The 69,743-nt window shown below is 37.4% G+C and overlaps 9 protein-coding genes across 14 annotated transcripts in view; 4 read left to right on the top strand and 5 right to left on the bottom strand.

The window, feature by feature from the left end:
* Nucleotides 1-3,666, bottom strand: part of LOC137944357 (uncharacterized) — a 3,857-nt gene extending 191 nt beyond the window's left edge. Inside the window, exons 1-8 of one of the 2 annotated variants that reach the window (XM_068790017.1) lie at nt 3,413-3,666; nt 1,994-2,200; nt 1,393-1,669; nt 1,156-1,297; nt 929-1,056; nt 740-802; nt 560-628; nt 1-185 (exon numbers count right to left, since the gene is read on the bottom strand). The exon at nt 1-185 is cut by the window's left edge and continues 191 nt beyond it. In XM_068790017.1, coding sequence (XP_068646118.1) covers nt 114-185; nt 560-628; nt 740-802; nt 929-1,056; nt 1,156-1,297; nt 1,393-1,584 — 666 coding nt within the window. In that variant the 5' untranslated portion in view covers nt 1,585-1,669; nt 1,994-2,200; nt 3,413-3,666 and the 3' untranslated portion in view covers nt 1-113. The remainder of the gene's footprint in view (nt 186-559; nt 629-739; nt 803-928; nt 1,057-1,155; nt 1,298-1,392; nt 1,670-1,993; nt 2,201-3,412) is intronic. The other variant, XM_068790016.1, reaches the window with a different exon arrangement.
* Nucleotides 3,667-12,353: 8,687 nt separating this feature from the next.
* Nucleotides 12,354-13,959, bottom strand: LOC137944598 (UPF0481 protein At3g47200-like). The gene has a single exon (XM_068790287.1). The coding sequence runs from the start codon at nt 13,940-13,942 to the stop codon at nt 12,401-12,403; it is 1,542 nt and encodes a 513-aa protein (XP_068646388.1). The 5' UTR covers nt 13,943-13,959; the 3' UTR covers nt 12,354-12,400.
* Nucleotides 13,960-19,105: 5,146 nt separating this feature from the next.
* Nucleotides 19,106-22,605, bottom strand: LOC137944380 (G-type lectin S-receptor-like serine/threonine-protein kinase SD2-2). Its single transcript, XM_068790049.1, has one exon. It carries the CDS (start codon nt 22,563-22,565, stop codon nt 19,989-19,991), a length of 2,577 nt encoding a protein of 858 aa, XP_068646150.1. The 5' UTR covers nt 22,566-22,605; the 3' UTR covers nt 19,106-19,988.
* A 1,798-nt stretch (nt 22,606-24,403) lies between these two features.
* LOC137944459 (probable E3 ubiquitin-protein ligase RHB1A) lies at nt 24,404-31,338 on the bottom strand. 3 transcript variants are annotated; one of them, XM_068790146.1, is made up of 6 exons: nt 31,191-31,338; nt 28,849-28,977; nt 25,840-26,155; nt 25,691-25,743; nt 25,226-25,335; nt 24,404-24,832 (listed from the first exon to the last, which is right to left on the bottom strand). In XM_068790146.1, exons 2-6 carry the CDS (start codon nt 28,909-28,911, stop codon nt 24,823-24,825), a joined length of 552 nt encoding a protein of 183 aa, XP_068646247.1. In that variant the 5' UTR covers nt 28,912-28,977; nt 31,191-31,338; the 3' UTR covers nt 24,404-24,822. The 3 variants fall into 3 exon arrangements, with proteins under 3 accessions (XP_068646247.1, XP_068646245.1, XP_068646246.1); XM_068790144.1 differs by having other exon boundaries at nt 25,691-26,155; XM_068790145.1 differs by lacking the exon at nt 25,691-25,743 and having other exon boundaries at nt 25,744-26,155.
* A 5,876-nt stretch (nt 31,339-37,214) lies between these two features.
* LOC137944300 (protein OCTOPUS-like) lies at nt 37,215-39,807 on the top strand. 2 transcript variants are annotated; one of them, XM_068789946.1, is made up of 2 exons: nt 37,215-38,153; nt 38,649-39,807. In XM_068789946.1, exons 1-2 carry the CDS (start codon nt 37,947-37,949, stop codon nt 39,486-39,488), a joined length of 1,047 nt encoding a protein of 348 aa, XP_068646047.1. In that variant the 5' UTR covers nt 37,215-37,946; the 3' UTR covers nt 39,489-39,807. The 2 variants fall into 2 exon arrangements, with proteins under 2 accessions (XP_068646047.1, XP_068646044.1); XM_068789943.1 differs by having other exon boundaries at nt 37,215-39,807.
* Nucleotides 39,808-44,886: 5,079 nt separating this feature from the next.
* Nucleotides 44,887-48,063, top strand: LOC137944094 (protein DETOXIFICATION 35-like). The gene is made up of 7 exons (XM_068789617.1): nt 44,887-45,184; nt 45,778-46,403; nt 46,779-46,835; nt 46,942-47,180; nt 47,368-47,486; nt 47,574-47,660; nt 47,752-48,063. The coding sequence occupies exons 1-7, from the start codon at nt 44,897-44,899 to the stop codon at nt 47,836-47,838; spliced, it is 1,503 nt and encodes a 500-aa protein (XP_068645718.1). The 5' UTR covers nt 44,887-44,896; the 3' UTR covers nt 47,839-48,063.
* Nucleotides 48,064-50,509: 2,446 nt separating this feature from the next.
* On the top strand, nt 50,510-56,637 carry LOC137944096 (AT-rich interactive domain-containing protein 2-like). 2 transcript variants are annotated; one of them, XM_068789618.1, is made up of 5 exons: nt 50,510-50,614; nt 51,982-52,022; nt 53,515-53,629; nt 53,747-53,950; nt 54,442-56,637. In XM_068789618.1, the coding sequence occupies exons 4-5, from the start codon at nt 53,948-53,950 to the stop codon at nt 55,384-55,386; spliced, it is 948 nt and encodes a 315-aa protein (XP_068645719.1). In that variant the 5' UTR covers nt 50,510-50,614; nt 51,982-52,022; nt 53,515-53,629; nt 53,747-53,947; the 3' UTR covers nt 55,387-56,637. The 2 variants fall into 2 exon arrangements, with proteins under 2 accessions (XP_068645719.1, XP_068645720.1); XM_068789619.1 differs by having other exon boundaries at nt 53,515-53,646.
* Nucleotides 56,638-61,923: 5,286 nt separating this feature from the next.
* On the bottom strand, nt 61,924-64,489 carry LOC137944544 (pentatricopeptide repeat-containing protein At1g63330-like). Its single transcript, XM_068790227.1, has 3 exons — nt 64,392-64,489; nt 63,776-64,319; nt 61,924-63,544 (listed from the first exon to the last, which is right to left on the bottom strand). The coding sequence occupies exons 1-3, from the start codon at nt 64,487-64,489 to the stop codon at nt 61,928-61,930; spliced, it is 2,259 nt and encodes a 752-aa protein (XP_068646328.1). The 3' UTR covers nt 61,924-61,927.
* A 4,337-nt stretch (nt 64,490-68,826) lies between these two features.
* The window catches only part of LOC137944092 (ubiquitin-conjugating enzyme E2-23 kDa-like), a 6,457-nt gene continuing 5,540 nt past the window's right edge, over nt 68,827-69,743 (top strand). Inside the window, exons 1-2 of the mRNA XM_068789615.1 lie at nt 68,827-69,009; nt 69,114-69,193. Of these exons, the coding sequence (XP_068645716.1) occupies nt 68,966-69,009; nt 69,114-69,193 (124 nt within the window). The 5' untranslated portion in view covers nt 68,827-68,965. The remainder of the gene's footprint in view (nt 69,010-69,113; nt 69,194-69,743) is intronic.

Below are 69,743 nucleotides of genomic sequence, written 5' to 3'. Positions count from 1 at the left end.
TTATACAATACTAAAGGGACACGTTACCCACTCCAGAGCTCTCTTCAATCATCCCCTTTTGATCGAAAACCAACGACACATAGGAAGATAAATCTGCTACCTCCTTTTTCTTATCAAGAGTAAACGGTCTTCAACCTCTTAGCCGCATGAATGAAGCCCGCAATCACCTGAATCTCATCCAATTGCTGTTTTGGAGAGGCAATGTTAATACAGTTAAGAGGAAGGAGGAAAGAAAGATGATGGGGGACGGGAGACTTTTGGGGACGAAGCAGTGCCGGGCCCCTCCGCACATGATGGAGGTTGGAAGCCTCTAATGGCAGACCAGATGTTTTGGATTCCAACCCACAGCGAATTACCAGTTTCGTCGCCTGATGCAGAAAGGCTGCTACTGATAATTTTGGCAGAGAGAAGGACGTCTCTCGTGGAGACACGATGGGGCGATATGACAAAAACCAAGCCCGCTGTCACCGTGTCATGTGCAGAAGGGGAGAGCAGAGCTTTGTAACAACTTTTCAGGCGGGGTGAAGAAGCACGCTTTGGAAAAGGAGGAGGAGCAAACCTGTGACAAGAAATGCCGCTGGACCACGTGGACTAGCTGTTCCTTGGATGGATTTGGATTGATGCTCACCTGAGATAAATTTCATGACAAATAGATACATTAAAAAAATCATAAATAGTGACCTTATCGAGCACGACGAAATCAAGGAAAACTGAATATTAGATGTAACAGGCCACCCACAAGGTTGAAGTGTTTCCAGTATCTCCATAATGCTTCAGTCTCGAGTTTAGCCAAATTCACCTTCTGAAAAGCCCACAAAAAGTTGATTAAATAATCTCACTATGTATGGACTGAATTATTTACAACTGCACTGTATAGAATCTTTGTAAGGATCGAAGTATTTGAAATTCACTGTCGTTTTGCTCTTACCAGTGGAGACTTATATGGATTCGATTGAACTTCACGGTAACTACTCCGACTGTTTGATTTTGCCGATGACATCCACGGTCTTGTCTGTCGAGCTCTTGGTTTGCTAGGTTTTTGAAAATCAAGGCCAGCTGTTGAAGAGGATTCATTGATAAGAAAAAATTGTTTAGCTACTAAACGAGATGACAAGATCGAAATTCATTTTTTTACAAAAGCAGATTATTACTCACAGAACTCATTTTCTTTTTCACCCAAGTCAGAACTACTACAGAACGAGTTCTCGTCGTCTTCGTCCTCTTCATGTCCCGTAGGAGCCTCCAACACACTCAAAGCATTCCTTTGCAACTTTACTTCCACTCCATTCTTCAGGACCTAAGATTCCAAAATATCAAATATAACGAGAATTAGCCTGCATAAAGATCAATCATTGGAGATGTGTATATTCGCTACTGAGTGAAGTCTCTTACCAACCAATGCCAGCCACCAAGGCCAACAGCCTTCTTTACAACACCCTGCAGACCAACCAGGACAGATTTCGTTCTATTGTTTCCGGTCACAATAACTTTTGTATGCCTTGGAAGCACAGAAAGCTCTTCATCTCCACTTTCATCTCGACAGGGAGACAAAACTCGGGAAGAACACAACTCAGTCTCCAACATCTTGCGCAAATTTTCAATACGAAAATTTTACAAAGAGCTAAAGAAAGGGCTTTGATATGTTAAATGACTTCCATTTCTATAAAGCCTGCATGAATGATAGCAAATATTACAAGAGTGGAACAAGCTAAAACTGAGATTCCATCGACAATGTCCAACAAAAAAATGGATTTTTTTCCGGCATGCCTCTTCTTCATGACAAGTCAAGAACCATTTTATATTAAAACTAAGACATCAGCAAATATTTCTACATTATGATGACCGAGCATTCTGAATCAATCAGCAATGATCACTGAACCTCTTGGTAGTAAAACAAAAACAAAAAAAGAACATAGAAATCAGGCAATGATAAAAAGTAGCAACGTTTTTCTCTTGCATTTTATTAAAGAGCAAAATATACAGCAATATTCACCTTTTCTGTCAATACAGTACAAATACCACGTAATATCTGGTAATAAGCAATAAATCATTAATGGACTTTCACTGATCACTCCTCGCAGCTTGAAACACAAATCACTGAGAAAAGAGTTCAATTTCCCAGAGCATTGGGCGGCAGCTCAACTACGTACTTGCTGATTGAAAGTTAAAGAATATAGGAGACTGCTTTTCAACTCTCTCCCTACGCCACAAAGTGTAAATACTGAGAAGAAAACTACAAGTTTTGTTCTAATATCCTCACATAAAAAGCAAGAAATAACACGACATACAATGAAGCATCCAAACAAACGAAAAAGAGTAAAAATCCACTCACAAGCAAATAAATTTTAGAACGACAACAAGAGTAGAGCAATGCGCAACTGAAAACAATGGCATTGGGATAAAAACCAATTGATTAAAAAGTGAAACAATCAAATTAATTTCTTCTTCAAGAACTTGATCACCTTCCATCGACATCAAAATCCAATAAAAAGACTTGAGGAAAAACAAGTTTGGGCTACAAACAAGTCCGAATCAAATTCACTAAATTCACTATAAATCTGCCGATAGAACATTGACGCAAGAAACGAAAATGCTAAATTCGCTATAAATCCCCCGATAGAACATTGAAGCAAGAAACGAAAATGCTAAATAACTAACCTCGTAATCAATCAACAGCGGATTTTAAACCAATGATGGCAGCCGATGCACAGAGACTCTAAAACCCTCACACTTCCAACAAGAGAGTGTTGAGACAATCCCTCCGTGTACAACTGAAACTCTAACTAAAAGCGCAAAATTGTAAAAATTGTGCCAACGAAAGTTGGATATCACTACAGTCCGGCACCACATTTTCATATTTATTGCCAAAAAACAAAAGACGAATGAGGTTGTTAACAGGTTGAACTACTCCATTTCAACACAATTTTTTTTTCAAAAGGAAAAACTGAAAAAGTTCAATGTAGCAATAATGAAAAACAAAGGCTAGAAACATCAAATGCATGTCAATGGAAGCAATAATAGTAAACGTTCACTATCAATCGAATTCAACAGTACCGAATCAACAAAATCAAACCTCTGTATAAAGCACCTAAGAAGAAAAAAACAAGACAATCATTTCATTCAGTATCCCCAAGCTCGCGATCAGCTTAAAAACCAATTCAAAATCGAACCACGACTAGAAGAAATCATCTATCTGGTAATAGCGAGCACATTCCATACTTGCAACTCCCACAAGAAGCTACAACAACGCACCGATTCAAAAGGTCCAAATCACAGATAATAAGAAAAACATTGAATCCAATCTTCCGCTACCCAATCAGGAACAAATTCCCGATAGACCAATACTAAAATCCACAAAACCGAACAATGAATCAAAGAAACCCACACATTGACATAATCATATCGCACTCACCCGATCCGAAGGCTCCCGCCGTCAGCTCGCCGGTAACCCGCGAAATGCAGCGATTGGTTTTCACAAGCCGCAGATCCCGACTCCGGGGTTTTCCGCCATGAAAATTCGATTTCAAACGCAGAATCGGAAAAAAAAAAAAAAAAAAAAACAAGGGAGGATCAACGACCAAGATAAGGTGCTTTTGGAAATTCTCCAGATCTCGCACAAAGTGGTGTGTGGTTGTCTCAGGAACAGAGCAGAGAGTGACAAAGAGCAGAGAAACACAAGGGGGGGAGCAAATTAAATGCTGACCAACCAACTGCCACGGGGACTACCTGTGACATCCAGTAGAATCCGTACGGGTCGCGGGAGGATGACCGGGTGCAGCCGGTTGCAGCCGTGGGACATTTTTCTTTATCCGGCTTGGCGCGGGGTTATGAGCTGACGGTTTTGTCGAAACCAGCGGCAGGCTTGCGGGGCGGGAGTCAGAAATGGCTTAAGAGTCAATGTAGGGGCAAAAACTGATGTGACAACTACGAACTTATGTTGACGCGTGTGACTAACGGTCCTTTCCGATCCAGTACTTGGCGTCGGATTCAAGCAAAGAGCTTGAGCAACGTCGTAGCATGGATGACGTATTAGCGATACGTTTATCAAATAAAAAATATTTAATACAAATAAATAACATTTTGATGATAATTAATTATAATTTAATGGTTATTATATGTTTATCCATTAATAATAATTATTAGTGTTACTGTATAAATTTTTTAAATTTGTGGATTTAATGTGGCTTGGAATTTAATATCTATAATAGCCTTAATATTTATTTGAATTATAACATAGTAATATTAGAATGTAATTGTAAAATGGCCCACAAGAATCTACAACTTTAAATCACTTTATAATAAAAATAAGTTTGCATCTAATGAATTGATACGGTGTTCAACACACAACAATTACAATAAAACATCTTACAAATTATTGGAATATTTGTTTGTATCGACCGGGCTAGTCCTTGTATAAGATCCATGCGAATGATTTCCTAAAAAGTTCGAGTTTTTAGCGCACTGTTTTAACATAGTATCAGAGCAGGTTGGTCCCGAGTTCGAATCCCGCTCCCACCAAATTTGTCCTGGGTTTTTTCGGTAAATTTATCCACGAGTATTCCCCATGCGGGGGAGTGTTGGAATATTTGTTTGTATCGATCGGGCTACTCCTTGTATAAGATCCTGTTTTCATAACAATTTCGAGCCTTTTAAAGCACTGGTTTCAATACAAACTTCAATGGAACAATGAACATGTGTGGTGATTAAAAATTGAGAGCAAATTAAAAAAAAACAAACTTGTGCTCGAAAAGGACGTGATTTTGAGAGCTCGTTATGCTAGAAACATGTAAATAACGACAGGGATTCCATGAAAGAGACAAATATAGAGGAAAAAACTTAATTAATATTATTATTTTATTTTAATCACTTTTTTTAATTATATTATGTTATTAATTTATTTTTAATATTTTATATATATTTAAATTATATTTAAATTTCTTATTATTTACCTTCATCACTATACTAAAGGCACTTACACGTGCCGTGACTTAATCGAAAGTCAATCCCTCGTAGACCTTTTAAACAACTACTTAATCGTTTAAGCCTATGTTAGATCAAAACGAACGCCCCACCACCCATGTCGTCAACCTGCGGGCCCCATCTGTACGAGATCATGAAAACCCGACCTTCCCGCCCCAAACCGCCTTTTTCTCTTTTCAAACACGAAGTTTCCGAGTTTCGCTTCTGGGGCCCACTTGTGTCATTAACACTTGCGCGTGTGAAGTCACTATTTCCTCGCACGGTGCCTGCATTATTGGCCTTCCGCCTCATCTGACGTTCTAGATCAGGTAATCGCACCTACCTCGGGCCCACGATATTATATTGGCGAGAGTAAATGAGAACTGGGCAGACGGGGGCAGTCTGGGCAGACTCTCCATTATTGCCTACCCGGCTGGCTTATTGCCGGCTCATGCCGCAGCCAAAAAGCCGAGCCAGACTGAAGGGGAATTCGAAGTTTGAACCGAAACGTGGCGGGATCTTATCCGCCAAAGGCGTGAAATATCCGGATCACGGAGCCGTGCTCTATGCCGGAATGAAGTCCGGGTTTGAAGTCCGCCGGTGCAGCTGGACCGCATTAAAGGTTCTTCTCTCTCTCTCTCTCTCTCTTCCTCTTTGGAGAGATGGAAAAAGCCGCACATGCCCGCATTTTACTTTTTTTTATTATTTAATTCCCCCCCTCTCTTTTTTTATATTTCCGTACGATCCCACAGTAATAAAGAAGTGCGGCTTTTACTATTCATGCACGAAAAGGAACAACGCTGCTTTGTGCTGTCTCTACAGTCCCAAAAAGGATTTCAGATTTGACCTCAGTATTTTCATTATTTACGAAACTAGCACAGCATTTGAAAATATTACGAGCCTCTTTGCTTGATTTTTCCAATTCAGACTTTCTGGCCAATCAGAGAGAGACATCATTTCTTACATCTTTAACACGTGATTTAAACGAAACATCTAAATATTATAATAATAACCAAATTCTTATTTACCCTCGACCGACCCCGATCCTTAATGGGGGGTTCGGGGTTAGTCAACAAATGAAAATTTGATCTTCATATTTGAAATAAGTGATAGTGGGTACAAGTTTATGTTTAAAATCTTTGAAAAAATGAAAGATCGAATTAAATCAAAAAGTATTTTGGGAAAAAAGAGAATAACCAGATAGAAAAGTGGGAATAAGAGAAAAAAAAAAGAGGAATAAGAGAGGAAAAAAGGAGGTCGAGAGGGATAAAATAGAAGGAAAAGCGAGAGAAAAAAATGGTGAACAAAGAGAAGAGAGAGAGGCACAAATGGATACCTGAGACGAGAGTCCGAGAGAAGTAAGGGAACAGTAACATCAGGGGCGAGGGAGGGGGTGCAAGAGAGCGAGGAAAAAAAAGGGCAACGATGACGTACAAGAAAGACGTGCCAAGCGAGTGAGAGAGAGAAAAAAAACAACCGTGCACCTCCTTATTTTGAAGAAAATAAAAAATAATCTTCAACGACACCAAAGATTTTAAAACGTGGGGATAGAGAACCGCTTCATCCCAATATAGAGTACCCCCCCTAAGGGGGGGTTAGTCCACAATGAAGTGGGAATGAAGTGAAAAATTGAATTGAAGTGAGATGAATTGTTTCCACTTCAATTCATGTTTGGGTGTTAGTATAAACGAGTTCAAGTGGCTGGAAAACAGATTCCAGTGTTAGTGCCCCTAAATGAAAAATATGATATAAAAAAGAGAATAAGTAACTTTTTATAATATACTTAAATAGAACATATACCTAAACATATAATTAACAAAAATAAACGTGGTTACTACACTTATAAGTGATTTAACGTGTAGTATTAGAATATATTAATATCTTAATTAATGAAAAATTATATTATATTACTTAATGATTATAATTTATTATAAATTAAAACAATAATTATGGTTTAATTAATTATAAAAATTGGATAATTAAACCAATTAATGATTACAGTTTATTATAAATTAATATACTAATTACGTGTGACTAGAATAAATTATTTAAAAAAAAATTAAAAATAACATAAGTTAATATAATAAATAAATAAATTATTCTGTAATAACATAAGATATAGTTTAACATTAAAACTCATTATTTTAATATAAATAAATAAATACATAATAAATAAATAAATATATTAATTTATCAATAACATAATATACATTTTAAATATTATTATTTAATAATATATTAACAAAAAAATAAAAACTAATGGTTTAATTAATTGGATAATTAAACCGACGATGTTTAATTTTTCCTAACTTAGGAAAAATTAAATATCGTCTTCGTCTTCCTCTGCGGCGATCTTGGCAACGGCGACGGCAGCGGGCAACGGCGACGCTCCGACGGTGGGCCGAGAGGGAGAAAATAGGGAGGCCGAGAGAGAAGAGAAGCCAGGAGGCCGAGGGGCTCTGGCCTCCCGTGCTCTGCGACGGAGGTCGAGAGAGGGAGGAAGGAAGGCCGACGGGGGCGAGGGGGGCGGAAAGAGAGGGAGGCCGAGGGGCTCTGCGACGGAGGTGGGGGCAGAGGGAGGACGGCCGACGGGGGTGGGGGCAGAGGGAAGAAAAAAAATCGCGGAGGAGGGGGGGGGGGGGGCAGAGAGGGAGGCCGAGGGGGTTATGCGTCTGGAGAGGCTGACGAGAAGGGGGAGGGGAGAAGCAACGCGCGTCGCGCGTGGAAAGTGGATGATTTGCAAAATAGGTAGGAAACAGCTTTCCCCCGGTTTTACCTGAGCGAATGAAATGGTGTTATCTCACTTCAATTCAAATCATTCTAGACTAATGCCATAAATGGGATGAACTAAGTAATGCGGGATAATTCATTCCACTTCATTGTGGACTAACCCCCCCTAAGTGTTCACATTAGAGTTGTATTTTAATGTCTCAATGAATTGGGTGACTTTGCTCGTTTGTTGGTTTCTCAGGGGATAGAGAGTATTTGGTGGCATTTACGAAACTATAACAGTTGTAATGGAAAATATACATGAGAAATAACTTTAGGCTTTGTACAACAGCTCTAAGCACTGTTAAACCATCCATCTTTTCTACAGCTCTAAGCACTGGACAGCAGCCGAATCCTCTGGTTTTTGGATGCTGCTGTCCGTGGTGTTATCACGGCAGATTCAGGTGCGGGGAAGACGAAACGACACCTCGGTGAACTGCTACTGAGGTGGTCGGAGAGGAGCAAGTCGGTAGCTTCCTACAGCAGGGCCGAAGAATATTCAGTGTGTTGAGAAGGCCCTCCGCACGACGACGGGGGTTTCGCCAGAACAGCAAGGTTCCGTTCCGAACCAGAGCCCCGGTGTCCCGTTTCTGTCCAGTCACCGAGCACGACCTCTGTGGATCTTCCGTCCGCGGCGACGACGAGAAGGCAGCAACCCTTTCCGGCCATCCTCCCGCGAGAAGCCCAAGGCTGCCATCACCGACGAGCATACCAGTAAGTTTTAAATAAAATCATTCATCAAGACGAAGCACAGCAACCAGCTGTCCCTACCTGCCAGCTTCGTGGGCCATATCAGTCCAAATCTGTGGGCCAGATCAGTCCAGATCCGTGGGCCCATGCCCTCACAGTGACTGCCGCTATCCAGATTAACACTTTTTGAAGTGTAAGACATTCTAAATGTGTATCATTAATATATCATAGAACTCAATGATAAAAGTGGCATCGAACCGAACTGGTTTGGTTTAAGTTAACGACTCGAGATTGATTCGGTTCAAAATCCCGCGAATCGGTTCATTAACCTAATGAGGACCCAAGCTGACGCAGGAGGTGTCTTCGACTCTTCGAGATTGAGACTTCGACTCTGGAATGGGAGCAAAAATGGGAATTTGGAGGGAAGATCGATTTCGCCTTCTTATTTTTCATTTTCCTCTTCGATTTTTTATCCTCAGTCTCTTATTTCTGACTCACCGTCTCCAGTGTTTTCCTCTTCAATTTCTTCCTCCCCTCCTTTGTCGTCGTTGGTCCTGATCACTTTGGAGCGCCTCCTGCAATTTTCTTTGTTTCAGTCTCTCTGTCCCCTACCCAACGCTTTTGCCGTCATGGTCACCCGACATCCGTGTAGCCGTCGTCGTCGTCGTTGTCAAACTCCAGCATCTCACTCTGTGACAAAAACAGGTCGATGCAAGAGAGAAGCGATCGAGACCAACGTGAAAAAACCAACGTCATGCTGCCGTGATTTTCGAAGAAGAAAGCAAACAAGACACAAGAATGTCCTTTTATCTCCTTCTCTTGGAAATGAATGGTTCACACCTCATCACAATTCGCAACATTGAATTTATCCCAAGACCATCTCATGATTAATCTTAAACCATTTTTAAATCACCAATATTTTTTTACTTGAAACAAATTATTTAACTCAAGAATATAAAATTATTTCTATATTTTCCATGATAAAAGTAATTGTAATTTCAAATTAGATACTATTACAATATCTTTTTTTTTTTTTGAATCCATGTAATATATGGGAGCGTTTGCCAATAAATATTATTATTTACTTAATTTATTATCTATCTATTATCGATTATCGATCCATCAAACGCGACTACAAAGTTTATGGTGATAAAAATCCAAAATTAATACATGTAATAAAAAATAGGATTAATTACACAACAATAATTATAAAGGGAAGGTACAACATTTAATCTTTAGTTCTTATGATTAATCAGAGTTATTTGACATCGTCGCCCTCCCCACACCCCGTCCCACACTAGCATAGTATGTGAACTTGCATGTGCGAATTTTTTTATTATAAATGCTATCATAACATGATCCGAAGAAAAAACAAAAAATGGGCATGTGATTAAGTCATCCAAAATCATTTTTCTTAAACTTTTTTTTTTGTTTCAACGATTTGGTTTTTCGGTCATTGAATCAAAATGATTTGATTGAGTACAAATGGACAAAACTAGTGTTGTTTTTTAAAGGAGTGTTTTGTGCATGATTATTGAATATAGTTTATGCATAATTATGTAACTTTTATGAATAATTTTATACAGGGTTAATATATAGAGGTTATACCCAATTTTAAGTAGAGGTTATGCCCAATTTTATGTAAAATATATATGCATAATTTTATATATAATTTATTTGATATATATTTTACGTAAAATTTTAAATGTAAGTTGGAGTTCGAACTTGGTTAAAATAATTGGGCTCGAACTAGGTTGGAGCTCGAACTCGATTAAAATAATTGGGCTTGGCTCGAGCTCAAGTTTAAAATATTTAAATTAAGTCCGACTCGAACATAGATAAGTTCGGGATCGGCTCGATTCGATGCCACCCCTACTCGATGGAATGACCATTGTCCTCCCAACATCAAGTTTTTTTATGCCCAATCCAACTTCATGGATCATGAGTTCGTCTTTTGTGGAAGAAGAAACTCTAGAAAGGATTTTGAAGGAAGAGAAGGCCATGAACCGACAAATAAATGGGCTGTTGCCAATGTTAGAAGATTGAATTATGGTCGTAAATGAAGAGTAAGAAAAAGAAGAAGAAGAAGAAGAACAGATCATAATCGGAAATTTGTCATGTTAACGAATTAATTGTTTATCAGTAATTTATATTTACCAAACTATCTCATTCAACCCTTCGTCAAAGATCAAATATCATTCGATCACAATCAACCACCAACCTGGTACAGACCATATTCATAGCTCAGAAGAACTCCAGCGATGCACAAGTGAGAAGACGAAACGATAATATCCTGCTTCGTGATTCTGAGTTCTGCACAAGTAGCGAGGGTTTCCTGTTCCAGTCTCTTTCGACAACGGACAAGGCGATATCGTGAAGAAGAGCAGATCATTTCTTTAAAATCTCGTTTTCGAAGCTCAGTCGCGTACCCAGAAAATTTCCTACATTTATGTTTTCGTTCTTTTCAATCCATGTCACTTAGCTATCATCGACAAAGAGGGTCTCCCGTACGTGAGAAAACGCGGTGTTCTTTTTCTGCAGATTCAGTGTTCTTCGATGATATCATCGGTTCTTTGAGAAAATTGGATAATGGAGTTGACAACTTTGAGAGAATTATAGGCTTCACCTCGAGTCACCTCACCTAAGGTACCGTTAGAAAGTGAAAGTAAAAACGATTTCATTCTCATTTACCAAAAAACGATAGTCACGTATATGATAGAAAGTAAAAGTGATATATGATACTTTGAGATATCAAATATGATCCACCAAATTTGTAATTTACGAAGAGGTGGTTGATTCCATCAAAGTTAATAATTAGGTTTAAATAAATCTTAGTTATTGACAAAAAAAAATGTTAAATTATTTTAAAAATAATAATGAAATACAATTATGTAATATGAATAAGAGTTTAGATATCTTTACTAGATTTTATTCTGTATTAAGACGCTTGCTGATTCCAATGTGAATATCTCCTTAAATATAGATCAGATTGACATAATTTTTTCTTCCTTATAAAACTAGACTTCAATACCTTTCACACATGTATAATTTATGTCCAAAAATATACTTCTAAAAAGAATCTAATAGATTTTGGAATCTTTAATATGGCCGAACTAAGTACTCTTTCTTCTTTGTCCAGCGACCATTGACTCTTCCAAGATCGATATCTCCATCTAGAAAATTCAGATCAAGAATTGGTTGAATAATTAAGAAAATAAACTTACATATCTTTCTTTGAATTTATAATTCTCCCTGAAAGGTCTCGTTCTTGATTACATAAGTCAGCTCAAAAGTTGAAGCTTTCTGCTGCTACTCAAACCTCTCTTGTAATCCGACCTTTGCTGCTTTAAATATTGATTTTTCTTTGTAGAAAACTTCGATTGCCAAAATTCGTTTTGTGTTGGAAAGTAGACTCGAATATATTTCCTTAATTATATATTATGCAATACGAAAAGCTCAGTATAAAGGTAAAAATGTAAAACAAACTACGGGTATATAGACTAAAAAGAGAAAAAAAAGATAGACATAAACCTAAACTGCTAGAGATAATATATCAGAAAATTATCATATTATCTTTGTGGGTTGACTAAGTCAACTCACAAAACTTGCTCTGATACCTTGTTGAATTTTTGGAAAAGAGAAAAACTTCATTGACTTAATATAATTTAAGTACATGAACCCCTATTTATAATAAATAAAAGTAATAGAGTCCAATTACAATTAAATTACCCTTGTCCCAAACTCTAACACTTAAAGATAAGTCTAGTATAATTAAATAACTCAACATAAATAGAGGGCTTATCTAACTATAACACCTTTACATTGAAACTTTCTGTGAGACTCATGTGAAATTCCACCATATTAATTCTGGTTCTGTGAGACTTCTCTTCAACTCTTTTCTTTCTATTCAAGAACGAAAAACAGTATACGATGCATTTTATTTTTATTCAATGATCAAATTGGATTCAAGAGGAGATATAGACTACGATTTCATAGAGTATATGGTTTGAAGGAGGGTAAGCACAAGCAACCCAGTTGCTGCTAAAAATGATATCCACGACCAAGGGCTTCCAAAATAATCGCGGAACAACGTAGCCTTCCATTGATGCCAATTAGTGCTGTAATACCCAATTACGTCTTTCGTCACCTGAGAAAACCAGCCACTATGAAATGAGACGAACACTCCCCTACACATCAGGTTGAAGAGCTCTGCAACTTCCTGATTGCTCCCCAGCCCATGCGCGAGAATCCCCTCCTTGTGCAGCACCTCGACATCCTCTGATGTGTTCACTAGATAATCCATGAAGGCTACGTAGGCCGTGAAGTTTGTCTCATTTTCAGGATAAATTTGTTCAAACGCGATAAGGTTTCGAAACAGGGTATCGATGTGATCATCAACGAACAAATAGGGAATCTCCATCTTCCCTTTGCTGAATTTAATGTCGATAGAGCTTGCCCCTTGTTTTTTCTTGAATTTAATGCCGGCTTCGTGGAGTCTTTTTACCGTGGGGACCATTTTCAAGGAATTTGACGCGACATTTTTGGGTTTGTTACATATTGGGAGCAGCAGGTAGGAGGTTATTTGTTTCATATCCTTGATGACATAGGAAACTTTCTGCAATAGATTTGTCAAAGAAAAGGATTGCCTATGTGAGGGGACTAGTGCGTTTGTGGCTGCTTCCTGTTTGTTGCAGATTGGAATGAAGGAGCAAGAGGACTTGGCTACGAAAATTTTCTTCAACGGAGAATTGGTCAAAGAAACTGAATCCTGGGATGCATCCGAACACGGAGAAGGTAGTGGTGGTGGTGGGAGGAGATTCGAGTGGACTAGATGAAGCAGATGATGGGTTCTCCCCGTCTCCTCCAAACGGCCGTAGCAATCAATGAAATTATCAAATTTACAGAAGAAGTTCATTGCTAGTGTCTCTAAAGAAGAAGAAGATGGTGATGGTGATGGTGATGATGATGAGTACGAGCTGAAGCTGTAAATGCGACGAAGGACGACGAACGGGAGCTGATTCTCAGCAAGGAGAACATCTCTGGCAACACAACGAATGACCCAATCGATGCGGTAGATTGGATCCGTATTATACTTCTTCTCTTTGAGTTTCAGAAACAATTCGATTAAAAAGCACCCATCAAGCACCATCATTTCTGCAAACTTGCAGCTCCTCATGGGAATATGTTCCGAATAGAAATTCCGAGCATCTTCTTCCAGTTTCTTAACTTCATCTAGGAAATACTCCAGGCAGACATACCTGTTCCGAGAAAGGAATTCATGAAGATACTGCCACTTGTGCTTCTCCATCCCCTGCAGTCTCTTCTTCCTCCGGTGGTAAGGTCCAATTGAGACTATCTCTGGTTCGTAGGCTTGTCGATTACTTCTTCTGATAGTTTCAGGGACCCTGTAAATGGTGGGTAAAGTTGGAGATTCAACTTTGTTGTCTAGCTTGCCGAGTTTATTTTTCACAGAGGTCATCCATGCCTCTGTATCTGCTCCTCTTACCATCCTTTCAGCGCTCATAGATCGTTTGTCACATCGAGTTGGGGAAGGAGATGACTATATCTGTTTTTATACAAATCTCTTATTAAAAGACAAAACTAAGCAGGTTTTCCCAACTACCACAATAATGTATACAAAAACAAGGTTAAGTGGAAAAATGCTCAATTTGCAGAAAAATTAACTTGACCATTCTACATTTATATAAGAGAAAAGGGAGGTGGAGCCCTCTTCACCCACCAAGTTATTGTTGTTGTCATGATCTCTAAAAGAGATATCAATGATGAGGGGCCCTTTCACCCACCAAGGTGATGTTTTTCTCATGATATTTAAAAATGATATTAATGATGAGACCGAGAAGATTCAACCTTTAGTTTTCTAATCCGTTTTTGTGAGTCAGGGCGAGAATCGGAGTTTCCACCGTGATGGTCAATGCGCGTAATAGGTGGTAGCATGGCCTTACTCTTGTGTTTTAGGGTATAATCCAGAAGAAAAAAACAACAAAAGAAAGACGGAAGAAAACGAATACGAGAAGGAGAAGGCAAGAAGACTAGTTAACGAGAGCAACTTTAGATATAAGGGAGGTATGGATGTCGATTACTTCTTTTGATTGTTTTAGGGACCCTATAAATGGTGGGTAAAATTGGAGATTGAACTTTGCAGTCTTGTTTGTAGAGTTTCTTTCTCACAGAGGTCATCCATGCCTCTGTATCTGCTCCTCTTGCCATCATTTCAACGATCAGATCGTTTGTCTCATCGAGCTGGGGCAAGAGATGACTATTATCTGTTTTTATACAAATATCTTTCTTTCCCAACAACCAACATCAATCTACAACGCCGCTGTCGGGGACGATGACGGAACCGGAAGAGGGATCGTCGGGCGGGAGAGGGAACGTCGGCGGAAGAGAGAACGTTGCACGGGATCTCTGAGGCTCAACGACTGAAAAAAGAAAATCTCTACTGTGCCATTAACTGAGATGGGTCACCAGAGACGACGGTAGTCATAGGGCCGTCGTGAGCTCGTCGTGGGAGGACGTTGGAGCCGTAAATGGGAACGTCTCAGGACGACGCTGAAAAATGGTGGATAATGCTGGAGATTGAACTTTGCAGTCTAGCTTGTAGAGTTTATTTCTGACAGAGCCTCTGTATTTGCTCCTCTTGCCTTCTTTTCAACGAGCATAGATCGTTTGTCTCATCGAGCTGGGGAAGGAGATGACTATTATCTGTATTTATACAAATATCTTATTAAAAGACGAAACGAAGCAGGTTTTCTTTACCAACAACCAGAAAAATGTATATAAAGACAAGGTTAAGTGCAAAAATGCCTCGATTAGTAAAAACTTTAAGTTGTTAATCCAATTGATTTAAATTGATCCTTTTCATTTCAACATAAAATAAATAATGTTCAATCTCAAGTTGCAGAAAAATTAACTTGACCAAGGTGATATGTCCATTCTATATTTATATAAGAGAAAAATAGAAATGGTCGTACAATATAGGAATAAAGAATAATATTGTCGTAATTATTATTGATTAGGCGTAAACTATTTATAGAATTATACAGAGATTATTGTAAGTGATTATAATTCTATAATTTGATTCTATCTCTAATTCAATCATTAGTTATCTCTATTATGGAATTGATAACTTTAAGAGAATTATAGGCTCCACCTTGAGTCACTTCACCTCATGTCCTATTAGTGCACCGAGAGGGAAAGTGAAAGTGAAATCTGGTGTAAAATAAGTGAAAGTAAATTCCGACCCTAAACTCATTTTATTCACTTTCACTCGACGCTCACTAGTCCTCTCTCTCAACTTTCCCTCCATCCTCTCTACTTCCCAACCCTCGTCTCCCTATTTTCTCACTCGTCATCTCACCGTACTACCTCCTCTCAGTGTCTCAACTCCTCTCGTTCTTACCCCTTCTCGCTGTCCAAACCTTCTTCCCCCTTTTAGTTCATTATTAAACATTTTTTTGAATAAATTATTTTATCACGGCTTAAAAGTATTAACCTAAATACCCTCTGTCAAAGTCTTTTTATTTTTTTATTTGTTATAATTAATTAAAATAATAATTTTATTTTACTTTGTAATTATATTATTAATTTATACTAAACTAAAATCTATCTTAGGTAATTAATAAAATGTCATATTTTTTATTTATTATATTTATTACTGTTAATACTATATTAAATTATTGATTTAAGAGTGATAATTAAGATATTTTTTAGGTAATAATTTGATCAAGTATCTAGACATTATAAAAGTAAACAATTTTACTTGAATATTCTATATTTTATAATTATAAATTAATAATTTATTTTCATTCATAATTATTGTTTAATTTAAACTACAATCAATCTTAATTTATTAATCAAAATACCCTAATTAATTAAATATTATGTTAATACATTTTAATATTATATTAAATTACTTATTAAAAAAGTAAACATGTTTGTTTAGGTTTATTATTTGTTTAGGTATATTAAAAAAAGTAACTCATTCTTTTGTTTCCACTACATTTTTCATTTTAGGCACTAACACAAGAATGATTTCTGGTGCACTTTACATAAGTACACTAACACGAAAAAGTGATTTACTTTCCATTTCACTTTTACTAGTTCATTCACTTTACTTTTCCTTTTCCCCTTTTAGGGAGGGTTAATCCACAATGAACTTGAATTGAAGTGAAGAATTGATTCAACTTCAACTTATGTTTGGGTGTTAGTGTAGACGAGTTCAAGTGGCTGGAAAACAGATTCTAGTGTTAGTGCCCCCAAATGAAAAGTATAATATAAATAAGAGAATGAGTAACCTTTTAGAATATACTTAAATAGAACATATACCTAAACATATAATTAACCAAAATAAACGTAGTTACTACACTTATAAGTGATTTAACTTGTAGTATTAGAATATATTAATAGCTTATTTAATAAAAAATTATATTATATTACTTAATGATTATAATTTATTATAAATTAAAACAATAATTACAGGTGACTAGAATAAATTATTTAAAATAAATAAAAATTTAAAAATAACATAAGTGAATATAATAAATAAATAAATTATTTTATAATAACATAAGATATAGTTTAACATTAAAACTCACTATTTTAATACAAAATACAAAAATAAATAATAAATAAATAAATATTTTAATTTATCAACGACATAATATATATTTTACATATTATTAATTAATAATATATTAACAAAAAATAAAAAACTAATGGTTTAATTAATTGGATAATTAAACTATGACGATGGTTTAATTTTTCCTTACTTAGGAAAAATTAAACATTGTCTTCCTTAGCGACGGGCTTGCGGCAACGGCGACGACGACGGGCAATGGCGACACTGCGACGGTACGCCGAGAGGGTGAAAAGAGGGAGGCCGAGAGAGAAGAGAAGCCGGGAGGCCGAGCTCTGCGACGGAGGTCGAGAGGGAAAGGAGAGGTAGGCCGAGAGGAGGGAGGAAGGCCGATAGGGGGGGAAGAGAGGGAGGCCGAGAGAGAAGAGAAGTTGGGAGGCCGAGAGGCTCTGCGACAAAGGTTCGGCCTCCCGTGCTCTGCGACAGAGGTTGAGAGGGAGATGAGAGAGAGGCCGAGAGGGAAGAAGGTCGACGGGGGTGGGGGAAGAGGGAGGAGAAAAAAATAATTGGTTGAAGGATGGCGGGGGGAGAGGGGAAGACGCAACACGCGTCGCACGTGGAAAGTGGATGATTTGCAAAATAGGTAGGAATTAACTTTTCCTCGTTTTTGCCTGAGTGAACGAAATGGTGTAATCTCACTTCAATTCAAGTCTTTCTACACTAACACTATTTTTTTATGAACTAGGTAATGTAAGGGAATTTCATTCTACTTCATTGTGGACTAACCCCCCCTTAGTGCACTTTGAAAGTACTATTGAAACTGAAAGTGAGTTACTTTTTTGTATTAGTGTATGTTATAGAAAGTGTAGTGTAAAATATTTTTTGTGTTAGTGTACTCAATAGAAAGTGCAAAGAAATTTTTTATTAATAAAATATTTTGATAGATTTAACTTTTAAAACTTTTAATTGACTTTTTTTTAACAAACTAAAATATAGATTAACTTGAGATAAATTAATAATTAATATAAAAATTAAGTTAAGATTAATTAATTAATTAATTATATAAAAAATACTCACTTTAATAATACTTAATCGAATTATTATTTTATAATATCTAAAATTTCACTCCTAAACTAGTAAGTAAATATAATATTAACCATCAAAGGAATGAATACTTTATTAGCCTTCTAGTTGGCATCAAAGGAAAACAAATTGAAGAGCACATATGTTTGGAAAACTGGTGTTTATATTTGGAAAATCCATCTTCTGCCTGAGGTGGAATTAGAAAAGAAAGGCAGTTTGACACTAGAGAATTTTTAGTTATCTTTACATAAATGGATGACCTAAAAATCTCTATATAAAAAATGGGGAAAATGAGCTCACTTGACACATAATTTGGTGACTTGACTAATCTCTAATAATATTATTCAACGTAATAAAAAATATTTTTAATGTATAAAATATTGATAAAAAGGATAAAAGAGGACTAACCGGTTGAAAATTGGAATACGAGACACATACATTGCACACATGAGTAGTCTGTCATAATCTATCCATGCATTTACCAAATCTCCGCTTTTGGGGCCACTTCCTTGTAAAAGTGAATTCACTTTTACTTACACAGTGCACTAACATGCCCTTAGTGAGATATGGTTCCATTGAACCCAATTCAATTCACTAATATACATTGCTTATATATTTAACATAATTATTGAGTATTTTAAATAGTTATTAAAAATAACTAACATATTTTTTATGTTATTTAAAATATTTTTTTATTCAAAATAATCACACTAATATTTAATTTAAATTTATTTTAAATTTTAGCACTATGTTTTCTTATTTTAGTTATATTTTCAACATTTTTTTTGAAACTTAAAAAGTATTTAAAACTATCATTTTGTTTTTGTTATTAATTATTCGATCATATTATTTTAATAACTAAAATACTTTACGTTACAAATCAATATATAAATGATGAATCATAAACATTATCCTCCTAAATATTTCCAAAAGAATATGGGAAAAGACAAATATGTAGCCTAAAGAATACAAATGAGAGCAAACATTCTCTTGCTTTGAGCCATGGGAGGATCTGCCAAAGAAGCTTCATCATATGACTTCTCCATAGGCTGAAAATATTGGAATAAGATCATATGGTATGGAGAAAAGGAACTTAGGAAGAACAAAGGACAAAAGAGAAAAAGAACCAAGGATAAAGAAAGGGGGAAGAACTTACTATGCCTTTGTTAAAGACAAAAAAGGCTTTCTTACCCTTTGTATAGAGCCACTAAGACACCTTAATCATCACTGACCCATTGAAAGTGATTTTCCAATAAAAGGTTTCTTATACAAGCCCAGCGGCCCATTAATCTTCTGCATCGGCCCATCTCGATTTCGCGTAGACGTCGTATCAGCCCGTGGCATCGCCTTCCGTCGCAAAGAGTATTGTCCGACGAATCGACACACTGGTCTAGTTTACAACCGCCCGAGTAAACCAGCTTGATTTCCCAGACCAGAGGGGCTTTCAGCCGGAGGGAGTAATTTCCCGGGAAGGGATCCGATGGGTCCTCCAGCAAGTGATCTGCTTATCCGGCACTCAGGTATCCGCCTGGAAGTCGAATCTCCGCCACGCCGTCCTCCCCCTAGCGTTCACTAGAACCTGCTTCCCGGCCGTCTCCAGAAGCCTCACCAACGTTGCTTCATCCGCCGTTCTCAGTATTCCAAACAGATAAATGACAACAGCCCTAGCATGCACCAGTTAAGATCAACCTACTCCAACCTAAAATTTCTCAATTAATTCAATCTAAGTACTGGGAATCTCATGAGTCTAGTGACAACTTTAAGATCAAATTGCCCACATGTCCTCCATTATCATTTTGTCGGCCTTCTTTTTGTACTCTCGATTGCAGAAAATGGGGCGAGTATCCTGACCCGTGGGTCCCACGGTACAATCCGTGAGCCCACTTCGAGATCAGGAAATTGAATCAGACGCATTTCTCCGAGCTCGTGATCCGACGGATCCAGCTTCAGACGACAACGAACCCTGCGACGACGACTTTGACCCAACGCCGGGGTCCACGAACGACTCTGCCGCCACTAACGCTTGCAGTAGCTGTGGAGCCGGTGGGACCGTGACCTCGACTGTTCCCTCCAGCATCTTTACCACGCTTCCCATCGTGGGCCGGGCTACATCATCGTCTTGTATACACCAAATTGCTACTAGCCCGGCCCGTTCTGCCTCAGCCCGGTCGTACTCGTTCCCTAACCGGTGATCCACCACGCCCTCGATCCTTCCCTCGATCATCTCCTTTGCTGCCCATGGCGGGAAGAACCACTTTTCCCCAGCTGGGCTGCCGTCCGGCCCTCCCTCGACGTTTCTCCTACCGCCGATCAGCTCCAAAAGCGTCATCCCGTAGCTGTATACGTCGGCTTTCGCCGTGATCGCCACGCCGGAGATCCACTCCGGGGCAACGTAGCCCCATGTACCCCTCATAGTCGCTACCACCCGACTGAAGTCCCGGCCCATGAGTCTCGCTAGCCCAAAATCGGATACTTTGGGTCCGTAATCGGAGTCTAGTAGGATGTTCTCGGGCTTTATGTCGCAGTGTATGATGCAGTTTCTGCACTCTTCGTGAAGGTAGGCAATGCCACGGGCCGTACCGACCGCTACTCGGAACCGGGCTTCCCAACTAAGGAAGCGATCCGATGGGCCAATAAAGGCGCTTAATGGGCCGTTCGGCATGTAATCGTAAACGAGGAGGCGGTAGGCCCGCTCACAGCAGAAGCCACGGAGGCGGACGAGGTTGACGTGCTGGACGCTGCCGATGGTGCAGACCTCCGCCCGGAACTCCCGCTCGCCAGCGCCGCCCGGTCGTTCCAACCGTTTCACCGCCAAGCGGGTACCGCCGGGGAGCTCACCGAGGAAGACGGTGCCGAAGCCGCCGTGGCCGAGTTTTTCCGAGAATCCACGAGTCGCGCCGTGGAGTTCCTTGTAGGAGAACACTCTGAGCTGCATTGCGGAGAAGATGCCTTCTTCTTCCTCTTTCCTCTCCTTCTGACCCTTCCCTATCCGCCGTCTCAACACCGCCAATGCCAGAAACGCCAGTACGAATGTAACCGATGAAGCCACTACACAGGCCACCAAAATGGCTTTTTGATGTCGTTTCTCGTCATCGGATTTCCGGTTTTCTCCGACTCTGAGGTAGAGAATCGCGCTCTCGGGATCGTCGGCGCTGTCGGTGGTCAGATTTCGTAAGTTGAAGATCTGACCATAGAAATTCCGGCAGGCGCCGCTGGTTCGGCTGTGGGATACGCCCACACACGAGCAGTTCTTCAAGCAGGCCTCCTCGCAGAAGCTCCGGCTTGTGCCGGAGAACGACAAGCTAGAAGCACCGTTGAATGTGACGATGCCCACGTCTTCAAAACCGTCTTTCGTGCCACAGTTATCATCACCCTCTCGGTGGCAGCCGGCTGAGTAGTCGCCGCTCCGCCAAGCGACAACGTCGACGGGAGAAAACCCCGGGGGACAGTCGCAGGGCGTGAGGCTCCGGGTAGGCCCACAGAAGCCGAAGGCCCCGCAGAGGTTGTAGACTCGGCAGTCGGAATCTGGCCGCGCCCAGAACATCTCCCAGCTTTCCGTCTGTCGGGACCATACAAACTGACGGAAAACGCCCACATGATCGACGGTGAAGCGCGTCAGAATACGGCCGGCGGAGTAAGTGAAGTAGGCAGAGGGTGTGAAGGGATTTTTGAAGTGGAAGGAGTAGATGTAGGGGACCGTCATCTCCGGCACGGCGACGAACGACTGGCCGGTCCAGTTCCCGGTCGACCAGTACGGAACCGCGTCGGAATAAACAAGCTCGAACTCCCCAAACAGCGGGGCTTTTAGCCGGAGCGAGTAATTTCCCGGCGAAGGATCCGACGGGCTCCTCCAGCAAGTGATATGATGCATTCTCGTGATCCTCATTTCCGGCAACCACGTGTCCGCCGGGAAGTCGAAGCTCTGCCACACCACCCTCCCCCTAGCGTTCAACAAAACCAGATTGCCCGTGTCCAGAAGCCTCACCGACGTCGCTCTTCGGCCGTTCCCTGCACTCCAAACCGAAAGTCCAGCTGAATCCGTTATCGACAACCGGCCATCAGCCGTCAACCTCACCGCCGCAGAAGCCAAGCTCGTCTTCACCGGGCTCTCACGGTTCGCCACCCAAACGTAAGCAGGAATAGGAATGGACGCGTACCAGATTCCGAGATACCAATGCGAGCCGCCATCGGCGCTGAAGAATCCCAGCTTGAAAGTCCCATTCACGCTCAAAATGGTCGAATTCCCCGAGATTACAACCGACATTCCAACCAATTTCTTCTCCTCTTCAAATCCCTTCCTCCGCAAGTCCAATCCGAGCTCCACCCTTCTATCATCGCTCCTAAAACCACCATTTGCCGTGTTCAATTCCACATCCGAGCTCAACACAAGATCAATCACAAATAAAATGCAGAGAAGCGCCGAGAAAGACCACGATAGAGAAACAAGAACAAGTGACTTCTCGGCCATGCTCAGCCTTTTGCCGACGGAAGCAGCGAGAGGGGAGAGAACCAGGGACCTCGGATAACAAACTGAAAAAGTGAAGTTTGACATTTTACAGAATTACCTCGGTTGACGGTTGGTGGGGTCGTCGTAGTCTGCTGGTGGGAGCACAAAATCGCCGTGCAAGCACTTTAAAGCAGATTACGTGTCAGGAGCTAGTAACGGGCCCAGGCGGCGGCCTATCTTCTCCCTAATGATGAAAATTAAAATTAACACGCACTCACAATTATAATTAGTTTTAAATATGGGGTATTTACGTAATTTGGCGTTAGGCCACGGGCGGCTCTTTTTGGCTTCCAGTAGTCACGTGGGGTACGCATGCTTAGTGGTTGGTGACTTCCCAGGTGCCTTGACAAACGTGTCGACCTACCAGTTGAATATGGGTCAATCAGATTTTAACCGTCTATTAACCTTAAATGACGTCATATAATTTTAATTTTAAAAAAATAAAATATATTTTTCTCGTGAGGATAATGTTTGTCTTAAATTCTTATTATTATAATTTTGATGATAACAAATACTTAAATTATTGGAATGAAAAAAAAAACTCCAACACTGTTTGTAAAACAAAGTCTATTGGATCGATCAAAGTAGAGTTATTTGTCCAACCAAAGAATGGTCAGCCGGTTAGACCGCCCCCAATTAGGTCAGATAGAAAAAAAGAAAAAACTTATTAAAATGCGTGACTGAACGGCCAAGTAGAAAATCCCTATACGGGATTAGGAAGGATTGTCTAGTTGACTACTGAAAATCCCATTGTGGGTCTAAGTCTAATAACTTAGTTTGTTATTGTAAATCTATATGAGGGGAAACTTTTAGGTCAGGTTCAATAACCTAAACAATTTTTAGTAACAATCCTTGCATATCAATTACACCATATACATAGACCTTAAGGGTTTGTTTGGAACCCCTAGAAAAAGAAATAAAATAAAATAAAATATAAATTTAACTATTATTATTCCCAAAAATAGTTAATAAAAATAAGATAATGATTAAATTCTCCTTTTCACTAACTATTTTTAGAAATAATAACATTCAAATTCTCATTTTCTTTTCTGTTCCATCGAATTCCAAACTAACCCTAAAACTCCCTACAATGACCGAAGCAAAAAAACGAATTAGTTACATTTTTCATATAATCTTCTATAATCTGTTTTCTCCCCACCAAACCCAACATGGTGGTGGAGAATTACATCACCAAAACTGGACCAAGTCAAGTTCCCCGCTTAACCTAACTTGTGCCCACCCTTACCTATGTTAAGAACTGATTAAAACAATTTTAAAACTCGACATTTATTTCCCACATGAGTCAACACATCCAACCATCACCACGACGACTGAAAAGATTTTGATTCCAAAGTTATGACTTCTTTTATAAAAAGATTAGAAGGGTCCAAGTCTTCGCAATCGCAGGGGTCCAAAATGCTTCCTCACCAAACTACAAATGTTTTGACTCAACAATGGCCACCGACGCCAACTAAAATAAGACTTCAGGGTTGTGAAATGAAAGCAATGGGCGTCGACATTTTAATGGTTCATACCTGATAAACGGTGCTCACTTTGGTGTTTCAATTTCTTCTGCTTTTTTCCTGTGTCACTTTTCCTTCCCTTTACTCAGACAAGGAGAGAGCGATGCCCCTGGTTTTAGTCTTTAACCTGAATATAAAAAACAAATGAATATTCGAGATCAAGAAACATCTTATAAGCTTTCTTTTGATTTTTTTATTTATTTGTGTAGGAGACTTCGCTCCAGAGCTCCTAAATAGAATACTCAGGAAACAGAAAAGGGACTCAAGTAGATATATTCTTATTGATCCATTCTGTCACTTTTCATACACCAATCAAAGGCTCCTTCAAAAGAATCATACACATTTTTACAGACTGAAATTTGGAAAAGCACAGATGAGAGCATAACCCTTCCACCGGAAAAACGTCTGTACAAAACAACAAAGTTTCACGCGATTCAAACCCCAGAACAACGGAGAATCAGGGCTTATCATATATATATATATATTGGAAGAAAAGACTTGGGGTTTGATCTGTTTCTTGTTATCTTTCAGGGAAAACTGTTTGGCCTCGTTAATCAAATTTGGAGAAAATACATGGAGGATTTGATTCTTATCATCTATTTACTTTGTCTATAAATCAAAGAACCCAGGTAATGTGTGGAAGGATCATCTCCCTTCAAGACGCATCCCCAGCTATCTGTCAAAGTTCTGGTCGATTACCATTTCCTGCACCAAATCGAGAAGAATTATTTTTAGTCAATTGGAAATCATGACAGTAACTCTGGCACGTAAAGCATTTAAATAAGAACCAAATGGAAAATACAGGCCAGACAAGTCAAACCCTGTTCGAATACCATTCTGGTCCAAGAGGGCAGGAACCCTGTTTGTATGCTTAATCCTTTATCTCTTTAATAAAATTTTGCCGGTTCAAGAAAAAAATACTATGCTATAAACCTAGACACAGTATAAATAATAAGAGAGATTTTTCAAAAGCAAAAAATATCAAGAGCTTTTTTTTTTTTTTTTTTTTTTGAACTGATGGCGATATGATTAAATTAAATGGAAGAAAACATAATCACAAAGAGGCATTTACTACAAGCAACACTAGTTGAGTCAGACCCGATCACATATGGGGCAGGTATCACTTCTCTCCCTCCATTCAAGAATGCAAGCCAGATGAAAATGATGTTCACATTTTGTGAGAATTCTTGGGTTCTCTTCATCATAATCTGCATGGAAGACACTAGTTTAGCTAATCCCAACAACTTGATCTGCATGAACTGTAAACAGCAGTAACCATAGACAAGTTGAACATGTTCATAAGAAAATAATCACCGAGTACAGACATGAAAATCAATATTAAAGGATGCAAGGGAGACCAGAAGAGATATATCACAGAACACATAAACAGAAGTGCATCACCAACAGTCTCATTTGTCAGCTTTTACCACTCTCTCGAGTAGAAATCACATATACCACTAAGAAGACGTTTTAAGCCCAGACATAATGCAGGAGTGACTATAATTGAACCAGTCCAAGAAGCTTGCATGCTTTAAATTAATGCACAAGGAGGACAAGATAAACCTTAGAAGTGGTAGAGAAAAAGAGGAAGCCTTCAGCGCAGGGAAGATGGGTACCTTCAAGGCAAGTAGGACATACATCTTCATCATTTGTAGCTGGAATAATTGATTCATTTTCTTTAGAAGGTTCAAGCTCTAAGGTCTTTGGAGTACCAGGAGGACAAGCTGTTTTGCTTTTAGGATCTGACTCCTTTAGATCTTCAGATGCAAGCAAGCTTTCAAGACTACAACCACTAAGGGTTTCTCTGGCAGACTGAGCATCCTTATCCATAGCATTTTCTAATCTACCGATCATGGCTTGATGCTGGGGTCTTAAATCCGCATCATAGGGCAATGGTGCAGGTTGAGGACGGTATGTGTCAGGAATTGATGTCTCCAAATTTGCATCGACCAAGAGCGCAGCTGAGCTAGCAAAGGTTGCACCACGAGTCGTGGGTAAAGAGTTGCGCTTTTCAAAATTCCGTTGACGCTACACAAAGGAAACTTTATCAAAATTACTATTCTTTAATAATATATATGAATAGGTAGTCTGTACACATAAATATGAAATCAATAAACATATCACTTCATCAAATAAAATATGCAAGCATAAATAGTTAGCTTGGTTTGAACATTTATGTTAAATCTAGCTCCAGGTCCATTCCAAAATGACTAGCCGAAGTTAGGAGGTTGTTTCTCATCTAATAACCATAAAATATTTCTCCATACTTATGAATGTGTGACTATCCCCACTAACAATTTCAAGCCCTCCATAGCTCAGCAAACCTAATTCTGACCACAAATGTGATGACTAGATTAAAACCACAATCAAATTAGGACATGCTAATAACTAAAATAATCTTCAAAGATAACTTATGATAGACAGAAAGCAATTCTGCCTGACCTTAAAAGAAAGCTAAATATGATCATTTGTTTAAATATGGAAGAAATGTCAAAAGTGAAGGAGTTCCAAAAGACAAGATGCTCCTGGAAGAGACCCTATGTGGCTAAAAGATCTGAAAGACCATTAGCTGAGGAAAGCACATGCTTCCGTTCTAACATTCCAAGAGGAGAAGAGGTCTCAGTTCTCATCAAGTACATAGCTTAGCCTCCATGGTGGAATGGATTTCTTGGATCTCCAACTGATTATATTTCCTGAGTTCCCTTCTATATTAATGGGGCCTGAGAAGTCTTGTGTAAATAACCTTACTACATTGAGAAGTGCTTTAGCTTCAGCTTCTATTAAGTCACATAAAGCAAGGGGCCCAGAATATAGGAGCAGAGCCTCTATGATCTCTTAGGCTATCTCCAAAGCCTGCTAGCACCTTCAAATGAAGTTTTGTGCAAGGAACACCTTAAAAAACTTATCCACTATGTGCATGAGTTCTTGTTCTCATCCTTCCGGGTAAGGGTCAGAATTTGTATTTGGGACTATTTTTAACCCATAAGCATTCAAAGAAACAGTTCTAACAAGCTTTTACTTTTCAGCTAAAAGCTCAACATTTTTGCCATCAATATGATAGAGGACCAGGTCACTTCCAAGGTTCTTGACTGTGAAGTGTTGTACTTGCCCACTGCTTACTCTGGCACCCTTGATTTAAAAGAAGGCTAACCAAACACCGTTCGACACCAACCTTAGAATACTCAACAGGAGGCTTGCTACTTGGAAGAGTAAGCTACTTGCCCTTCCTGCTGGGTCATCCCAATTAAGTCCTCTCTGGTGGGACTTGAGTACTACTTTCATTCTCTAATTCTGTCCCCGGAAAGTATCATTCCAGAGTTGGATGTTTTGTAGAGAAATTTCCTATGGTGCAGAGCATTGGATAAGTTCAAAGGATCCTATAGTTAATTCAATGACAGTTTGTCAAAGGAAAAATAAATGGAGGTTTGGGTATCAAGAGGCTCAAGATAATCAACCAGGCATCTCAAGCCAAATGGATATGGAGATGCACCACAGATAAATCTTCACTTTGGACGTAAGTGGTGAATGCCAAAAACAACTACTGCACCTTACATCTCCCTAGAGGTTCATCTCTCTACAGATCCCCTCCCCCTCTCTTCCCTTTCCTGGGTGGTTGAAGATCAATGTCAATGGTTATTCCTTTGGGAATCCTCACACAGCAGGTTTCAGTGGCAGTGTTAGAGACTATGAGATCCTATTCATTTCCTCTCCTCCAGGCCCTTGGGTACATGTGACTCAAATAAAGCTGAAGCAAAAGCTTTGCTCCATGGTATCTGTTTGTTGAGGCAATCTACTGCTGGCCCCTTCGTATTTGAATGGGATTCTGCCAATGTCATAAGCTGGGCAAGCATAAAGTCCCTTCCACACCAAGGAGTTTTTGTTTTTTTAAATCTTTGACAGTTCAACCTCTTGGCACGTGGAACAGAATCCAGCGCCTTGTTCAGCCAATTAGTCTAGCTAAATCCTTAGCTAAAGAGGGAGTTGCCCACCAGCACATTGCTGTTATGCCCACCTCCCCTTGTAAATTTCAGGGCAAGCCTCCTCTCAGTTGTAATTAGTATGCATTTTTATTAGTAATGGAATAAAGCTACCACCATTCTTTAATAAAAAAAAGTCCCAGTGGTAGACTGCGAAGATGCTGCTCCATCCCAAGGTGTAGCCTGGGGACCCCTTCCCACACGCTGGCTGAAACTAGATTTCGTTAGGGAGCCAAGGGGCAGCAGGAGTAGGACTCATAAGGGATTGTGATGTACATGTAATGCTAGCCTTCTCAGGTCCAGCTGATCATATTGATTCACTTGAGGCAGAAAGCAGGGCACTAACTTACTAGAATCAGTAATCATTGAAGGAGATTCAGCTTTAGATATCAACTGGTTGTCAAACCAAAGCGTTCCTCCTTGGAGGTTAAAGCATGTATAATTTGGATGTTAGTAGGTCTTTCCATATACCCTGACAGCACACTCCTCATCCTGCCAATAATATCTCGAATGAATTAGCTCAAGTCTGAAGTCTTACCAATCCGCTCTAGTGATTGTAGAGACCTTTCCACTCTCAGAGACCAGCAGAAATTAGATCTCTTCTTATTGTACTATGATATATTAATTCCATTTGTGCAAGAAAAAAAAACTGAAGCTGAGATGGGAATGGTAACAGATTAATCATGCAAGATTGTAATAATGAACAACAATAACCAAAATCAAAGAAGAGTAGAAATTACATACATAATAGTATACAGGTGACTCATTCAATTCAGCCCTTCTTCTGGAAGAACAGCACCCACCCATTCTCCTCTATGTTTTCAAGTCTCTTGACAACTAGGAAATCTTTGAGATTGAAGCTTTGTTTCCATTCTATAAAGCCATGAAGTGAAATCACTCATCATAATAGCTTCTGAAGTTATCATCAAGAAAGACAGAAGAGCTTTCCCCAAAAGGGGGAAGGGCAGGAAAACCGCAAAAGTTCATTAATCACCATTCAACTTGAGAGATATCAAGAAACATGAGCAACCGCAAAACTTCATTATCACCATTCAACTTGAGAAATATCAAGAAACATAGGGCATATCTTTCAAGGGTAAAAATATGAGCACAGAGCATCATCCTATGAGTCCTATAAACTAATTTGTTACCCATAGTCAGCTAGTCCATTAACCAAAAGCATATTTAATTCATCGCCCACATTCAGCTAAATCCATATCCAGCCTATTGCATAGTTTAAAAGATCTTTAGCACTTATAGTGGTTGTCAAGCTGAGACTTCTCCATGGTATACAGTCTTGTGGCTATGTAAGTTTTTTTGTAGAGAGGTAAAAAGCTTTGTTAAAAAAGAATAATATGGTACAATATAATCTTCAGCTGGAAGCATGAAGTTAGAAAAATAATACAGGGCCAAAGCCTAAAGCTTAAAATGGAGAGAAGTTCCAACCACTAATAGAGGACAGGAAACACCCTCTATAGCCAATTGGTCAGCTTATGAGTTCCCTACCAGAACATAGGGAGGTTATCAAAACAAATGGAAAGTCTTGTGTTAAGTAAAAATACACATTTTTGTGGTCTTATACAGTAAATGTCTACAACAAGCTTGAACTCAAGTTAGTTACCATCCAAACTAGTATCTACTTTAAGCTCACTACCATGAGACAATTCTGTCCGTTTCTTCCTTCTGGCCTGATAAAGAATGAAGGTGACTTAGATAAGAGAGAGCGTCTTATACTTTCTGCTTCTGTTCAAATTAAGGTATTCCAACTAAAGTAGGGCCAAGCTCAATAGAGCTGTTAGCTAGTTAGACATTCATGTGATTCCCCTCCACAATCAAGAACTTCCAAGAGTTTGGCGCTTTGTTTGATTGCAAGACTAGAGGAGGGGCAAGAACTTCCAAGAGTTGATGACACAAAACAAAATATCTATAACAATATGCAGTATGCAAACACTCATATAGCTGAGCTTCCGCTGGGTGGATCTGACAATACTTTGAACAAAAAAAAACTATGATTCATACCTACTATTCAGACCTTGCGACCGGACTCCTACTCCAAAAAATTTCAAAGAGGTATTTCATAAATCAAACGATTTTTTCTCTTTTACTGCAAACACTCATATAGCAGGCAATATCATGAATAGAAACTTATACAGAATTGAGTCAACATAGCAATTCTTGAATAATCCTGCCAGTTAGCATATTAGTATTAAATATGCATGGAAAGCTACTTTGAACTTGTATATTTGCACAAATTATTCGCAATGCTATGAATTGAAAGAGCAGAAAAATGTGTCACCCAATTGCTTTCTCAAAGACTCTGAATTTTAGGTATCTTGGGAATCAAAACGATGGAGTTGCTCGATAGCAGCTCCAAGAAAACATCTGCTTTTGTTTCACGTTTCAAAAGCCATAGAGACGACAGCTAATTATATATGACCAACTTTATGCCACAGAGTTTACAGGAGTACCTGTCTTTTTTAGCACAAGACAAAAGGCAGTACAAAAACAATGCATGATTTATGAGGGAAATATATGAGCTACACATTCTTGATGCTGATATTATGAGGGAAAAATATTCTTAAGCACACGAAAATGCAGAAAGCATAACCAAGATGTCAACTTACTCACTTCGTCCCCGCGAATAAACAATCATAAATAAAAAACTCCGACCAATACGGTTAAAACAATACAGTAGTTACAAAGAGGACTAAATGGAAGTCACACATTCAATCCATTCCAAGAAAGAGGGAAGCTGCACAAAATCCACATTTCACGAACTCGAAGATCAAACTGCAGCACAAAACTAAACCAAATTAACGTAAAAAAATGAAAAACCGGAACAAAAAAGGAAATCGCAGAAGAATAAAAGATACAACACCCCCCAACCTATGAAAGATAGATTAACGCACCTCAGTAAGGCAAACAAACACGATTTTCAAACAAAAAAAGCTTGAGCAGAAGACAATCCATTAAAGAATTAAAAAAAAAACCGCGAAGAATCGGAATTATATCAGCTCTCAAGCTTCCAAAAAGAAAAAAAGGGAAAAAAAAAAAAAAAGGATCGAAAGCATATTTGCAGAACAAACCTTCGAAGAGCAGAAATCTCGCGATGCAGTAGCAATTCGAGCTCAAGAATTTGCGGCGGACTTTATAGATTCCTTCGCTCGATTTGCGTATTCGAGCAGACGAGAGAAAGCCGGAGAGGCTTTTCTCTTGCTCTTCGACTCCAAAAGAGGGTGGTGCGTACGCGATTGAGGACGAAAACCAAGGAGATTCGAAATATGTAAAATGAAACGAATTCCCCCATTTTGAGCCATAACTACGAAACTACCCCTAGTAAGACCGCCCAAGCTTATTTATTTAAGTTAAAAATTGATCTCATAAAAATTCAAATGGACCGGTCTTTGTAGCGCCAAAATCCAAATGCATGGGTTCAGCCAATTGGCTCCGAACCAAATTCGACCGGACCGGACCGGTCTTTGTAGCGCCAAAATCCAAATGGACGTCTGTGACAAGATGCGGTTGTCGAAGCTCATATTTCTACTTCTGGGCCTCAACTTTATTGAGTGAGACGAATACTAGACGCAGTCCATTTTGTGCCTTTGACTAATCAGGAAGCTACTTACACGCTTCTCGTTGTAATAGCCCAACATGGAAACCATCACGAGTTACAATTTCAATCCCCGAACGAGGTAAAGTGATATTCTACCAATTAAGAAAAACAAAAAGAATCCACGTAAGTGGACCCAACAACTTCATAGCCACACGATTAAATTAAAGGTCATGATCGAGCGGCTGTAATATAAAGCCCCGACACTTGGTGACCAGTTCTGGTCTAAGAAGTACGTGCCAATCATTACTATGGTGAAATTACCATAATAACCCTGATGGTGACCACGACGCAATATTCTTCGTGGTCTCAACTCTCAAGTCACTTGTGATAGTTGCGGGCTTCGGATTCGCGAGCCTTTTCCAGGAGGAAAGTAGACCGCGAGCTACGTAAGTGTGTGAAATCAAATGTGAGGTTATCCACTCATGGAAGTTCACTTTTCTAGGCAGGTATTGGTTGGTGGCTAACCCAATTGAGACTCCCTCTCATTCAACCAATAATTGAATTCTAATTTTTTTAAATTGCTCAAGTAGGTGGCAGGTGGATTTATTGCTTGTAGGTTTGTGGTTTGAGGGTCTCAATTTAGAACTAAACATTGTTTTCAATGTATCAACATCTTATAACTGTTGTTAATGTTGATTATTGTGCTCTAAACCATGAGGTTTAAAGGTTAATAAATATTGGTATCGATCAGTCTTTAAGGTTGGTGAAATAATACGTAGTTAATATTCTTTATTATTTACAATTATTATCTGAGAAACAACGTTCTACCTTTACTCATTTCAGAATACTTCGACATGGTTGGACCTAGTTTGTGACCCACTTATTTTGTACTTCATTGACATTGTCTAGTTCATAAGCTCCTAGTTTGTTTATGTAAGCTTAGAAGTGAGGGGAAGTGTCAACTATTAGCATGCCATTATATTTTTCATTCTATTTTTAAATATTTAATCTATTGTTTCATTTCTTACATCCCATCTCAATCGATGGCCGATTCCCTTCCAAATGTTGGGAGTTTTGAAACTATAAAAATTGATAATAAAAAACCAAGGAAAGTAAATTGGGCATGCAAATTTAATTTTTTTGTAGAATTAGTAAAATATTTAAGATAGGCAAAGAAGTCAACCACATACCAATTAGTCACTATAAAAACTAGAATTTTTTTTTTAAAAAATCAACTACAAGAAATAAATGATTTTTGAATTTTCTCATATGTTGACTACCCAGAAAGAAGAAAAAATTGGAAACCAACTGTATTTCACCGATAGTGAATTGCCACATAAATAGAGAGCTCTTTGAAATTTTCAAGCAATCAAACTTTATGAGTTGATTGCATACACAACAAGAAGAATAGAAGCAATTGACTACACATCCTAGAGGTGAATAGTTGAGTTAAGCCACACCCAAAAGCAAGCTATAAGCAGTAGACTATAGGCGGAAGAAAAAATCAAAATCTCCAACCTACGACCTTCGATCCATGTTTTGTAGGTTTCTAAAATTTGTAAGTGACCTACCATTATAATGAGCAGCTCAAAATGAACATTTTACATATTTTTATAACTTTATGTATCATTTTAATCAATTTTAACTAATTGACAAAGTATCTTTTTTCTAAGTAAAATGGTAGTTTTTTTAACACTTGTCGAACTTCTACTTAAATTATTTTCACCCCAAACAATAAGCAAATGAAATGCTATGGTGAATTTGTGCATCCTCATGCTCTCCCACTTGATTTGAACTAATTTGTGCTCCCCAAGCTTGCATAAAGGAAGTGTAATTGGAATATCTCATTGAAGCTAAGAATTTTAGAGCCACTGATTTTTAAATCTTCACATTATCGTTGCTTGGATTAATTAATTTATGCCTAATAATTTTCAATCCTACTCTTGCCCAAATCATATTAAGATTGATTTTTGTTACATTGGTAGAATCACTAGAATTGGGTTTATTTAATTTTGATCCATGTATTGTAATATCAACCTATTATACAAGAATATCTGAGTTGTGTCTGCAAAGCAAGTACTTATTGCGTTGTAATTTCAATCGATTAGCTTGTGTGAGCTTATTGGAAAGATCTAAATCTCTCTATGGGCAAATATGCATAGTAGTAGTTGTAAGTCTCAAGTGTGAACAATTGTTGTACTTTTGACCCTTAAAATCATTTATTGTAAATATGGTTTCATTGATTCATAGTGGATTTAACTATGAGATGCAAACGTTAAACGCTTAGCCAATACACCCAAAAGGCCGACCTGTTAGGCGCGGAAAGCTACCGCCTACAAGAGTGGACAGAACCACTCTGACACCTACCCCACTCATTCTGGAGCCGCCTCTCATGGGATTCGAATGCGGGACGTGGCGTGTCTAGCTCTAATACCATGTCAAACGCCTAGCCAATACACCCAAAAGGCTGACCTGTTAGGTGTGAAAAGCTACCGCCTACAAGAGTGGACAGAACCACTCTGACAGCAAATACCTTGAGAGTGGACGTAACAACTTAAATTTGGATTATGAACCATTATAAATCCTTGTATATTTGTGGTTTTGATTGATTTTTTATTTAAATGCTTATTTGTTTGTATTTAAAGTAAAAATTAACCACTACATTGGATAAATGTCTTCACCATAGTCTAGATTTATCTTTGTAGAATTTAACATTCTTGTCTATAGAATGGAAGGGGGTGCCCCCTTCCTTCCCCCTTTTATCTTTGATTGGAGTCAAATCAGGAAGAGGGTCATGACATTCTTCAACTACAAAGGCAACAAACTAGGATAGTTGCCCTCTTCATATAACTTTTTAAGAATTAATTTGGAATTTCTTCTCTACAATTCATATCGGTGCTTTTCCTCATTTTTTTTGAATTGTTAACAAAATAAAGGTTATTTTAAGAAGAGTTAACAATCACATGCTATAAAATAAATCTTTGCAAAAATAACATTTTTCCTTATTGGAAGAGGTGGAGAAATTTATTGGGTAAATATGTTTTTTATATATTATAAAATTTTACAAGCGATATGTGTGCAAATACCATAAAGCAGCAAAATCAACTTTTTAATAACTTGTCGAGGGATCTATCTGTTAGAGATGGGACAAGGTCTATCCCAACTTGACTAGTCAAAGTTATTCTATGTAATAAACATACGATTTTTTTTAATTCTAAATGAACATGAGATTATTCTTAAACACTTTCTCTCACAGGGGGGTTAGTGCACATTGTAAGTGCGAAGGGAAAGTAGATTACAATGTAAAGTACTTTCCCTAGGGAAAGTGAGAGGGAATGTAAAGTATTTGTTTGTGTTAGTGTGTGCAATGAAAAGTTTAGTGTAAAATACTTGTTTGTGTTAGTGTGCATAATGTAAAGTACAGTGTAAAGTACTTGTTTGTGTTAGTATGCACAATGGAAAATGTGGTGTAAACTGCATATAGATTATTTATTAAATAAAATATTTTGATATATCTGACTTTTAGAAAATTAAATTAATATTAGTTAATACATTTCACTTACGCTACGCACTAACAGGGCCTATAAGAGATTTAATGTATAGTATTAGAATATATTAATATCCTAATTAATGAAAAACTATATTATATTACGTAATGATTATAGTTTATTATAAATTAATACAATAATTATGTACAACTAGAATAAATTATTAAAAATAAACAAATAAAAAATAACATAAGTGAATATAATAAATAAATAAATAATTTTTAAATAACATAAGATATGTTTTAACTTTAAAACCCACTAATTTAATACAATAATAAAAAATTAATATAATAAATAAATAAATATTTATCAATAACATAATATATTTTTATGTATTATTAATTAATAATATATTGTCACAAAATTTAAAACCATTGGTTTAAGTAATTATAGCAATGGAATAATTAAACCAAAATAATTTATCAAATATTTATTTTAATAATATTTTAATTATAACTATTAACAAACAGGTCAACCCCATAAACCAATCACAATTAAGACTAACCCACCTAACAGCGAGACGAGGTCCAATCACCCAATCACTGAATGGGCCCACCTTCTCTTTGATTAGTCATTGATGAGATAATTGAGTTGACTTTTGATGCCAAAAGCGAAAAAAAATATATTAAAAAATTGCATTTAATAAGTGAAGGAAAAGTTAAAAGAGCTACGAGCCGCCATGTGCTCATTCGCGGACTTTTTCTTAGTACAAGTGGAAATGACGAGGATGCCCATGATCTATTTTATTTTAAATTACGATTTTAACCTCATGGGCACATTTGATATACTATAGGGTATTCTTTTTTTGCTGATTAATTTATTTCTTAATTATTGGTAATTAAATGAGTAATCATAGATTATATATTATTTCACCATATTTTAAATAAAAATATTAATTTTAAATTAATGGCATTTTAATATATTGCCATCTAAATTTAATTTTTATATAAAATATATCACTTGATTTCTTCAAAATCGAACTTATAATTATATTGCCATCTAAATTTAATTTGAGGGCATGACCGTCATTTCATAATAGAAGGGTAAAAAGGTAAATGCATGTTATGTACCGTTGGTTAGCTTTTCTAATAACGGCTTCCAAGGAGGAATTTTGAAAAAGGGCTCAGATGAAACGTGGCATCTTGCTATTTTGAGCTAAAGTCACGTGAAAATCCGAGAGCTTGGGAAATCTCGTCCCCTTGAAATGACAAAATTGTCCTCCCTTTTAGAAAACATAGTTTACCACCAATGACGTATGTAATTTACAAAACTTTGTAAAATGACTGAATCACCCAATTCTTTCTCCTTCCAACAAACTCCTTCTCTATAATCTAAATCAATCTTATTAAAACCGAACCGGTTATTAACCCAGTCGGATGACCGATTTTGATCTAAATCAATCTTATTAAAACCGACCCAGTTATTAAACCAGTCGGATGACCGATTTTGATCTAACCAGGCTAAACTGGGTTCGACGTAGGTTGGACCAAAATGGGATACTAATTATTATATTTTTTATATCCATCGGTTTTTTATATTAATTTGAAGAAGTAATGAATCGATGTTTAGTGTTCATAAAATTTTCATTAAAATGAGATAAAAGAAAGTAGTATTTTTTTCATTAATTTGAATAATGAATGGTATTTTGGATTTTGGTGGATATAAAATTTTCAATAAAATTATCCAAAAAAAAAATTAGAGTTTTTTATAGGAATTTGAAGGAGGAATGAAGGGTATTTTCAATGTTTAATGGTTATAAAATTTTCATTAAAATAGGGGAAAAGAAAATTAAGAGTTTTATAGTAATTTGAAGGTGTAGTGAAGGGTAATTTGGGCATTTGGTAGTTATCGAATTTTCAATGAGAACCTCGAAGTATAGGAAATTAGAGATTGATGGGGGGTAAATATGTATTTCTATCCTATTATCTACTCAGTGTGCTCTATTTTTCGATGTTAGCATCATCCTCTGGCCTCCAGAGAATCTAGGGCTTTTCTTCTAGCACGACCGAATTGCAGAGGTTTAGGTTCTCGCGACGATCCGAAACCAGAGATTTTTACCTAAAACGCTGAGACTAGGGTTTCGATAGAAAAATAAAGCACTTCTTTTTAGTGTTCTTGGACATTGATTTGCCATATTTATTTATAGAACTGGAACGGGAAGGATCGAGCTTCGAGCTGAAATTTCTCCCTAGAAATCGAATTTTTTAATCGTTGGAAACTGGTGGGAGTAGACTTTCGTTTCAGCTACTCTTCACCACTTGGAGTGCTGTTTCTGGGGTTCTACTCAAAAGTGGAGAAGTAAGAGTTTGCAGGCGTTTGATATGTTCTTACTTTGTTGAAGTCAATTTTGGCTCCGGGATTTGATGGTTTTTTCTGCGGAATACACGAAGTGGGTGATTGGAGTAAACGAGTTTAGAGTGGGAATGCAAGGAATGATTGTGGAGGAAGTTGGGTGACGGGAAGGTTTCTCTGAAGTTTCACAGGTCTCTGACGCTCAAGTCTTCTTGCTGAAGTTAGCGGTTGCCGTGGTTGCATTTATACTCCGAAGCCGGGGTCCCTTTTTGTTCCGGAGGAATTATTTGTTGTCTATATGCTTCTACTGGTCGAGCCTGGTAGAGGGGATCTATAGTGGAGGAAAGATTTTTACTTTTCTGTTCGTTATCAATTCTGTGATTTTTCAGGCTCTTCTCGAACGTCTTTGAAATTCAACTAATGCAGCAGGAACGCTCGTGGCTGAGAAGATGAGTCTGGACAGTAGCAGTTTAACCCGGTGTAGGAAACACCCTTCACAGATTTTTACTGGTTTCTGCTCTTCTTGCTTAGCCGAAAGGTTAGCAAGTGTTGATTCAGTAGAGAGGAGCCCAAAACCCAGATTTGGTGACCGGCATAAGCAGGCAGAATGCTCTGTAGTCGTTCCTGAACTGCAAAGGGATTCTACTGATATCCGGGTAAGAAGAACTCTTTTGTCTCTGTTTCAATTGGATGATGGTTTGGATAGTGAGAGTTCCTCAAACATCTGTAAGCCGGAAAATTCTGTTATTAATCTTAAATCAACTGAAAACGCAAGTGAGCATAGAAACATTGAAAGGTTGTCTATCACTAATTCCACAATGAGGCTCTGTCAGGACCCCGATGCACCTCAGAGTGATAGAGTGGGTGAAACTGAAAGCAGACCTGGAGCTAACGTGTCTATGGAAACTCAGGCTTGCCGCTTAAATCTTAACACCAATAATGTAGATGCTTGCCGCTTAAATCTTAACACCAATAATGTAGATGCTTGCCGCTTAGATCTTAACACCAATAATGTAGATGTGGACAAGAGAGCTTCCATGGAGAATGAGAACTCAAAGTATAGAGGTGGATCTTTTTGGTCAGGTTCGACCTTCTCAAGGAAATTATTGAGATGCAGGTTGTTAAGTGCTTGTACAAAACATTTGATGCAGGATAAGCATTATCAGGGAGGTCTGAGTGTGAAGCAATCTGAATCAAACCAGAATTTTCGACATTCTTGTGACCAAAAGAGTTCTTGTGATTCAAGTAAGGTCCACTGGGAAGATCCACGACATTCATGGGATGGGGTCATGATGGGTAAAACATTTGCACCCACCTTTATGGGTATAGAGGAAGATCCAAATTCTTCAATATTCTACAGCAGGCGGAGTTTGCCTGAGGATGCAACAATGGATGAATCTAGGCTGTCCACTGATACGAAAGATATGTACAGAACCAGCACTGTAGCTTCTTCTGAAGAGAAGCCTGTTTCTGTTGGAAGTATGGGAGAGCCTAATGGAGAATCCCATGGTGAGGAGACACGTCAAGATCTCCCAATACCTAAGATTAGGAGGAGAAATCATGGGTGGAGTAAGGTCTGGAATAAGAATATAACCAGCCCCTTGAGGGATTTGATTCACAAACGTGACAATGTCTTGGAGAGGTCCTTATCAGAGTCTTGGCGAGAATCTCATAAGGAAAAAAATGTTGAATCTATAGGAGCAGAGAGTAGTGTGAAACTCCCTGGGAGTAATACAGGTTCTGTCAGAAGGCAACAGAGTTCAGTTAGAAGCAAAAATATTGGTACCGGTGAGATGCTGAGGTTTAAACCTGATCTTCAAAAGAAGAAGAAAGAATTCATGTTTGGTCGGAGCCAAAGTGTTCACTACTCATCACCAGGAAACTTGGACAGTGGTCTTTTGCGATTTTATTTGACACCTTTGAGGAGTAGCCGAAGGGGAACAAGGAGGAGAACATCTCAATCTTTTGCTAGAGGTATTCTCGGTTTCTGAAGATTCTGAACATATGGTAGAAGTGTTCCCTGGAGGACTGTGCGATGGGTACAGTTTCTTCTTTTTTGCGTTGATTGGTCTAGCCACTGGGCATTGGACATTAAAACTGGAAGAATGTCTTATCACTGTTCAAACTGGGAAGATTTAGGAAAGGAGAAGCTCAGCTTATGCACCACTCAACTAGGGCATAAATGTTTTTTCGTTTTTGTAAAAATACAGTTTAACTGCTTTTCTTATTTATGCAAATTGATTCAGTGAACTGTGAGAGAAAGATTTACCTTATGAAGACTTTTTGAATGTTGTAATCTTATTTGTTCAATTAATAATGGAAATGTGTACAACAGGTTCTACGTTCTGATTGCTTTTCCTCTTTGATCATGTTTTGTGTGCAAATTTCTACTTCTCCAATTTCAATTTTCATTGTGGTATGAACTCTGAACTAAATTTTTTACTTGAATATCTACTTGATTGATTCGAAGAAGCCTCCGAAGAAGGCCATCCTTCTACTTATTGTAACCTGTTCTGTCCTAAAAAGGATAGGAAGACTTTCAATCTATAGCATTTGCTGCTCACCCAGGCTGGGAAGTGGGGATTACTCTTACTTGTTGTCTCTTCTGCCAATGGATTTACTTTTCTGGGAAAAAAAACCCATTTTAGAGAGATATGAGCTGAAGATACTGCCTTCTTCAGCCACAGAATCAAGTTTTTTGTTTCAAACCATTGTTTAGGGAGACTTCCTGTGAAAGTGCATTTTTTTGTGACATTTTGGACCCTGAGATAATAAATTAGAAAGTACCCAAAATGATGCTACCAACGACCCTTCGTTCTTAGTGAACTGCAAATGAACTTTGCAAGAGGTAGATGGGACTTGATAGTTTAACTTTTTTCAGCCTTTAAGCTATTTCTGACAGCATTTAAATGGATTGATAACACTTTCAAGGAGTGCTTTGCAGTACTTAATGACTTTTCTGGATCTGCTTCTTCTACCTTGCTTGCCTTCTTTACATGAATAAATGTGATGAAGAAGCTCACAATCTTGTAACAGAGTACTAGGCTCTTGGGTTCTTTTTGGTAAGATCACCCTAAAACTAACAAATATTTGCAGGTTTAATCAACAAAGAACCTTGATCATAGGGTACAGGAAGCTTTCCAGTCAGCATATTTGGCATCCAATACGAGTTTCCCCCCCTCTTTTGGCTTTTCTAAAAGTAACTTCAAAGTATGTCTGCTGGTTCATGTTGATCAGCAGACAGCTGCTCCTTCCATATAAAACTAAGACGTATAATTAGAGGTTTTGGACAATTTCTGCCTCACTATTGCTGTCATAAAAGAATGAATTAAGTAGATTAAATCAAGTGTATAATGATCAAACAATAGGATTAGTAATTGGATAAATAAATGGAATGATATTATAAAATTCTTTTTAAAACACTCGAATCATGTTTTATATCAAACATATAAACTCAATTAAAAATTTATCGAATCATCTTTATATATGATTGAGTATTGTTAGAAGATGGGCTCTAACCTATAAGTCCAAGAGAGATGGCATGAAGATTAAGAAGAAGAAGTCTCATAAAATGGCACAAATATGTAATTAGTTAAGAAAAAATATATTTACTCATGTCTTTTCTTATATAAAGCTTGTAGTCCTAAGGGTATTATAAACATTGTAACATCTTCTCCAAAACTATAAATAGAGACCTTTCGCTTAGGGCAGAGTATCAAGTTCTCTCATCTTCTCTCAATTCGTCCAAGTTCCCTTTGCCGGCATAAGACTCTTCTCTTATATCTCTTTCCCTCTTTTCTTCTCTAGCTAAATTCTCTCTTTCCCTTTCTTCTCTTCTCTTCTTCTTCTCTTATTCTCTCACACTCTTCTTTGCTCGAGGTCCTAATCAAGAGATCCTAAATTCAACATGGTATCGGAGCAGTGAATTTAGGATCCGAATGTCAAAAGAAGATGTTCTAAAAGTTTGATGATCAAGTCATATATTGAAGGCTCTTTGAAGATGCAAACTCGTTGAGAGAAGTTGATTATCTTTATTCTATCTCTTCAGGATATGAAGTTGTTGTAATGCTCAGATAATTGTATTATTTTCAAGCCCATCTCATGGTTTTTGTGATTTTAAGATTGGATTCTTGATGCTTAAAAGAGAACTACATCGATTATATATTGTTTGTCTTATTGCCTCTTATTCATTAAAATTGGGTTGATACAAGCGATGATGGAAGTTCTTTCTTGAAGCATTACTTGATTTTTCTTTGTTTCACTATAAGCTTATGACTATGTTCTTCACAAAGCCATGCATGAGAAATTACTCAAGATTTTTCCAATGATCGGATATTAAGTTTGAAGAGGTATTATCAAGATCTTTTTCTCAAATTGAGCATGAAGAATGAACATTTTTGGTTTGTCGAGTATGAACAATAATATTTGATGATTTTTTATTTTGAGAATTAATCTCCTTTCTCTCCCTCATAATTTTAAAAAAAATTATTGGAATTTTAGAAAGATTACAAGAATCAAATTTGATCTCCTTGAGTGAAAGATTGGTTTTTTGGCAATAATACAAGAGAAAATTTTCTTATTTATATTTGGAAGTAGCTAATTTTGTGGAAGATTTTCTAAGATCATGATTTGGTGGAATATTTGTGTTGATTTTCTTAGTCAAGAAAGATATGATTATGTTTTACCGGGCCAAGAGTTTCCTTAATTAAGTGCATTAACTAATGTCAATAATTGAAGATTGAAATTGAATGATTGAACTCGAATTCTCTCTTGAGCCGAGTTGGTTCAAATTAATTGGTTTGGTTCTTATTTAGATTATGCCAATTGGTATTTGAGTTAATTGTGATATGCCTTGTAGCCTCTCTTTCCTAGGCTTTATTTGAATGAATTATTACTCACAACTTGCTTCTCATGGCTGAAGAACATATTGGAAGTAAGAATGATGTTCTTAGGATTACCACCGTACCCTTAAGAGGGTTATCTAATTACTTGAGCTAGTCAAAATTGGTTAGGAGATTCCTTATTACCTGAGACCTATTACGTCACCTAACCAAGCTAGGACCACCTATTGATGATGAAGATATCAATTACAATAAGTGGTTGAAAAATGATACCTTGGTGATTAGTTGGCTTATAAACAACATGAAGGAGCATGTAGCTAATAATGTAATCCATCTAGAGACAAGTAAATAAATCTGGTATACATGCCTCAAGCTATACTCAAACATTTAGAGTATCTAAAAGTTATATGATGTTTTACAAAGTTTGTTCAATACCAAACAAAGAGACAACTTACATGAGTACTTGGCAAGATTCAGAGGTCTCATTTTAGAGTGGAAGCTAGCTCAACCTTCCTCCACTGATGCCTCTATTAAAAAAACAAAAAAAAAACTGAGGCGTTAACAACCACTATTTGTCTAGCAAACATCAAACTTTATCTTGAGGTTGCCAAAACTCAACTCAGCTTTTTCGCTATTCTAACATATGATGATGTATGTGCCCCCTTACTCAAAATTCCAAATTCTTCTTCCACCTCTCATAATGAAGTATCATCAACCATGTACTCCGGTAATAGAGGCACATCTTCTACTAATCGAAGTCGTGGTAGATGTTAAAAGGATAGTCCCACATACATTAGTGAGTATAAAGATCTTGCATTTATTAGTTGGCATAAAAGGTTTTCCTAAGTGGCTAGTCATTTAGGATAAGGCCTTAGACCCAATTTAACATGGTATCAGAGCAAGGTTCTCATATATGGGCATCCACCCAAAATTATCCACGAGGGGGAATGTTAAAAGGATAGTCCCACATACATTAGTGAGTATAAAGATCTTGTATTTATTAGCTGGGAAAAAGATTTCCTAAGTGACTAGTCATTTTATGATAGAGCCTTCGACCCAATTTAACAGTAGAAATTATAAAAGAGATAAAGGAAGAACCACTCCATCCAGAACAGATAACCAAGGATGCAATCAATGGGAGGTCCAACCATACTATAGAAAATTATTGGAAACTCCATAAAAAGTCAAACTGGGCCACGACTAATAAACCCTCAGTCAAAAATAAAAAGGAGGACAAATGTGAATCACACCGAAGATGAGTATTTATTTTATTTAATAAATAAAATTAAATAGATAAAATTGACACCCTTAAATGTAATTTCTATTTCCTTTAATGAGTTCTCATATTCTTCTTAGAATGGATTGAGAGAAAACCTCGATGAATACATTCGAAGAGCATATTTTGAAAGAGGGGAAGAAGGTCGAAGAATAGTCAAGGTTGGGCTGCATTTATCTTTTTGTTTTTTCCTAAAAATTATTTTTTAACAAGAATACTATTTTCTTCATTGTATTTATAATAATAGTAAATTTTCAATTTTATTATTAAAATTAATGAAAATAAAAATCAACATAATATTATAATGAATGTATAAGGAGGTAATTAAGAATAAAGCAAAAAATTAATTATTTAAATAATTTAATTTAAATTTGAAGGAGAAAAATTAGATGTTTACTTATATAAGACTTAAATTAATATTAATTTTTTCTAATTTGAAATTAGTTAATCTTCTAAAATTTTCATCAATACGACCAAGATATCGACTTCAACTTTCTCTATCAATCCTCTTCACCTCCTCTGCTTCCGAATCTCGTCCTTGTACATCGTCCGAACCACATGCACACGCGGCCCCGAACACTCAACCTTGCGTTGGCTTCGCCTCCCACGTCTCCTATATGATCGACGGACGGCGACCACAGGAAGCTTCAGCACACCACAATCAATTTGGCTTTTTGCCTTTTAAATCGAGAAAGCGGCTTGATGATTGCCGTGACACGACAAGAAAGCATCAAAACCAGAAGAGCCTTTCGTTCCACCATTTTCTTTCTGCTTATCGGTGACGTCGTGGCTTTCTGCGGTTCTGCTCCCTTCGTCCCGCCAGCAAAAATCTTTCCTCTGTGACGAAATCGGAAACCCTAAAAGGGCGGAAAAGTTGGGTTCAGGTTGGTCGCAGAAGCGGCAAGGGTGCCCTCAATTTTTTGAAAGGTCAAATAATTAAAATTTCATAAATATAAACAAATTTAGGGCAAAATAGACCAATAAGACATGGCGCATGTGCCACGTACCTCACCCACCAGTGGCGTTCGCACGAGACATCCGTTTTATTTAGCTCTAACCACCACCGTAAACAAAATTACGAAACTACCCACGACTATAAGACTGTGCCAGTAATTATTGCTTTCAGTAGGCGTACCCTTGGTGCGTAATTTGCTGCGTACGGACTGAACCGGACCATGCACCATGGCCAAGAACCAACGTCTGTCTTGTCGCGTCGCTAATTAAATCAGAGTTTACCTTCTTCCACGTCTTTTGGTCTCGTCGGTTCGGAGGGTGGGAAGAAATGAAGGCGGACGGAGGCAGAGCGTCGGAGGTGCCACTCCTGAACGGGCACGGGGGGGAGTCCTACGGCGAGTACCCGCCTGTCAGAGGAATCTCCGACGCCTGGCGTCTGTTCAAGATCGAGTCATGGAGGTTATGGTCCATCGCTGTACCCATTGGCTGCAGCATCCTCTGCCTCTACGGCTTGAACTCCGCTACACAGATTTTCGTAGGTCATATCGGAAACCTCGAGCTCTCCGCGGTCGCCATCTGTCTCTCCGTCATTAACAACTTCGCGTTCGGCTTTCTGGTCATTTGCTTTCACTCTGTTCTCCATTTTTTTGTTTATCCGCATATGTTAATCGAGCTCTTTCCAGTCGGAGTTTCACTTCTTTGAGTTTCGGTTTTCTCTTTTCATGGCAAGGCTGAGGTTACTGTGACATAAGTTTTCATCTAGATTTCTCTGTGCTTCGTTTTCTGATTCATCGAGCCTTTTTTTTTTCGGATTCTCAGTTATTTAAGCTTTGTTCTTCTATTTTAATGCCGAAGATGAGATCATAGTGACATAAATTTTCGACTGGGTTTCCTTTGACAAGAAAAATTCTTCCATGTTTCTGGGGATAGAGATGATTAAAGAACAATCAAGCTTTTTAATCACTAATCACTAGCAACTCATTTCATTCTGGTCATGATTACGCCATCGAATGGTTGTTGGATTTCGTGGTCGACCATGAGGAATACTTTTCGAGATTTTCAATTGAAAGAAACTGTTGCATTTAATTCTGGAAGCTTTTCCTGCTGTATACCCGTATCCCCTGAAATTCTTAGCTTGATTTCTCTCATAACTTCTGCAAAACACTTCCGTTAATTCCTTCCTGAAACCCTTCTCGAAAATGGCTGTAGCTCGGAATGGGAAGCGCACTGGAAACACTATGCGGGCAAGCTTACGGCGCCGGACAGGTCTATATGCTGGGCGTCTACATGCAGCGTTCATGGATAATCCTGATCGTCACTTGCATCATCCTTTCCCCAATTTACATCTTCGCGACCCCAATCCTAAAGGGTCTCGGCCAAGAGGCAGAGATATCAGAGGTGGCGGGGCAGTTCGCCCTCCGGATCTTCCCGCAGCTGTTCTCCCTCGCCATCAATTTCCCCACTCAGAAGTTCCTCCAAGCTCAGAGCAAGGTCTGGGTCATGGCATGGATAGGCGTCTGCTTTCTGGGATTGCATGTGTTGCTGCTCTGGGTCTTCATCTATGTCTGTGGCTGGGGGTTGGACGGAGCTGCAGCTGCTTATGGCATTTCAAGCTGGCTGATAGCCATCGGTCAGGTGATCTATATCGTAGGCTGGTGTAAGGATGGGTGGACAGGGCTGTCATGGTTGGCACTGAAAGACATCTGGGCCTTCCTAAAGCTGTCGATTGCTTCTGCTGTTATGCTCTGTTTGGAAATTTGGTATATGATGACGCTGGTGATCCTTACCGGCCACCTTGATGATGCAGAGATTGCAGTCGGTTCTATTTCAATCTGGTAAAAATCACGAAGCTTTCTTTTTCAAACTGAGATTGTTACTTCTGCTGAATCATGGCCTTTGCATTGGTTCATCTTTGTTCATCTTCCATGTTAGGAATTAGACACCCTAATTTAATACTATCTGTGTTTTTATCTAACCTCTTTCTCACACAACTTATGATCACCAATCACCCTAATAACATCGCCCCCGGAGAAAACTAGGGTAATTGAAATGCAAGTGTGAAATTTTCAAACTACCCTTAATGAAAAAATAGTCAATATATCGTGAACTCTGTGATCCGCGTGCTGACTCTGCGTAAGACGTTAATTAGACTCTACAAATTAACATTCCACACTTTATTTATCCCTTGTTTGAACTGTGTTATGTTTCAGCATGAATGTCAATGGCTGGGAAGCTATGATATTCATTGGGCTCAATGCTGCTATAAGGTAACAAAATTATCTGCTCTCAGTTTTTTCTTTTTTTGGTTAATTTGATTTTGAGAAGAGTTTAATCTCTATGTTGTGAACTTCCTCCTCGTTTTCCATCGTGTAGTGTTCGAGTCGCGAATGAGCTGGGAGCTGGGAATCCAAGAGCAACCAAGTTCTCTGTCATCAATGTGGTTTTGACATCCCTTGTCATCGGACTGGTGTTTATGGCTGTGATTCTCATCACAAAGGATTATTTTGCTGTCATCTTTACTAGTAGCAAAAAACTGCAAGAAGCTGTTTCCCAACTTGCCGGCCTTCTTGGTGTCACCATGGTTCTCAACAGTATCCAGCCGGTGATTTCAGGTATTCATCCATTTCTTTGATTCTTCTGTAGATTTGGAAAACTCTTTGAAAACCGAATTTGTCTAAACCTTCAGTTGAAACAAGAATCACTTGAAACAGAAATGAGCAAAAAGAAGCATTTCAGTTACCCATTTCAATCTTCTAATGTAAATCAGAGTAAAATGCATTTTTCTGTTCGTGTTTGCAGGAGTTGCCATTGGAGGGGGATGGCAAGCTTTAGTAGCTTATATTAACTTGGGTTGTTACTACATTTTTGGGCTTCCCCTTGGCTTCCTTTTAGGCTACTATTTCCGTTTAGGAGCTGAGGTGAGCTTCTGTTCCTCCTCTGCATCTCTGTTTCAGAGAAACATATGTGAAATCCATTTTTTTCTCATTTCTGCTTTATGTTGATAGGGAATCTGGATTGGCATGCTCTGTGGGACTGCTCTTCAGACGTTAATTCTGTTGGGAATTATCTGGAAGACGAACTGGAACAAAGAGGTAAGAAGAAGAAACCTTCTTCTCTAACTGATTGTCACTTCAACCTTTACTGGCAGAATTCGGAAAGTTGATTAAAATCCTCGAATTGCAGGCTGCCCAAGCGACTGAAAGAGTAAAAGAATGGGGAGGAAATGCCGTGCTGGAAGAAGCACCGAAGCTAATAGTATATGGAAAGTGAAAAATTCTTGACTGCCATTTTCTCAGCGTACAAGGAAGGTTCTCGCCATTGTTTTGAACTTCTGCTTTGATGTGGATCTCGCTCGTATAAAACCAACTGATTTTGATCTCAATATCATTATTTTTTATGGAAAAAAATCTCCCATGGCGGAAATCTGTTTGAGATCATTTTTTTATGGTAAAACGATCTCTATTCTTAGTCCTTTATAAGCTCACAAGGTTCAAAAAGCCCTTCAAGGGAAGCTTTCCAGATGTTTTTTTTTTTTTTGTTATAAAAAGCCATCAAAGCAGCTCTTCAATGAAGACCAAAATCGGGACAGGTCTACGCCTGACCGCCCAACAAACACTGGCCAAAATCGTTAGCCTGGAATCCGCGCGTGTGCGCAAGAGCATGCGTGATGCTCGTGCATGCACTAACCTCCACACGCATGCGCACTGTGCACACATGACGTATAAAAATGTCGTAGAACGGGCAAGTCGCCAACACGAGCCACCGCACCTCGTGCGAGCAAGCAGCTGTGGGTCGCCTTCTTCTTCTCGCCCGTCGTAGGCTGAGCTATGACATTCCTTCTACTGGCTTCAGTGCCTTCAACTGAGCTTCGATGGCTACGGAATTGTCTCCGACCACCATAGCATCCCAAAAAAAAAAAGAAAAAAAAAGAAAAAAGAAAAAACAGAACACGAGCAAAAGAAGAAGAAACAGAAAGCAAAAACGAGAGACGGAAAAAAGAAGGAAGAAGAAAGGAGAAAAGAGAAAGAAGAAAGGAAGACGAAAGAAAAAGAGAAGAAAAACGAGGGGAGAAAGGAGGAAGGATAAAGGAGAAAACATGAAGAAGAAAAGAAAAAAAAAAGAGAGAGAAAACTTATCTGAAGATTGATAGCCTCGAGCAGCAGCACCACATTGAAGAAACTAGCAACAGATGTTATTAAGTTCGATCCACTTAAAAGTATTAGAAGTTGAATGAGAGGGAAAGTCCAAGAATCTGATTGAAGCTGGAGTTTCTATTTGAAAAGAGTCTCATGAATGTTATTTGTTTGAGTTCAAAGGCCAACTAAGATCAAATGAAGAGGAGACATCATCTAAGCACTACCTAAGTGTTACATAAGCAACAAAATAACACAGAAGGTGACACATGTTATTGCAAGAAAGTTCTACCTAAACAAAAGGGTGACACATAAGCAACATGTGCCATCCTAGGAAGACTCTACCTTAAAGAAAAGATGACATAAAGTGAAGAACAAGTATCACATCTTCATCGAGTGAAGAACAAGTTTTGCCATGTGACCCTCTCCCCATGTACAAGTACTAGTTAAGGGTAGAGGGAGAAGTTTAGGAATAGAAAAAGGTGGGGTAGTTGAACCACCGCCCCTGTTACCTTATAAATAGAGGTCCATAGTAAGCTTTTGGAAGAGAGAAGAGACATTTTGGAAGAACTTTGGGAAAAAAATTTGTGAAGAAACTCTCTTTGTCGGATTTTTGTAGCAAGTGTATCAACAAACAGTCATCTTCTCAACTACTTTGTCACCATTAAGTGGAGACTAATATCAGAACTGAAGTTAGTCGATTAAGGAACTCACAATTTGTTCGTCAAATTAAGCAAAACACAAATTGAGTTTGTGTGGATATCACGACCAAATTAGAGGTTGGACACAACACTTGGAATTTGTAATTTTCTTTTGTTCTTGTACCAATGGTCATGCCATTTTATGGACCGACTCCTTATAAAAAAATCGATAAATATGTAAGCATAAAACGGAAAATTCAGATGCAAAAGAGGTCAAAGGGATAAACATTAGTTGGGACAAGTTTAGGAATATAAAACTAGCACATGAGTCCCATCCATTACACCAACTTACCCTCCTAGTGAGCTAGTTCGGAGTTGACTCTTGGGTCTGTTTGGAACCTTAGAAAAGAAAAAATAAAATAAAATTGATCATTATTATTCCTAAAAAAATTAGTAAAAATGAGATAGTGATCAAATTCTTCTTTTTATTAAATATTTTTTAAAAATAATAATAGTCAAATTCTCATTTTCTTTTCTTTTCTTTTATTTTCCATGGGTTCCAAACCGACCCTTGGGAGTTGGCCTGTTGAACCAATTGCAAAAATCACTACTTTCAACCAATAGAGGAGAGATCTGTCACCATTCATTATCATGACTTTCCTTTACATTGTAAAAGAGGGATAAATGTGGGTAATTAAAACCATTACTAAGATATTAGTAAGCACCATGTTTATGAGGATATTCCTTGAATAGGAATTAAAGCTAGAATCATTAAAGAATCATTAAAAAGTTAGAACACATATCATATCATTTTAAAATTATTTATTTTATTATTTTTATTATTTTATTTATAAATATTAGGTTTTTGTTTGATAATTTATCTTTGAAAACTCTTTAATTTATACATTAAATAAAAATTCTTGTATTTAAATTATATTTGAATTTAATTATAATAATTTGACGTATAAAACTTAGATTTAAAATTGATTTTTCTATCTTATTAAGGCAAAATTTTGTCCATCCAACTTGCATAAAAGAATTTAATTTTTATTATTTTTATTATTTTTATTGGCTCAAGCACTCCTCAAGGAAAAAAAAAAAGCTGATTTAAAAAATTCATTCTCTGTACTCTGTACTCTGTGCTTCTGTGCATCCGACGATCTTTCCCTCCTCTCATTTTTCGATCAGATCGGTCTTGGACTTTGGAGGCGAAGAGGTGCCTCTGTCTCCTCTGCATCGCTATCTTAATGCAAAGCTCGAAAGCTGTGGACGGTAATTTTTTTTTTTTTTTCGTAAACCCTAATTTGGTGTTTTGTATTTCTGACGGTGGAAGTGTACCCCGCTGTTTTTTTTTTTTATTTTTTTATTTCTCATGTATGTTCTATCACCTTTCTAACTGATTTTAAGTGAATCAGCTGAAAGAAATTGGAAAGTCTCCATTACCGATCTCTATAGAACTTCCCTATTTTTCATTTAATTTTCTTCTCTTATTCTATGATGCTTTCTTCATCTCCCTTCTTTTCCTTGAGAGATTAGGGAACCCGATGGAAGAAAACCCAGCTCACTTTCATTCTGTAATATTAATCAGAAAGTCTGATTCTTACAAATCTGAAATTCGTATAGTTCTTTCTTGAAAATTAGAGAAAAGTTGGAGGCTTGAATTTCAAGTTGAATCCTTTTATGTTAGATATCTAATTTAATTTCTTTTACTGTGTTTTCCTCTAATATTAATATCGGTACTATCTTTGATCTTTTGCAGATTGTTGTGTTTGTATTATTGTATAGCACATGTTTGTTAATTCGTGCAGCAGAATATGTATCGATTTTTATTTCTTTTTACTCTCTAACCTCTACTTTGCTTTCAACTTCTCTATGTCTAAGCACTTCAAAACAATAAACAAGTTATTTATTTATTATTTTGCATTGGTTGTGCTAGAGATGGTTTTCATGGGTTAAATGCACGGGTTACACATATGTCTTCTGTTTTACTCTCTATTGCCTTCAGATACAATTCATGATTGAAATTTATATGTTTTGGAATTATATAGTCTTGCGTGGTTATCCAAGTATAAGACCCTTTTTCATGATTTTTTTATTGTATTTACCATCGGATTAATTTTGAAGTGACCTCTAAAATTAAATTCCTATATGGTTTGAGTAAAATTATATTAGATATTACAGGATTTTTCATGTAGACGTGATAACGTTTTTACAGGGCTAATATAAGTTCACTACTTTGTTTTTTCATAACTCTATTTATGATGGTTGGAATTTGCTTATCCATCTAATTCTCATTATTTAAATTTGTTTATTCTGAATTATAATTTGTCCCTTTTCTGGTGAATTTATAGAAACTGGTGATTGGCTTTCCAAGTTCTTTTTTTAACTTTTCAATAAAATTTCCTTCTTGCTTCACATAATTTTTGAAAGAAAATAGCATTGATTTTCAAATGTAACTTTTTTATATTAGCTTAGTGTTGTATTAGTTTTATATAAAGGAAGCTCTTTTGAATTGTATTGTTCTATTTCTATATGTTTAAATTTTATTTTATTTTTTGTTACTATAACTTCCTTGTCAATATCTTTATATATGATTTATTTTAAACTTTTATTTGTGTATGGTCTTATGGTGATTGCAGGGCAAAACTTAAGACAATCAACTCTACTACTCTTAAGACAGGTATATTCTATGTCATGTTATTTAAGGTGCTTTTCATCAGGGGTGGCATCGAGTCGAGCCAAGCTCGAACCTGCATATGTTTGAGCTTGGCTTGATCTGAATACTTCAATCTCGAGCTCAGCCTCGAGCCTAAAATTGGAATTGAGCTCGAGCTCGAGCTGGGTTCGAGCTTCAACCTATATTTAAAACTTCAAAAGTTACAAAAATTACAAAAATAAATAAAGAGAATATTGTGATGACCTTGGTACCATTGAACTGCAAGGTATCACAGAGGAGTCCAAGACTTTGCAATGGATCATACTATATATAATAACCAGCTTAATAGACCCAAAAGAAAGAGCAAACACCTCCATCAATAGTGTTTATTCCATTAGCAAACAACAACATTAGATGTTAAGGGACCCAAAAAGGCTGAACGATCGATCATCTTTGAGGTTTGAGGTAAATAAGAGCAACTATAAACCAACTAAAGAGGGAATTGACGAGAGCAATTAAAGGGTATTTTCGTAAAAAAAATTGTGCTAACGAGTTGGCTCACGAGCTAACAAGCTGAGTTTGGCTTGTTATACTTAACGAGCCTTATTTCAAATTTGAGTTCGAGCTGAGCTCAAGTAAAAATTGAACTAAGCCGAGCTCAAACAGTTTGCTAGTTGGTTTGGCTTGGTGCTATACCTACTTTTCATTATGTGTGGAGTGTATCTCCCCCTTCTCTTCTTCTTCTTTTTCTCTTTTTTTTTTTTTTTTTGGAAAAATGGTGATTGCTTTTATTTTAGAGAATAGTACAAAGTACATGTTACTAGGGAACATAGTCCCTTGATTAGAGCAGGTAAAAGTCCCCAACGGCAAGATGTCCTCAAGAAACATCTTTAGTTAATTGATCTTATAGGCTATTAACTTCAGGAAGAATATGCTTGAAGGCAATAGACAGCGAGGTAGCAATATCTGCTATTTCATCATAAATATTATTACCTAATTGTGGGGGCAATTAACTTCTTGATACTCTAGACCTGACATTTACTGAATCACCTTTACTTAGCAAAGGAGTTAAGAACTTCCCCTACTAAGAACACTATGAGGAGAAATGGAACTATGAACTATGATGGTCTCTAGGGGACTGGGTTCCCCAACATGCTGCCAGAGGGGAGAGAGAGGAGGTTGGGGGGTGGGGGTGGGTTGTTGATTGTTGAGTTGATCTATGATATATGCATTCCTGTAGATACTCTTGCCTGTGTCTTGTTCTAAAAAGGTCTCCCTGAATAAGTGCCAAGTGGGGTTTATACAGAGTTCCATTCAAGAAAAGCCTTCTCCCTCGTGTTGTCGTGTTCTGTGCTTCAGGGCATCCAACGCTCTTTCTTTTCTGTCTTCAAATCAATTTTGGTGATGGAGAGGTGCCTCTTTTTCCTCTCATCACTATCTTGCTGCAAAGCTCAGACTGTTGATGGTAAGAGTTTTTTATTTGTGAAATTTAATTAGATGTTTTGTATTTCTGTAGGTGGAAGTGTGCCCTGGTGTTTTTTTAACCTTTATGCTTCTGGCCGTTCAACTCACTTTCCCCCGCCTCTTCTGTTTACGGTCTGTTTTGGAAGAAAAATGCAGTTTGCTTTGAGGTATATGGCAGATTTAGGTTAGGAGACTTCGATTTTGTTTTTGAATTTTTTTCTGTGAAGTATGAAATAAGACTGGTTGTTAGGGAGTGAACAAATCTTCTTCAATTGATTTTTCAGTTGTTTGTCCTATGGAGGTGGTTTTGCAAAAGCAATGACTGGGTTGTGGATTCCGACCATGAGATTGAGAGCAATTAATGTAATATGTCAGATTTATTTGTTGGATGGGCTTCGTTGCTAGTAAAAGCAAAAGACTAGTGCCCTAAAACCAAGTCTCTATATCTACCGATCCTGTTTCTTCTTCTCTGTAGCTGTGTAAAAATGGTATGCTCTCTTTCTCTTCTTTCTTTTTTACTCTTTTCTTCATTTTCCATTTTTTCCTTCCATATGTTACATACTATCTTATTTTAATTATCTTCTCAGCTTTTTCTTGTTTCAATCTCATCTTATTGCTTCTCTCTTATCTTCCTTCTCTCCTATTTTTCATTTTGCCCCTCATACTTTCCACTCTTTTTCCTAAATCAAAGATTAACAAACTTTCTTGTCTATGAATTCCCCTGCTCAAACTTGAGTTTTTCCTCTTTTTGACTCAAGCAAGTGAACCAGGACTCAGACGAGTCTTGCATCTGACTGATTTTTGCCAAACCTTGGCCAGGTTTTGTAACTGATCCAGGTTCACTTGGTCAAGTTACAGGTCAACTCGTCAAGTTTTTCAAATTATGCTTGAATGTGATTGTTTCAATAATTTTTTATCACAAAAAAATTTCCAGTTTTTTTTTTCCCAACAAATGAATGCTTTTATTAAAATATTTCAGAAAAAGCAGAGGATGCATCCATCTATTTGTGAAGATTATGTTGGATCAGATCAAAAGGGGATAAGGTGCAGCTTAACGCTCCTTTCATCACAAATGGCTCCATCATCTGCTTCTTGTTCCAATAAACCAATGGACTCTGAAGGTGATTCAGAGAAGACTTTGTTACCATACAGTGTAAGGCCTGCCAAACGAGTACTAAGAACTTATGCTACCCTTAATAGGGAAACAGTGGTTGGTCTCTTCTGCAAAGATCAGCTACAAAAGCGGGTTCCAATTGGCCCATTCTTCCAAGTTAAAGTTCCTACTTGGACAGGCCCCACAGCCTGTACATCTGATGACATAAAATGGTTAGGCATTCAGCACTGGCCCCTTGAGGTGAACCAACACAATACTTCGGTTGATCGTGAGGTTATTGGGAAAGGCAGACCTAATTCTTGTGGTTGCAGACTTCCAGGTTCTGTGGAATGTGTTAGGTTTCATGTGGCAGAGAGAAGAATCCTTCTGAATCGTGAGCTGGGCCCAGCCTTCTACCATTGGAAGTTTCACTGTATGGGAGAAGAAGTTTCACTCTCTTGGACAGATGATGAGGAGAAAAGATTTAAGACTATAGTGCAATTAAACCCCCCATCTCTAGAAAGGAGCTTCTGGGAACCTATTCATAGAAGTTTTCCTTCTAAAAGTACACAAAGCCTTGTGAACTATTACTTCAATGTGTTTCTCCTCCGGAGAAGAAGTTATCAGAACAGAGTTACTCCAAATAACATTGATAGTGATGATGACGAATCAGAGTTTGGATTTTTAGGCGGCAGTTTTGGTCATGAGATGATGAAGGCTTATGACAATGGTATTTCACTGTGCTCTCAGAACAGGCAGTGTCAGTATCCTGGGGACTCTGTAGATCTGGACCCAGAAGAAGACAAGGAATTAAGTGTAGTCGGAAACTAAATTCCTTAGGATCATATTACTTAAAGAAAGGTTTTTGGACAAGAGAAAGAAAAGGAGTGAAAATGGAGAGTACAAAACCTTCTTTTAATCTTCTCAATATCTTCAATCGGCATTGACAATTTTCAAGGAGGTTGTTCATTGTCATATTTTTCCAGAGATGGGTTCTGGTACAACTGTTGTACAATACCTTTACAATGAAAATTGCAGAGGTGAGGGCAGTCTTCGTTGTGGAGCACCTTGCCTTGCAAGCATGAGTTTCAGTTTTTAATTGTACTTCAAGCTCAAGTATCAGTTTTGCTTGCTTCCCTTTGAGAGATCGGCTGTCAGAATTTGTGGTTCGAAAGTGAAAGTAAAATTGCCCGGATCAGTCATGGGTACAGTTGCTTTCTGTTTTCCTTCTTTTTCCTTTTCACTTCTATTACTAGGTAAAGAAACTATTGGCGTTGAGCCAAATCCAGTTACATGAAGAAGATAAGTGACATATTGAACAATGAATTTGTTGTATTAGTCAACTGAAGTTCCAATCAACCTTGCATCGGATGAAGATAGAAGCTACATGCCGAGCTCTTTTCCAATAAAGGTGCAGTTGGATCCGAATTTTTTATTTCTTTATTGCACCTTTTAATTGACCCAGGACAAGCTCTCCTGTCAACATGATGCCAGAAGTTGGCGTTCCTCAGCATTGATCGCATTGATCGAGATTTCCGTGCGATGTTGAGGTTTTTGCATGTTTGGCCCTGCCCATTGTTGACAATGTTTTTAGGTCTCGATGCAGTATTAGTGCACATAATGTCAATGGAGGAGATATGTTGTGGCTACGCCCTATCAAAAAGGTTTCTTCACTTCAAGATTTGCCTACAGTTTGGGACCCATATTGTCCCCCGAGCCTAAGCATATTTACAAGTTATTTGGGTCTTTCCAAACTTGGGCAACATGTGTCTTATGGCTGAGAAGGCAAACCCTGGTTTATACTTGAAATGAGTTTATGAAGAGACTGCTGTGGTGTTTTTGAGCACCTTTTTTGAATTTTTTTTTAGAAGACCTGTGAAGGCCTTTGTGGAAGAATGCTGCTCAAACTATGGATTGAGAAGATTTTGTACGAGATCCCATTGAGAGATTCTTATTTGTTGTATCGTTGATGGAGAAGCTTGGCGGATGACATCTGGTCTTCTCAGTTGTTTAACTTGGTAAGACATTTTGCATAACAGAGTTATCCAAGGTTGGGCTTGGCCAAGTTTGAGGGGTGTGGTTGTGTCAATAGGAAATGATTGAAAAATATAACCGAAAAAATTTGTTTGACAAGAAATTTCAAGTGTTTGTATCAATTTTAGGGGATGGAAATTTTTTACCCTAATTCTTCTTGTCCCATAGAAGTGTGTCGAGGGAAAAAAAACTAAGAAGAGAAGGGAATTTAAAATAGTATATTGATTTTCAGGATTCCTTAGATTATATTGTGGGTAAAAAAGATAAGGAAGAAAAAGAGAAAATAATGCACACATTGGGGAGAAAAGAGGAGAAAGAATAGGGTTATGGATTTAGTTTAAACCTTATCCTTTAAGTTACATTTATAGATATTAAGTATCAATATTATAATTATACCATGTACCCTACTAAGAGTGAAGAAGAAACAAAATATAAATTAATTATATCAATGACACTCTGATATATTATATTCATATCTTCCAATACTCTTCTTCAAGTTGAGAGGTAATGGCAATGATCCCAACTTTAAACAAATAACATAGATGAAGTAATAATCTCATCCATCATGGTGTCCCAAGGATATGTATGAAACTAGGCACAGTCTCTCAAAGGGTATAAATACGTAATAAAATATAAGTCGAAACCAACATAAAATAATTTTGAATAAATATAGTGATAATAATCGCTAAAGTGGATAATGTTGTTATTCACAAGACAGTGATAAAAAACCCAAGGGTACCAATAAAAACTCTCAATGGACTTAGAAACCCATATATATAAAAAAGACCAACCAAAGCAAAACACCAAAGGGTTGACCAAAGGGGGAATAAAGGACGGTAGAAGAAAAGTTGCCAAATAATAAAAGGATAATGGGTAATGAAGAAAATAAGATGAAAAAACAAAGGCCATCATGTGCTTTATTTTCCTAAGTAATTTAAATTCTTCATCATATGAATCAATGCCAACAACAGTCTGCAAATAATGAACCCAAGGCAAGCAACCAAAATTTTTTTCTTCAATAATAATGTCTCAATCAAAGAGACACAATAACAGCTGCAGTAATGAGCCAATACCCAAATAATACATACCAAATACGCAGTTATATAACAGCAGATAACTTTTAAATAATGAAAGTCTTTAATAGTAATAAAGACATGAAAAATTTGTAGCGAGTCCATCATTGAATCAAGAAGTTATGTACCAAGTAATAAACTAAGGATAATCTAAGGTAATAATCAAGTTGAAGTAAGGGAGTGAGCCCAAGTTAAAAGACTGAGTTATGCTGAGTTAATTTCAGACCAATATAGTAGAGTCATTAGCTGAGTTGCGGGAGGAATCTGTATAGTACTTAGGACTGGGACCAGTATACTAAAGGTAGAGAGCAAGTCGGCCGAGTCAGAACTCATTGGTACTGAGTCAACCAGAGTTAGGTTGAGTCATACTTGGTTTCAAGTAAAGTGTGCTGGCTCAGTTTCAAGCAATAAATTCTGGGTGAGTTGGCTAATGAATGCGCAAGTAAGCCAAGATACAGAATCAAGACTTCAAACCATATACTTCGTTGTTGTTCAATTCAGATTTAATCACTCACGTCAACAGAATACCAGCTCGCAATGAAGCAACGAGACAACTACAAGACAACTACGAGATTATCAGATTGGGGATACGATCTGGTTGGAAGGAGCTCAGATCAACAACTTCAAGAATCAGCTAACTTTCGTCAACTTTCCTGGTATATGCAGCAACGAAGACAACAAGATGTTGTCGTAGAGTACTGCTGAGATCGATGAGATACCAGGCTGGACCAAGATTAACGAGCTGACTGGATCATTGATTGAGGAGAGATCTTCCAGAAATAGAAGATTACGGGAACAACAACAGAGCTGAATCAAGACAGCAACAAAGAAGCAGCACAGATTACGGGAAGATGCTAGCAGAGAGCAAGATGACAGCAAGACGAGGCAGAGAGATTTGCTCGGGAGGCAATCTTCCCGATGGACAAACCAGCAACATTCCAGAAATAAATCACGTAGCAGCAGATTGTAATAAGATAACAGGCTGAATATACAGATGATACTAGGCTGGATATACTGCTAGATCAAGCCAGACAAGTTTTGCCAACCAAGATCCAACCGAGCAAACAGAGCAAGTTACGAAAGCATTAATCTTTGCTTTCTTGGATTATCAACAAATTATTAGAAACAACCTGAGAGATCAATCAGCAACCAGCCGATTATCAGGCTACGTGGAACCGAGATCAATAGACGGAGGCTCCAGCTCTGCAACAGAGTCTTCCACTCTGAGGTCCCTCTGCCAAGATTACAACAACATTCTCTTACTCTATTACTATCCAACTACCACCGCACAGAGTAACGAAGATCATTTCTCAGAAATACAATAGGATGCCGAAAGGAACAGAATAAGGGAAACAATAGCAGGTACATTTACCCATTCAGAGGAGCCAGTTACGATTCTTTCTCCAGCCAATTCTACTCAAATTCCCCAATGCGATCGCCAAAAAATTTGCCAAAAGAGAAGAGGTAGAAGGCACTCGCCTTCGCCAATTGATGAAAGAATGTACCCTTCTTAATCGACCTTACTCACGAAAACAAGAAAATGGAGAAAAAAACTACAGAAAATGGTTGCAATATACTCCCAGAGGAACATTACTCGTTGAGGGTTCACTTCTATATGCAGTAAGCACCAACGACTATAAAGCTATCAGCCTCTAGTCGACGCCCAAGACCAGCAATGTAAACGAAATATTCTGATGTTAAGGAGAGTTTTTTGGTTGAACTATAAAGCACAACAACAACAACAAAGCGACGACAATCACAGCAGTAGCAGAATGTAATTCTTGATGATCTCAAATAGACAGTAATCTAAGTAGTAGTAGATTCGCGAAAAAGACTTGTCATACTGACATGGGTTTTTGCCTTAAACCAGAAACATAACCATCAACAAATCGATCATCCACTGAACAATAGCAAGTTTAGAATTTTAAAAAATCATAACTATAAGTCCTAAAAATCAATCATCGCTCTGATACCATGTTGATTTTTAAGACTCCATAGATTACATCATGGGTAAAGAATTGAAGAAAAAAGAAGAGAGAAGAATGCACGCATTGGGGAAAAAAAAAGAGAAATAATAGAGTTATGGACTTACTTTTCACCCTAGTAAAAGTGAAGAAGAGACAACAAAACATAACCTAATTACATCAATGACACTCCAACATATTTATATCTTCCAACATAGTAGAATAAGAGATGAATCGGTTAAATATTATTGATGTTTGTAAGATAGAATAAGGTGAGAATCACAACCCTTCTCAAGTACAAGGTTATGGATTGAAAGATAAACTTGCCCCTCGATAACGAATTGAAAGGAAAATAGCATATGTTTGTTACAATATGCTAACTATTTTCTCAATATTCTCCCTCAAGTTAGAGGAAATATATTTAAAAGACCCAAAAGTTGAAACAAATATATTAAAAAGGCCCATTTGCCATATTAAATAGGGAATACTTCCTCGAGTAAAGCTTTGTGAAGATTGAATATATTTCAGAGTTGGTATAACTTCATGAATCAAGTGCATCTACTTATATATGAATAGACTTCTCATAAAATACAGGGTTATGAGCAATAAAGATGACATTACAGAATTCTTGCATCAATCCTTTTATCCTCATCGATTCACATGCCCACAATCAACTGCTTGTATTTAACCTCTACATTGCACCTGACCACAGATGTTGATTTTTTTTTCTTCCAAGTCAGTATGTTACCAGCTACAAAAGTGTTGTACCCACTTGGGGATCTTTTACCAGCCACCCAGCCCCCCAATCCCCCACCATTGGATGAGTGCAAACATCAGCACTATTATGGTTTATGTGATGATTGATACAGATATGATACACAAGTATGATATATCTTGTATCTTTCATTAATATAAGGCCCCCCCCTGCCTCCACTATTGGATGAGTTCACACATCATTAGAAAAAGGAGGCACTCTTCACAGAAAAAATCAAGATCAGAAAGCCACAATCAACACATCATATAGGTATAGCCACAATATTGGATGAGTTAGTAATCCTCTGCTTCCAATGACTATGCATCCAAACAACTAAACCAGATGCACATGAAAAATACTAATTTTGTTCCTCATCTCTGCCTTTCTTGTTTAACCAAGAAATTTGTTTCTCATCTCCTCATCCTCATTGATTGTTCTTTGACATTATCGTCCACCTCTATCAAAATGACATTTGTTTGCCAGCTTATGTTTCCTACCTGGAGTCTTCGACTTTTAAACCAGGACGAAGCGCTTGTAAGAACCTTTTATTCTATTCTGGAATTAATTAGGTAAGAAAACATGTAGCATCACCATTGTCCCCTCTGAAATCTTGAGCCCGTGAGAAGGATCCAAATCCAGGCAGTTTTTGTTCTCCTGCATATGGTTCTGCTCTAGTTCAGAGAATACTGCAAAATCTGTAGCAAAGCAGAAAAAAATTACTACAAAGAAAGCAGTCAGAACTCGAAAATAGACGAAAGGGTATATTAGCTTATACCGAATTATGAATTCACTTTAGGACTTTCCCATTAAATTTAAAACATCTATTGCAAAGTCCACCATCTCTTATCAATTTAATAGTAGTCACTTGAATCAGCAAGTAAACTGTACAGCAGGACCCAAAACTGCAGAATTTTGACAAAAATAGAGAAAAGAAATAGTCAAATTTACAACATATTCTGCAATAAACTTCAAGTAGGAAAAAAAAGGAATGACAAAATGCAAGACTATTTTTAACAAAATAATGTTTCAATAAAAAGCAACAGCTGATTGCAAATCCATTTTATAGGTCATACTTACAGTAAGCATACAAGTATATACAGGTATAAGTCATCAATCAAATCACTAGACATTCAGATGCTTTGTGCTTCTGCGGGGTTCAATTAGATCTTAGAACTGTAAAATTTCAAGAAGGGAAAAAGAAAGTAAAAGTTTTTAGATAAGTTCATTGAATCCTGATCAATTCATCGCCTAAAGTCAAGAAGATAAAATGTGCACCATGAAAGATACATAATCACTTACCAAATATTTAGAACAAACTAGATTGAAAGATGTGACCCTGGAACTTTTGCTCTCCCAGGAGTTCTCTCTAAATAAAACCTCTCTTCTCATTGTTATAAAAAAGGGCATGAGAGATGAAAATTGAGGTCACAGATCACACAACCATGTTGGTAAAATTTCCTATTTAAGCTGCTTACTGGACGGCTGAATTCACAAATACCATTCTGCAATTTTTCCTGACAAAGATATAACCCCTAATCTTTTCGTGTTTATGCCCTCTCTTTAAGCAATTTACCTAATACTAAGTCAGTAATAGTATCTGGTAAGATGCCATCCTCTGCTAATTTTTTAGAATATTTTTCAGCTTCACCGAGGTCACCAACTTTCAGAAATCCGTTGATTAAAGCAGTATAAGTAACCACAGTAGGATCAATGTTCTTCCTTCTCATCTCATGAAACAAATAAACAGCCTTATCCATCTCATGTGACTTGCAATATCCATCAATTAAACAGGAATATGTAACCACATCAGGTACTAAACTCTTTCTTTCCATTTCAACACAGAGCTCCCAAGCCTTCTTCATATTTCTAATTTTACAAAACCCAGAAATAAGTGAAGTGTACAAGATTAAATCAGGTATCAATCCTTCTCGAATCATCTCCTCAAATCTAGATCCAGCCTCCAATACTTGACTGTCTTTGCACAATGCGGTCACAAGATTTGTGTGTGTGACAATATTTGGTTCTATATCATCTTTTAACATTTGAAGATACAGCTTGCATGCCTCCTTTGAGTTTGATTTCTTGGCAAAACCATCCATAAGAGCACTATAAACAACGACATCGGGTTCAAGTTCCCTCTCTATCATCAAATTGAAAATAGCATGAGCCACATTAAGATTTCCCTCTTTACAAAGTCTATTTATGATTGTACTGTAAGTAAATTGATTAATAGTCCCATCGATATGCATGTCTTCCATAAGCTTCCAAGCGTCCTCCGTGAGCCCTTCACGGCAAAGCCCATCAATTATAACTGTGCAAGTGAACGCATTTGGTAAAATTCCTTTATCAGGCAAAACTTTGAAAAGCTTAATAGCTTCAGTCAACCTTCCATTTCTGCAGAACCCACATAGTAGACTAGTGTAGATGAAAATATCAGGAGCCACATTTTTTTCATCCATCTCCTGCAACAGCTTCCAAGCAGAGTCAAAATAACCATATTTGGAGAAACCATGGATCAATATGCTGTAAGCTACTTCGTCATACTTAAAGCCACATGAGCCAAGTCTACAGAACAAACTATAAGCAGTCTCCAGCTGTCCACTTTTACAATAAGCATCCAAGAGTGAGCTATAACTAACAAGGTTAGGAGTAACTCCAGTGTTCAACATCTCATCAAACACGGCACAACCTTTAGACATGTCTCCTGCCTTGCAAAACCCATCAACAAGAATGCTGTAGCTATGAACATCTGGTAATAGCCCAGAGCTCCTCATTTCATCCAAGACTTTCTTAGCATCATCTAATCGTCCTTTACAACGAAATCCATGAATAATAGCATTGTAACAATAGTTGTTCAAAATGGCATTTTTCTTCCTCAAGTCCTGAAGAAATTTCAAAGCCAAATCAATGTGCCCAGCCTGGCAAAGCCCATGAATGTATGTGCCATATGTCACAACTGTTGGTTCCAGACCTTTTGCTTCTATCTCTTCTAAAGTATCTGTAGCTAGGGTTATGTCTTCTTTGCAGTGAAAATTCAATAAAATGGTGTAAGTGTACACATTAGGTGCTGGCCCTGAGTTGCTCATTTCAGAAAATAGACTCTTAACCAATTCTTTTTCATTCCTTTCAGCCAAACACTTGAGCAAGGAGTTGCAAGAGAAAACGTCTACCAGCATACCGGCTTTCTTTGCCTTCCAAAAGGCATCCAAGGCCTTTTCAAGCAAAGAAAACTCTGCGAAGATCACATCTTCTTTATGGCACAATTTCAACAAGATGGAGTAACTGTGCAGGTTAGGTGGGGGGCCAGAGCTTTCCATCATAAAAATTAAGCTCTTGACCAATTCTTTTTCATTCCTTTCGGCCAAACACTTGAGCAGGAAATGGCAGGATGAAATATTAATATCCAATCCCAATTCCTTTGCCTTTAAAAAGACATCTAAGGCATTTTCAAGCAACGAGAACTCAGCAAATACCTTAATGAGAGCAGAACAAACCAAAGGAGATATTTTCACTGTGTCAAATGCAGCACACAAACTGAAAATGTCAGAATTTGTGCTTTTATGGTAAGACACAATCTCTTGAATTAGATAGTGGACCTTTCCTCTCAATCCAGCAGAAGAAAATATATCTACAATAATCACAAATGCTTCCAATGAATGAGATAGTCCATACATCTCGACCGCTTTAGAGAAGCCTATGTTCCAGATTATCTCCCAATCTAAAGAATGCAATGTTCTAACAACTGAGGAAAAGAGAGAAGGTTTTCTATAGAGAGAAACAGTTCTAACCTCTTTCTTATCTTCAGAAGTATGCCTAGTTTCCTGGATTGAGTGTCGATTATAGGCTGACTCATCCGACAGACATGCAGAAGAAACACTTGCGTAGGCACTAAAAAACCATTTCTTTGGCTGCAAAATTTTCCGGCCCAATTCCAATTGTCTTATGCACATAGATTGAGCTCCTCACAACTTGAAATTGAACAAGTACATCATATTTCACAGGAAAAAATACCCATCAACCTCCACCTTAACAGTTACGTTAAGATCAAAAGGGTTCTCCAAGCCACGAATACCACTCCCACTGGATTCCAAAAGCACATCAGTATCCATCGAAACAGCCCAATATTGGATAAATTTCAGAAGAGAAGACAAAAGGACCAAATCCCAGTTTCTCCTTTCAGAAGCAAGGTGGTCTCTCATATGAAATTACCCACAACAAATTCTGAAGAAAAAAAATCAACATTACCTTCGTGTTAACCCAAAAAATGAAACAGCAGAAGCATCAGGGAGAACACTTCTTCCCAGTGAAGTCACTTCAGTAAGGACAACTAACTGAAGAGTACTTCGCAAACTGCGGGAAGCAATGCAAGAATACTTGAACTAAAGACTTCTGCTTGTACCTTGCTTTTCTACTCGATCATGGCAGACGAAGAGAGAAGCACTATGGCACCGGCAGACGAAATGGAGAGTATGAAATAGAAACAGAACTGCAACGGGAGGAAACACCAGCGAGGGAAGGCATTCCAGTTACAGATATCGACATGCCATTTTGCATATTTTCAAGTGTGACCTACTAAATATATACTATATTTCAAAATACTATTTTTAATTCAAATTTTATATATAATCAAGGTAATAACAATGTTGTAAAGCCTAGACAAAATGGACTAGTTCAACTGAGTTCAATGGTCATGCACTAGTCCAAGTAAAATAAGATATATAAAACAGGTCGAATTCATCAATTCAACAAATGAACTTGTTGTTGACATTGCAAGTTAGGGGGTTTAGTCCACAATGAACTTGAAATGAAGTGAAAAATTTAATTTTCATCTTAAATGAATTGATTCAACTTCAACTCATCCTTGGGTGTTAGTGTAGACGAGTTCAAGTGCACTAGAAAATAGATTCCAATGTTAATGCCCCCAAATGAAAAGTATGATATAAACAAGAGAATGAGTAACCTTTTATAATATACTTAAATAGAACATATACCTAAACATATAATTAACCAAAATAAACATGATTACTATATTTATAAGTGATTTAACGTGTTGTATTAAGGGTTTAGGGTTTTAGGTATTTGGCACCGAACCCCCCATTAAGAGATATGGAGAGAGAGATGATGATACATCTACTAGAGCCTAGCCCAAAAAATTGAGTTTTGGGCAGATTTAGACGAATGAAAAATTTTCTTGTAATTCTTATCAGCAAAATAATAAAAAGGATATGAAAACAAATACCATGTTGCTTTACAATAAAATTAATAAAAAAACAAATCGATAAGGCATAAACGTTTAAAAAACTAGACAAAGGGAATTTTTTTTTCGATTAAAATTTTCAAAAAAAATAAATATTTTTTCAATTATTTTATTTTTTTGTCGTAACATGATGAGTTGACATAATATATGATAACTATCTAATTCTATGTTGCATTAGTGCCCATAATTTTTAATTGGGTATTTAAATGGATATCAAATACAAAAATTAGTAGGTTCAACTTGAAGCTTGTGTAAATCCAAATCTAGAAAGACACCAAAGACTTAGAAGTTTGGGAGCTTTTAAACACGAAAAAGGCTAGGTCAATTGGAACCATCAAAGCAAATTAATCAGATTTGACAAAACTAAGGCCAAACTCACCCAATTGCCATCCATCTTTATCTCATTATCTTTGGGCATCTCCTAACTAAAGCCTGATATACTCTCGACACCAATCAAGTTGTTGGCACGGATCAAGTCCATTTTGTTAATGCATGAGATCCATTCGCATTATGTATGATTTTGTTGGAGCAATCAAATTACCGATAAATTACATAATTAACCTATTGTAGAACTTGATCAATTTATGACCTCAATCAATGGTCAGAATCATCAATCTAGATAAAAGGAGTTTAATCACTAGTTGATTGATGGTCAAAGTCGGAGAACCGGTCACGATGAAGTCAATTACATCAGACTACCACAAAAAATCAAAATATAGGAGAATGTCATTTGAAGGCCACTTAGGCACCACATAAGCGGAGGAGTTATCACATAAATGACACATGATGCTAGTAGGGATTCTATATAAGCTAGGATGATCTACATCATCATCATCTGATATGTGTCGAAATCTTATAGGGAGAGGACTTGGTCCTACCATGTAACAAATTCTCAATGATGAAGACTTAGTTATGCCCCATAAATAGAGTTATTTTGCCATTTGAAGGAGAGCTCAAAGAACTAGAAGCTGATGTGAGAGCTCAAGAAGGTCAAATCATCAAAGCCCTAACACCAGACCAAATTCTTGGCTCAAAGTCGCAACAAGCAAATCGTTCTTATCTTCAATGGCTGAGAGACTGAAATTCTTGTTCAAATATCAAATAGAAAATACTAAAAACATCATATTTGAACAACCGACTTCCTTCACAAAAGCGTTCTGAACTTGTCATAAGGATCGAATCAGAAGATCACTAGAGATACGACTTATAAATCACTTGTAAATTTCTTCTATATAATCCCTACCCATTTCATAAATCTAAAGTTAGAGTTAACTAATTGTGTTTAATAGTGGAAGTATGTAGGTAATTTTGATGATATTATAAGGATATATAAAATATTATTTTGAAACCTAACATTATGTAGGTATCAAAGCCAATTGCAAATTTTCAAATGGTCTCCCTTATTTATTGTCAAAATGCCCATCAATCCTCAATTATTCCACGGAACTTTTAGTTCAATTGCATGGAGTACAAGTCACATCTATTGACTACATCCACGCAATTAAATCCCAAACAATTTGATAAAGAATATGCTTTGCTTGTACTGTAGAAGCCCTTCCTAATCTCATGTTTTGTCACCATCAACAAGTAAATTGTAAGATCATAAATCATTCCATGTCCTATTTTACTCTAATTATACTTAGTGTGAATCGCAAAATCTCGCCAAATGTCGAGTCTTTGAATGTAAGTTGCTTCCGACACCCTAGGTACCTTATACTTAGTGTGAATTACAGAATCTCGTCAACTATCGAGTGTTTGAATATAAGTTGCGTCCGACACTACTAGGTCGAAGGCTCTTAAATTGATTAAACCAGCCATATAAACCAATTGTTAAACTCAATCTTTGATCTGAAACATGTAGAAAGGTTATAAACCATATAAGAGACAGTCCCACCTGCACATTTCTCCTCTTTTGGTAGGTGTCGGTGGGCTCACCGTTTATTATTGAGAGGTGATGCAATGGCTAATGGGAGTAAATATTTTAAAATTCATCTTGCTTAGGGAGATTGAGACATTAATTTAATGTTAACTGGTGTAGGTTGTGGGAGGCAAATTCTTCAAGGAGGGGCCCACCAGGCTAGTGAATTGCCCTTTCCTTCTTTCTTTCTTTCTTGGACCACAAAAGGTTGAGGAAAGATGTAGAAATCCCTGGTTTTCTCTTCTTTCTTCTTTATAATAATGTTGTTATTTTTTTACTATTATAAAAAATTATTAAAAATATAAAATCTCAAAATGAATAATGAAGGTATTAATTTTTAATTTATTTAAAAAATAAATAATTAAAATTAAAATTAAGTGTGATTAAGCTTAGGATGGACTAAGGTCTATACTCCTTTTTTTCTCATAATTTATATCTATTTTTTACAAAATTAATCGACTATTGAACTAGTGGTATCGATGGTTTGAATTTCGGTTGAACTTGGTTCATTCAATTTATTAAGTTAACTTGTGAATTACAACCGTCTATTGATGATCGATCAACTATTCAATTTAATCTTCTTCTTTATTCTCCAAAAAAATCCTAATTTTCCCAAATCCTTAATAACTATCTATTATATTTGATTCTTAAACTGAGTATTTTTATATAAAACCTAAAATTTTATCTTAAGATATCATTCGAAAACAACGGGTCAATTGAGAATTAAAATTTAAACTTATTATATATTTTTTCGACATTGCAATCCACCATCAAACGAACATATTTCTATAACGATTCATGGTGGAAGAAACGTCAAACTCCGCGATTTTATATTCTTTATCGGTATTTTTTAAATTTTATTATTCATATAATATATTTCACAAAATTTTGATATTAAAAATCCTTAATTTTTAGAAAATTAAATTAATTTCTATGGAAAAAAATTCCAATTTTCCCCTTCTCCAAATTCAAAAATTCTAAATTATGATCTATTTTTATTGTTATCCCCAAATTAGAAATGGATAACTTTGGTAACCACCACCACTAGGTGACACAAGAATGTGCCAGGCCCCAAGGGTCATCATACAGGGGTAATTTAGTAAATTCAATGAAGTACAATTGCAAGGAAGGGGGAATCTGGAATGCATGAATGTGAATTTTTTAAAGGAATTTAATTAATATAAGTAATCTTGAAAGATAAGAAAAACCATTTTTAAATCAATTTGATTAAGCTAGCCGTAACCCATTTCTTTTTGTCTTTATATCCTCTTTTTTCCCAAGGCTGCCTGATGGTTTCTGAAGCACATATCTTTCTTCTCTTGCCAAACCTCTGAAAAACCCATCCAATCTCTCTCTTTTCTCTTCCCGCAATCCGGAAAAGGAAAGTGCATCGATTGTTGAACCGAAATCATGTCTTCTCCGAGCAAACGCCGTGAAATGGATTTGATGAAACTGTATTTCTTCTCTCTTCAATGAAGTTTGCAGCTTTGTTTTTTTTTTATTTTTTATCTGGGATTTTGTGATTTATTTATTTATTTATTTTGGTTCATTCTGATAGGATGATGAGTGATTACAAGGTGGAAATGATAAATGACGGCATGCAGGACTTTATTGTGAACTTTCATGGGCCTAGTGACAGTAAATCAACTAAAACCGTTGCTTTTTATATTTTCCTGCTCTTTTTTCGTTTATTTATTAAGTTCTATACGAGGGCTGTTTTAGTAGGGTATGTGTTATTTAGACGACCGATGATCGTAAGGTTTTGGATTAATTTTTAGTCGGATAAGGATGTTTCGAATAGCTAATTGTTTGAACGGATCCTATCAGAGCTGCAGAGTTCAAGTTGATTCTCTTCGTCCGATTCAAACTGTAAACATCAAATTCCACATCTTAATTTTAGTTTACTTCTGAATCCAAAGTATGAAATTTTCCAATTCAACCTTGCAAGACAGTTCTTTAGTTGTTACTGTTGTCAGATGTTGCTTGTTGGGATGGTAATTGGTGAAATTTTGATTCTTATATGATTATATTTGCAATGTTGTCTTGTTTTTCATGTTCTTCCTGTAGTATTCACGTTGTTCGTCAATAGATTTACTATGCACTGTGATGTTTTTTGTTTACTTTTCTTATTTTATGTATGAGAGAATAGTCAAGATATTATATCCGTTTTATTCATTCTATTCTTTTT

The sequence above is a fragment of the Aristolochia californica genome, unplaced genomic scaffold, assembly GCF_029961685.1.
Source record: "Aristolochia californica isolate CCGP_79_NKW_82.1479 unplaced genomic scaffold, dmAriCali1.0.hap1 SCAF_11, whole genome shotgun sequence".
In the NCBI taxonomy this organism is placed as follows: Eukaryota; Viridiplantae; Streptophyta; class Magnoliopsida; order Piperales; family Aristolochiaceae; genus Aristolochia; species Aristolochia californica.
The sequence above is the reverse complement of the archived record's forward strand: the minus strand, read 5'-3'. Positions and strand labels throughout refer to the sequence as shown.

Coding starts and splice junctions, on each gene's coding strand:
- LOC137944094 (XM_068789617.1), top strand. CDS start 44,897: ATGAAGGCGGACGGAGGCAGAGCGTCGGAGGTGCCACTCCTGAACGGG. Junction 45,185..45,777: donor ACTTCGCGTTCGGCTTTCTG/GTCATTTGCTTT, acceptor AAATGGCTGTAG/CTCGGAATGGGAAGCGCACT. Junction 47,661..47,751: donor AGACGAACTGGAACAAAGAG/GTAAGAAGAAGA, acceptor CTCGAATTGCAG/GCTGCCCAAGCGACTGAAAG.
- LOC137944598 (XM_068790287.1), bottom strand. CDS start 13,942: ATGAGCGCTGAAAGGATGGTAAGAGGAGCAGATACAGAGGCATGGATG.
- LOC137944459 (XM_068790144.1), bottom strand. CDS start 28,911: ATGGGTGGGTGCTGTTCTTCCAGAAGAAGGGCTGAATTGAATGAGTCA. Junction 26,156..28,848: donor AGTCACCTGTATACTATTAT/GTATGTAATTTC, acceptor TCCTTTGTGTAG/CGTCAACGGAATTTTGAAAA. Junction 25,336..25,690: donor TTTTCTCTACCACTTCTAAG/GTTTATCTTGTC, acceptor TCTTCCATGCAG/ATTATGATGAAGAGAACCCA.
- LOC137944380 (XM_068790049.1), bottom strand. CDS start 22,565: ATGGCCGAGAAGTCACTTGTTCTTGTTTCTCTATCGTGGTCTTTCTCG.
- LOC137944300 (XM_068789943.1), top strand. CDS start 37,947: ATGAGTCTGGACAGTAGCAGTTTAACCCGGTGTAGGAAACACCCTTCA.
- LOC137944544 (XM_068790227.1), bottom strand. CDS start 64,489: ATGGATACTGATGTGCTTTTGGAATCCAGTGGGAGTGGTATTCGTGGC. Junction 64,320..64,391: donor GTTAAGGTGGAGGTTGATGG/GTATTTTTTCCT, acceptor TATGTGCATAAG/ACAATTGGAATTGGGCCGGA. Junction 63,545..63,775: donor AATTGGGATTGGATATTAAT/ATTTCATCCTGC, acceptor ATGCTGGTAGAC/GTTTTCTCTTGCAACTCCTT.